The 72,089-nt window shown below is 34.9% G+C and overlaps 3 protein-coding genes across 4 annotated transcripts; all 3 read right to left on the bottom strand.

The window, feature by feature from the left end:
* Nucleotides 1–12,945: 12,945 nt before the first annotated feature.
* On the bottom strand, nucleotides 12,946–49,078 carry LOC106129606 (cell adhesion molecule 3). Of its 2 annotated transcripts, XM_013328207.2 has the most exons (8): nucleotides 48,944–49,078; nucleotides 34,383–34,487; nucleotides 29,446–29,613; nucleotides 22,517–22,686; nucleotides 16,455–16,668; nucleotides 14,994–15,423; nucleotides 14,726–14,829; nucleotides 12,946–14,260 (listed from the first exon to the last, which is right to left on the bottom strand). In XM_013328207.2, exons 2-8 carry the CDS (start codon nucleotides 34,441–34,443, stop codon nucleotides 14,148–14,150), a joined length of 1,260 nt encoding a protein of 419 aa, XP_013183661.1. In that variant the 5' UTR covers nucleotides 34,444–34,487; nucleotides 48,944–49,078; the 3' UTR covers nucleotides 12,946–14,147. The 2 variants fall into 2 exon arrangements, with proteins under 2 accessions (XP_013183661.1, XP_060804494.1); XM_060948511.1 differs by lacking the exon at nucleotides 29,446–29,613.
* On the bottom strand, nucleotides 23,705–26,558 carry LOC132902649 (uncharacterized). The gene is made up of 2 exons (XM_060948594.1): nucleotides 26,295–26,558; nucleotides 23,705–25,980 (listed from the first exon to the last, which is right to left on the bottom strand). Exons 1-2 carry the CDS (start codon nucleotides 26,311–26,313, stop codon nucleotides 23,933–23,935), a joined length of 2,067 nt encoding a protein of 688 aa, XP_060804577.1. The 5' UTR covers nucleotides 26,314–26,558; the 3' UTR covers nucleotides 23,705–23,932.
* Nucleotides 49,079–55,442: 6,364 nt separating the features above from the next.
* On the bottom strand, nucleotides 55,443–60,884 carry LOC106129568 (uncharacterized). The gene has a single exon (XM_013328164.2). The coding sequence runs from the start codon at nucleotides 60,882–60,884 to the stop codon at nucleotides 55,443–55,445; it is 5,442 nt and encodes a 1,813-aa protein (XP_013183618.2).
* Nucleotides 60,885–72,089: the final 11,205 nt, after the last annotated feature.

Below are 72,089 nucleotides of genomic sequence, written 5' to 3'. Positions count from 1 at the left end.
GGTGTAACTTGTAACATACTAAAGGTTCAATACCGTCAATTTTATAATTGAGTTTGAATATGTTATTCTTAATTCATTCATTGAGCCTGTCGTCCATTTTGACACCACCCTTATCACTGTATTATTGTTTGCCTATATTGAGATGACTTAAAGAAGTCCCTTCCCGGGATATACCGGCTTTTGTGTGTAGCGTCAATTTTATTTGGCCGTATTATTGAGTTTTTTTTTTTTTTTTTTGTTTTGGTCGGTAGTTTTATGTCAAATGTTCCTAATTTTGAAATATTCTTTTGTGAGTTATCCATTCATTAAATACCGTTTTATTTTTTAATATTCGCTAAAGATTTTTGACATTTTATGGAAAAAAGATTTTCTCGATTCTACGAACTAGAAAAGGATAGGTCACATTTCAATAAAACTAAGAAAGATTTTACCCGAATGCAGTCACGAAATTCTATTTTAAACTAACTATTATAAAAAAACCAATTTCACTAACCTGGTGATGTAAATATTTATTATGGACTGGATATGTACATTTAAAGATTTTAAACTATATAACTATACCTACCTGCATATTTCATCAACGAAAACACACAATACGTTTTTTTAGAGTGAGCGAACAAAATATTGTAACTATATTTAATGATTGTATCTTTTAGAGCAGGTCAATATTGTATAATATGACCATGTGTTATATGTATATGCTATCATTTATAGAGTGGTGTCTGCTTAGATGTAATTCGATAATACTCTGTTATTTTTTAAATTCCAAGAATTGTCTTTGTTACATTCCTTTGATGTACCGATGTATATTATTCTCAAGTATTTAGAATATTCCCAATCTTGTGAACATCGTTTTTTCTTAAACAAACAAAATAAAAATTATCAGCTTAAGATGGGTTAGTTAACAGCACCTCATTTATTTATAAAAATAAAAACCTACAGTGAAGTTCACCCCAACTATAGGAGTTAAAGTCAGAAGTACTATTACGAAGTTTTCTTCAGGCTAATTGAAGTTTTTCTTAAAGCGTGTTATGAATTTAATAAGCTAAAGAAGACTGAGTTGGCTTCACTTCGTCGTTGCAATCTGTTGTATAGATTAAACGCTTCCAAAACTTATTCCTTTGCTTAAATTATTTAAAGACACGGCAGTTCGTTCTATCAGAAACTAGGTTAACAGAATATAACATTTTTTTTTGATTATGTTTGAATGCATTTATGGACTTTGCTTATTAATAAAGTTATGTTATACTTACCTTAACTTATATAAATTTTAACGTAGCCTTCGAGTCTTTTCTAAGATGTCATATTTATACTTCTACGCTTCGTGTGACGAGACAAAATGTTTTAGTGGTACTCATAACAGCAACCCCAAAACAAAATAAATGAGATTTTGAGCTCCATTTAAAAACACTGGTTTGTTATCATGTTTAATTTTTCAGCTTTTATTTTAACAGAAACAAATTGATCATACATTGGTCTATTAGATAAACTAGTTCAAGTCAACACTTTATTTATAAGCATGTGGAAAATCTTCCTAGTTTCAATTCTTCCTAATTTTCCTATCTGCAAGGACAGTTTGTACCAAAACTGCTCTAACCACGAACACACATTAGTCTGCGTTCAACTCTTGCTGCTCGTTAAAATAACCAACATACTGCCGAATAAACAGTTCAGACCAATTTATATTGGCTCCGACTACTGCAACGGATTTGCCGTAAATACGGTTAGAGTAAGTTTTTACGTAGTTATATCTTAGTGTTTAAAATTTGAAACTTAAGTTACTGACTTTTTTGATCAGTTTGATCAGTGAATAGCCGAATATATTAGTAGTAGAAAGTTGTAATTCTGTTTCAAAATGAGAGAATTTCCCGCTTAGATTTTTTACATTATTAAGTTGATATTATTGTTAACTCAAACGCACATTATACATATATGATATTAAGTATACAAAATGCAGAAAAAAAACTGGGAAACGAGTCCTTGAAAGTATATAGCTTAAATACTAGATAGCCTTTTATTTTGTGGTAACAATACCAGTTTACACACAAATTTTATCACCATTTGAATCTCAATTCTATCATTGAGCCAAACAGCTGAAAGTGTCCCATCAGTCTTTTCAGGACTGTTGACTTTGTCTACGCCGCAAGAGATATACGAAAAGTTGTGTAACTTATGATGACGCTTTTTTTCCGGAGTGGTAGGGAGAAACTACACCTTTTTACTGGTCACGATCCCTTCATACTTCTTTTTTATACTACTCGTACCTAGTCGATAAGACTCTTTCAGAATAAATAGGTACTCGTAATTCTAGCTTCTAAAACCAAACTTAACAGCCTTTAATGAGAACTAAATGTAGAATAACTATATTTAGTTTCAGACCACTGCACTAGTCATTAACATACTCAGACTCAGTTTGCCTGAAGGCACACTTGTTTGCGCTCTAAATCACCAATGTAACTCCAATAAAATCTAATGGCTGCAATAAGTTGTAACACATCTAGTTTGACCAATTTACTAACACAATAATAATACACAATGCAACTGAACTTACGATTACGTAACCATGGTGGGGAAGCACGAATTAAATTACTCGTTAATATAGTATCTATGGATTACGCCTTATTCCCGGAGGGATAGACAGAGAATAAATTTTTCCACTTATCGAAATCCTTGCATAATTCTTCCACATCATCCACATTCATCTTACTTAGTGATTCCTTTACAAAAACCATTCTATGAATAAATCTGGTACTACCATCTGATCTTCGAAGCCCTGTTATATAACATTTTTTTCTTTACTATAAATGTATCGGTATATCTGTAGTAATAATATATAAGAAATAAAACTTATATATGTAACTAAGACAAGAACAGCGAACAAGCGAAAAGAGAGATTGCGATACGATCGGAATTGCGATGCGTTTTTGTATAATTAAATAAATAAATGTGTAGTTTATCTTAAAAAAAGAGTTATTACTGAATAGCTTATATAGCAATTAGACTAGTACCTCTCTCTTACTTAGCCACTTCACAGCCTACGCTTAAGGATATTAAATATCAAATTCTTAACCAAAAGATCTCTCGAAAGTAAAGCTTGGAACAATTGCTAGTAATAAAAATGTGTGTTACGAGTAGAACAACAAACAGTACTTGATAGTTATTAACGTTACGTCTTGGTGAATGTAATACAACGCATTGTCTTTATATTTTTTGTAACGAGTTTCCGCTGCTAAATAGAAAATGTGTCTTACTACAAATTGCTTTTTCCCCTTTATTTTTCTTGTTTACTGTGTGAATAATAGTTTGTCCCTGTATCATTTTGGCTAAAAATGATGCACTATTTCTTTATCATTTTCTCTGACACTTATCAACTTTTAGGATAGAACTCATATTAAAATATTAAATAAAAAGGAATTTATCTCTCACATTCCTTATTACATTATTAGCTGACATATTTCAATTCGATCCAAGATCATTGCCAATGGTGCACCCCGAGAGGGAACCGGAACAATCACCAGGAGCAACAAGAAATAAATAAATATTGCATGCATTTTTCATTTTGTGGGGAGTTAGTTTACCCTTATTGGTGTCCTTCTTAATACTATGAACATGAAAAATAATACATAAAAATATTATCATGTTTCTTTTGCGGACGGTCTTTCCACTTGCTACGATCCTTGCATACTTCATTTGTTTCATCTACATACGTCATTCTTTCCTTGAATCGTAATCGTCAACCAGTAATCGTTAGTAGTTAGTTTATATGTACTCAACTTTATTACCTGATCTGTTATATATATATTTTTTTACCATTAAAGTTAACATTTTATATCGAAACTTCATTTAGCAGGCTAAAATCCTTGTTTATTTTGCATTTTAGCTCCATTCATCTTTTGACTTGCCGTCAGTGCCTTCGGTTTCAATACAGAAAGTGGTAAATTTATGAATGGATCCTCTCAGCCTTTATAAATAGCGTCCATCGACTTTCTATTAAGAGAGTTTTTGAGTTCTTGACTGATCTTAAGAAAGTTAATATGGACTAGTTGCATTTTTGTGTAAACATCGAATATGATTGTAGGTACGTGAGCGTTGGTAAAAATGCGTAATGCTTAGGTTTGAATCCTGAGTTACGTACATTGTTTGATTGCCCACCAATGTTCTTACGGTGGTAGGATTCATACGAAAAGCTATAACCTACCACTATCTGAATGTATGATTGCGCTTTTTTGAGTCAGCTGGTCGAACATAACGGATAGGAAGATACTTAGGTATCTAGATAGATAAGGTGGCATAAGATGTGGCTAAGTGGTCACTAGTCACGTCTTTTGAAATGTTTTCCCTTGTTTTAAACTGGAAGCCCCAGAAGTAATAAGGGATACTATAAAATAAAAAGATATCACAATCTAGGCAATATTTCCTCATTTTTATATAGGCTCCGTAAAACGACCAGCAAGATATTTCGGAGGCAGTTTCACAAATTTGTTATCCCAATGGAATTTTATCTGAAAACCGCTCAGCCACCGAACAGGGCAGAGTTCATTAGTTATTGATTTTATATAAACCCGACCCATTTTTTATTTTAATTAAAAGATACTGGTTTATTTATAAACATGGAATTATAACCGTTGCTTAACAAAAGAGCTTCATTGTCCAGGCAATAATCGATTGGTGAATAAGTATGTTTTATATTACTATCCTGGATGTTGAAAACAATGTGTTAATGGTTGACCAGACGCATGATGCAAACTTTGATTTGTTTATTAGCGTTTTTTGGTGCAACGAGAGGAATCACACCTATCTTATTTACTAAAAATATATGAGATCTCCATAGAACATCTTAAACTGCGGAGATTATCTGTCAAAATGTATACATACAACTAATTTCCTGGGCTGAGATCCGAAGTAAGGATCTTCAGAAATTCGAGCGGTATCATCTAAATCTCGAAGCTTAATAGGAAGCCTATAAAAAAGCCATGGAACTGACAATTTATATATAAGAAAAAACAGTATCCCTAAGATTTAAGCTAATTTCTTTAAAAAATCTTTGAACAAACCAATTTCAAAATTCGTCGCGCGTGCCCAACCTCCAATTTATTTGAAAGGAATTGGTATAATTAAATTATTTAATCCTCTTTAACTCTTATTATCTTTTTGTCTTTTGATTTCTGAAACAAACCTCCCAACCTTAATGGCCGACACTGAAGTTTAATTTGAGAAAACGTTTCACGAGCGTTTTAAAAGTGGAGTTTCGAGTAATCCTAATTTTGAAGTTACTTTTAAGTAAGAAATAGTATCAATCGGGACTTTAAGTGCTAAAGTATAAATGAACTTTGTGATTTTGTCGAAAGATAAAAATATCGTTTGATAAATTTGTGATTAGAAATGATAAATTACTAATTAACATGTAAAAACATAACGTACATTTAATTTGTTGTTTAAGAAGAGGTATTAAACAAACAAATACATTTGAATGTACGCAATCTTATTTTTGCATTTATAGTTAAGTATATAGGTATGGCATATAATAGGTATAAATATATGTGACTATACTAACAATAGTTCCTCGTCTCTATTCTGTATTCATACGTAGTTGCACATTCTGTCAGCTAACGTAAATTAATGTGCTGAGGTATGCAAAGTACATATAAATGTTTTAATAATCTCATGATTATTCATGAGCAAGTGACAGAGGTTGATAAATATTCAGCTGAATCCAGGTAATAATACGAAATATACAGATAAGATGAAGTGTTGGCTTTCTTAATCATCAATTATAGGTATGTTTTCTTAGGGAAGTTATATGGAGTAAGTACCTAAGGTACTACCTTACCTACTGTAGGTTCAAGCTAGAAGAATACTCGTCACTCTTGTACCTACAAAAAAAGTGGGTTACTGACAACTCTCAAGGGGTAACTCATATTTCATAGCTGTACGTACAAAACTATGAACAGAACATGTGATATCTAAAACCAGGTACACACTGACCCGACGAAAGCCCACGAATAGGTTTCGCGAGGTTTTGTTGGCTTTATAAGGATATTTTGAAGAACCCTAACGAGTAAAAGTAGAGCAAACATGTGAAAAACTAACTCAAAAACAAAAAAATATCAAAATGCAAATATTAATAGATTTTTTTTATTTAAAATTATGCCAAACAGAAAGAAATTGAAATGCGTATTATTTTTCTGGTTATATTTCCATGGTTACCCTCTTGTTCACGAACGTTTAAAAACAATATGTCTTATCGTTACTAGCTTTGAGTTTAACTGGAGTATTAGGAAGAGGAACAAAGTAAAACATATTGCCTTCTAACGTTTGTGAAAGGGGGCTGGTGTGTACGCGGCTTTTAATGATATACGGGGCAAATTGAACCCGGCCGGAAACTATTCTCGTCTCTATTTCTCATCACGTACGGATCCGGGATGCACGATAACGACCCGGGTTAAGAAAATGATGGGAACAAATATCGTTCTCTATTATTTTAGGTAGACGGGGAAATTGTCCACAGCAATATTAATAGTGAGATATTAAAAATGCCATGTGGTAAGGGAAAACATCGTGAAGAAACCTGCACATTGAGGCAACTGGATTTGTAACCATGATCGATCCAATACGAGTAAGATTCACCTGTAAAGGTGAAACAAAAAAAATAACAAAAAAAAAACAAGCTTTTTTGCAATATTATGCTACAATTGAATTGGGTACATTTTTGCAAATGTAATTTGTTAATTTCTTCAGAAAACGCTTATTGAATCCAGTCTCCATTGAAGATGCGAAGACCATTCATAATTTAAGTGAAAAGGTTTTTTAAATATGTTATCTGTTTTGTTATTAATACACAGAAATTGTTTTTTTTTATATAATAAAAGACATATTTCACATTTTCACGTAATTAAATATCATGATTCCTCAAAAATGTGACATAAATAATTAGTACATTACGTACTATCTTAAATATTTTTTGTTACAAAAACTAAACAAAAATTACATTATACACACAATAGCTAAAGAACGGCGCCAGCTTACTCCTGTTTTGAAAATATATATTCTTTCTTCATAATTATATATTCTATGTCCTTAAATGTAAATAATGTAAGATACATGTATCTTTCTTCCGTGTGCTGTAGATAGAATAAAAAAAAACTTATGTAATAAAGGTTCAAATAGTAACAAGTTGCTCCCATCGCCTAAAAGAAAAATCCAAATTGTAAATTCGTTTCCCTTTATCGACATTTACTTTTGACATTCATGTGTTTATCTTGTTACTTACATTGCTAACATTTACTTGACCCGAGAAGTCGAACATTATAACATGAAATTGTCCGAGATTAAATTTTTATTGGTGTTTGGGTATGGATTCCCGACAAAGCCCTCGGGATCTGTTCGGTTGTCATCTGTCCTCCTTTTATAGCCTGTGGTTATGCTACCCCGGATTTTCAATTAAATGTAAGGGTATGTACAAGAGTCTTTTTAATTCTTTGCGAATTTGGTATGCAATCAATCAGTGCATGCCTAAATACATTATATACATACATAAATTTAATCACGTTTATATCCCTTACGAAGGAGTCAGACAACAGTCTTGAAAAGAATGGAAGGCCACATTTATAAGCTGTACACTGGATTTCTAGATATACTTTACTTTTAAGTGCATATCTAGTCATTAATTTAAATTTTCGGTTTTGTGACTCTTATATATTTTTCATAACTTAAGGTGTCTTCCAAAAGAAAGTGATGTTTTCTTTTTAGATAATGAGGTGATTCAAACGTGTAAAAATTGTTTTTTTTTTCACTACTGAACAAAGTATACATATTGACAACATGGCCGTACGAATACTTACCATATTCTCCTCACGTAAGTACAAAACATAATTCCATGTTAATTAAAATTCGTTACAAAGCATGCCTATGTAATTAATAAAACTTTTCGGGGACTCAGTGACAAAAGAGTAATTAAACATCTATAGAGTCCGACATCAAAAGGATTTGTTTAAAGATCCCGGGTATAAAACCACTTGATTAGTTGCTGGTTGTGCCGTGAAAAACTCGCCGCTTCAAAGAAACTGGCGACAAGAAAAAACGACTCGGAAAGTCCCCGTCTCCTCATTTTTCAAACATCTCCTTTGGGTTTATAAATTTTAAGGAGCCGGAGGCATTTGAAAATTAATTTATTATTAGATAAACTTTGCTCTTTCTACGTTGTCGTCTAATTTTTAAATTACGATTCTTGAGTGGCGTGTTATAAGTTTGACGTGGTCGGTATGTTCAGTACAATTTCTGTCGTTTTCGTTCTTCCCGTTGCACTTTTTGCTAGTATGATTTAGGACGTAAAGTCAGTTCTCCTAGGTACATTATTTATGTATATAATCTGTGAAAGGTTTTTCGTTTAAAATTGGTTCTTCTTTTGGTGCTAAATGTTGGAATCCACTTTTAAATGTTTCTATCTTCTCATTAGTGTGTGTTATTACCTTCCGATGAACTTGAGCTTATACTTAAACTTGATATATTATAAGTTGGTCAAAAAACTGCTTTGTTATCTGCTGTATAATGAAAAATAACTAGAAAGCATTATATTGAGAAGAAACGTTGTCTCTGGTTTTATTAGGAAGAACTGTTGATTATATTAGGGTCAAACATAACTTTAATACGCGCCCTTTTATTACTATTGTTTTTTTTGTCTGAAATATTATTTTTATGAGGCTGATGAATCTTCTTTTATACATTTTATATTTAACAATAAAAATCCGCCAATTTATAAGTGAGAGCATACCAAACGAACATACACTTTGATCGCTTTTTTCACAAAAAAAAACTAAACAAGGACAGCGTTTCATGTAAAAATAAAAAAGGAGGCTATTTCCGTGATTGTTTAGCCATAAAAATATATGAGGTCACCGGGAGCCGAGTCAATACTGAAGTAAGTGATCCTTTCACATTTTCAAAGGGATTTTTATAGATAATGCGGACAAGCGGTGAACGGTAGTTGATATAAGCTAAATAGTTACATATATACCGTGTGGTTTAGAATAGGACCACTCCAACTCTTTGCCATGGATGCCGAAATAAGTGACTAAGGAGCACACTTATCTAGTGCGATCACAATGGTATCCGCAATTCTATCATTAAGCCATAAAACCGAATGAGGCCTTTCAGTCTTTTCAATGCTGTTAACTCTGTCTACCCTGTTATAAATGAAGATATGATTGTATATGAACATGTATTATATTTAGTAACTAAAGTACCTGTGTATGCACGGGTAATAATGTCGGATTATTGGATTAAGTGGAAATGTGTAGTTTCTCATTATCTCGAGACGTGATTAATGATCACTTATGATTTTTAAATGAACTGGAACAATAAAATATATTTAAATATAACTTAGTGCTGTGTAGTTCCCGGCACCAATAGGAATAAGAATAGGACCACTCAATGTGTTTCCCATGAACGTCGTAAAAGGCGACTAAGGGATATGCTTATGTACTTGGGGTTCTTCTTTTAAGCAATGAGCTGGCAACATGTCACTGTTTGAATCCAATTTTATCATTAAACCATACACCTGAATGAAGCCATTTAGTCTTTTCTAGACTGTTGACTCTGTTTACCCTGCGAGAGATATAGATGTGATATGTTATTTTATAAAACTTATTTTTAAGTACATTTCAATACTCTAATCCCATCATTAAGTCGTACATAAATATTTCTTCAAGATTTTCTGTAGATAACGTAATTTCTTTTCAGAAAAAAAATTAAACTTACATATTATTTTACACAAAACCCGAAAGTTATGTCGTCTTTTAAATTATTAACAAACTGTCTGGAACTCTGCAGTCACGAAATACGAGCTTTGCTGCTATAAATTAACCAAATTTTGAAGAAAATATCTTGATGATACTGTAATCTTTGGTCTTTTGGAAAGAAAAAAGTTACAAATGGAACATAACATAATCTGGCATTAATTAAATTCTGCAGAAATTCAGTATAATGACAGCAGGATTCTACAATCTAATCGAAATGCTAAGCAAGGACGTCTTAGGAATACCCACAGGAATGAAACTTAAGCAAACGCTTTAGCACAGACGTTATCTCCTAGACAATGAACTTGAGTTTAAGATTGTGTATTTGTATTTGAGCCCTCGAACAAACCTGGTAATTGTCAGGTCAAGGGTCAAGGGTCTAAACTGAAGAGCTTGTATGAAGAGAATTATTTACTGCCTATTCCTTCCGTATGGAGGCGAGATTTTTCATTATTATGTGACTTGTTGTAAAAGGCAGACTCTGAGCTATGAACCAAAAGGCTGAGAATATAATCTAGAACATGGTACAATAAGATATTATAATGAAATACTAAAGAAGAAAATGACAACAGCATTACGACAAAAGGATTTACGAGTGTATCAACCCTCGACTTATCAGGTCAAGCAACTGTCAATGTCATTTTGTTGGAAAAACTCCAATTGTTTCAATGTCTGAGCCAGCGTCTGTATTATTTTATCGGCGGCCAATCAGCATTTAGTCGTGTTCAGAATTTAAAAACACTAGGTATCCGAAGAAAGACCTCGATTAATTGACTTTTTTAAGACTGAATCTAAAAGCTTTTTAAGACCATCGTTAGACTATTTCATTGAGGCAGTTTTTTAAATCTTCTTGTAAAGATTTTAGATAGTTAATTGAATAGACTTGATAAACGTTGCATACTCGTATACTTATAAATTAAAACATTTTATATTGTGTTGGATGCAGGTCGCCTTTAACAGAGCGAGGCGTTTAGTACACCGCCCAAGGAATAATTAATAATGCCGAGTTTTGTTCCAGTAACTAATTATTTTAGGTTGAGCTGTAATGTTGCTATTTATGGTATACCCAGCTCTCGCTTTTGTTTTGGCTTCCTTCGGATTATTCTAAGACTGGTGGTATCGCTTAAGTTTCTCCAACAAACATCGAACACTTTCTTAAATATGATTTGTTTTCTAGCTGTGATTTGGTTAATTTAATTAAAATAATCATTTAAGGCTTATCGATACGATAATATACGAATTTAATGGATATAAGGAATCCTACTACTATTATAAAGGCGAAAGTTTGTGTGGATGTTTGTTACTCTTTCACGCAAAAACTACTGACCCGATTACCATGAAATTTGGTATGTAGGTAGCTGAAGACCCAGAATAACACATAGGCTACTTTTTATCCCAGAGTTCCCGCGGGATTGATAGGGTTTCCATGCGGACGAAGTCGCGGGCGGCCTCTAGTATATATATATGTTGAGGTAGTTTAATTTTATATCCTGTAATATAATGCAAGTTAATATTTTGAACTCAAAAGTTGAACTCTGCAATAATTAGAGGTATAGATAAAAATACTCACCAATTATAAATCTACTACAGATACTTACCCATAATAAATACTTATTACGTTCCTAAAGTACTAAAAAATAACATTGTGACGATTTTTTTCCCACAGTACAAACACTCCTGAGGCCACATCGATTCATTACACCGAGATGCATCAACACCTCACTTACCACTAACAACCAGCCATCAACCTCTGAACCTTTCCATTCTTAATACAAACATCAACCGAGGCTTCTTTATTACCCTTTGAAGTCAACTGTATAATTGATTTTCTACGTCGACGAACCTGTTTCCCATTTTCTCCTTCAAAGCTGGAGATGATAATCGCGCGCTTGGTAGCACAACCTTAATACATGCGCTGTTTTGTATTGCGGCTTATGAAAAAGTGAAAATGAGATTAAGTGTAACAATTTCACACTAAGCTTGTGTTCTAATTTTGTTATGAAAAATGGTGTTCTTTTGGAAAGTACATACGCAATCATCACCCTCACCCTGAAGGGGTAGACTGTGTCAGTCAATCAATACATCTATAGTAAAATTCTTTAATTACTGCTCATGCTAAGATCCCATCTTCCTTACCATCAGAGAGCTTAATGTCAAATGCACTCAAATTCCCAATGAAAAAAAATGCATGCATTAACTTGAGGAGTAATAGAAAAATATTTATAAAGCTTACCTTCGGAACCTAGGGTTGAAAAGCTAGTTTCATAAAACTTTATATTTTATGGATAGTCGTTAGCATTCTTTGTGTATACCGATAAATTTCCTTACACTATGGCCGAGACGCCGGAATCTATAAATTCCATTTAACAATAGATTCAAAACGTCGATGGCGTAATACTCATCGATGACCTGGCTAAAATGTAATGTGCATGTTAAGAATAAACTAAACGATACCTACAAAATAATTATACTTAGCATCATCGTCTATTTGTAATACTATTGGAGTATTATTTTTCTTACTGAAAAGTCCGTGAACCCAATGATATAAGGACTCGTTTTACAAATATAGTATTCATCATCTTCTGACGTTAATCTCAGATACATTCTTACCTCAATGGAGAGGAGCTCAGGATTTTGACCATGATTCTAAATTTATTGTAACATTGGTTTTTTACACGGACCGACTCCCATCTAATTCCCTTATTCGCCTTTTACGAATATGATAGTTATAAAGACCCTATTTGAATTTCATAACGTCATTGCTATTCATTCGAGATAATTATATTGTCATAGAATTGATAAAATAAATTTGTTTATTAATTCATTGCATTTGACACACCAAGTGGTTAACTTGACTTAATCATAACCCCAGGGTGTATCTATGCACATTTTCTGCAAAATTGGTACGAAAATCTCTTACAGTACACAAACACTGGAAATCCTAACGAATGAACCAACTAACAATGCGAGTTTTGTAATAGCTTGTTAAATAAAACTAATAAATTGTTGTTTCGCAATATTATGAAGTTTATTTATACCTTTACAGTCATGATTTAACATAGTCTTTTTCTGTTTACAGACGAGAAATTGTGTTATATTAACAAAAAATGTGCAACAACATATGAAATATCTTAAAAATAAGGTACTATAATCGGCTTAGCCTTTTAACTTCCTATTTATTTTATAAACAAGAAAAGTTCTAATTATTAAGAAGTTTATAGTTATCTGTACATGTTGTATTAAAATACACTTATATATATTTAATTAAATCTATTTTGGATTAGGTATTACACGAAATCTTAATTTCATCATTACATTTAAATAAATATTATAAATTTAATGATAACAAAATTCAGTATGTACAGGTTAAATCATTAATTATTACTTATAACTACATATCATAGTAATAAAATGTTATCTATACAATGTTAGCAACTATTCACTTAGCATTTAATCGTAACATGCCAACAAAATAAAAATATACCTAATTACTTAAGGAGACTTAAAACGGTTTTTAGTATTTACGCAATTTTAAATCCTTTATTTGTATATTATTGAAAATTTAAAGTCTTAAATGAACTGGGCAATTTTCTGTACCTGGAATAAGCTATTGGCTTAAATCATGGATTCAATAACCTTAAATTATGAGCAAAATTGATCCAAAATAGACTTTTTATATAAAGAATATCCCAATATATTTTTTGTCTTTAAACATATCACGTATGCTTAGTGCTAAGTTGCTAATATTGTGTAAACTAAGTTTGTAGTATCTTGCAGTATTGGCAAGGAATGTTCCCATAAGCCTTATTATTTACTCAACAGTTTATTGTTCCGTATACACGTGCCATTTTTGTGAGACGGCCTTCATAATGTTAGAGACAATATCAGTATTTTTTTGTTTATAAGTCATTTATGAAACAAAATGTCGAATTATATCAAACCTAGCTTGAAGAAACCTACAAAAAACACTTAAGTTTTCTTTAGTCTCACATTAAATTATGAAATAAAAAGAGTAAAACATTACCGTGTATGTGTCACAGAAATAAACTTGATTTTGATTGCCTTATACTGATTTTATTTCATATTGAAATACTTCGTCTGGATTGGGTGTGTCAGGTTTTTATACAAAGCAAATCCTATCTGACCGCAAAAAATTGTCATTGGTAGGTGGCCAAGGTGGAATTCGAACCTGTGCCTTTTTGCGCCACATGCATTTTAACCGAGCACCTTACCGATTTGACCACCGACGTTCCCATTTGAGACTATATTTATGAATTAACATTCAAAATAACATTCATTACAAAATATGTCGCAGACATATTTGGGGTGATTCCCAATAGAATATTTTGAATTTCAAGTTAAACAAAGTATTAACACCGTGATGGTAAATATAAATATACTCTGTGGTTGCCAAAACAGTGTTCCCTTGTTCCAGGTATCGTGGTGAACTGCAGCTTGATTTTCACCTAAAAAAATTGAATATATCAGAAACGTCGAAAGAAAATTTGTTAAAACGCAAACTACTTGTAAGTACATCACCAGATAAATCTAAAAAAAGAGGTCGATTTACAAATATCACGGTAGTATTTTCTGAAAAAACACCTGTTTTCTCACTGTTCTAGTGTTTTAGGCCTTGGGAATTATTGTCATCTACATACATCCTTCTGGGTTTTGTCCCGATTGCATACTTGACAGGGTTTGGCCTATGACAAGGGTATAGGAAGGTAAAGTAAGGAGCATATGTTGTCTGACGTCTTTGACTATATCAAGAAAGGAGCCTCTGACTTCTAATATTTTTTTCTATTCTTAGTCAAACGTTTACTTCAATAGTAATTTTTCTATTTGATATCATACTTAATAATCAAATATTAAAAACGATCATTTTCTGCATTTTAAACATGGTCTTCATATATTAATGAAACTGCTCTCACCACTTATAACGTGAACGTTGACAATCACTTGGGAATGATTTTGTAAAAGGCAGGTATACGTCCCACTGTCATTTTGTGAAGCTGATGCTACGCTGATTGTGGCACTAAAACAAAATATTTAAATTATCTGATAAACTGTACCATAGGAAATGTAAGAGTTCATTTTATAAAAAAAAGTGATGTACTTAATTAATGATACATATTTATTTGCATTCAATTTCTCTGAATCGGTTAAAATGTTAAAGAAAAAATAGAACTAAATATTTACCTCATGTTCCTCCACGTAACATTATCATAAAACTCTTTCCCCTGCTTCTTCCAAACTAGTCCATAAATATTATTCACTAGTGCAGGCACAGTAGGCCTGGCTGTCGTCACGACAGTCGTTTCCGGCGCTTTTGTTGTAGTTGTAGTACTTATACTAACTGTTGAAGTCAGCGTCGTTGTTTCCACGCTCCAACTTTTATTCAAATTTAAATCTATTCTATTAAATACAGTGCTCATTTTCTTAGTAGTTAACTCTGTAGTAGTCGTAGCTTCGGTAGTGGTGGGAATGGGCGTTGTCAAAGGAGCTTTGGTGGGGAGCGTTGAGACGTAGTCTTCTGATATGATACACGCTAAGTTTATAGAGCTACCCGCTTTGTAGAATCTATCTTTGACGTCGTGGGTTTGGTCGTTATTTATTGTAAGTACGGGAGCTGAAACCAAAAAATAAAAATATTTTTCTACACAAAACACCAACAAAGTTCATATTTAAATTGTACCTAATATACTATTACTGAGGATTAGGTATTACTGAGGATGGAAATTGCATATCTGTTCTTTTTTGATTCCCTACATTTTTTATTATCATAAAAGACTCTTGCTCAAAGCAACGCGATCTGTTGAAGTTCGGAGAAACAGTTTTCAAATGAGGATTAATATCTTTAGATTACCTATCTTTTAAATTTTAAATTGAGTGTCCATTCAATTACTTTTCTTTTCAAGATAAATAATATATTTTTTTCTTAAAAGACTTGTGTCACAAAAATATTATTAAATAAAATATTCTTCTTTCAGTTGAATAACTTTAAAATATCCAAAGAATTTTCATTTTCAAAGCAGTACGAATCTGGGTGATAAAATTTTCATCACAGAAAACATTGAAAGCGACCTCTGAGCTTTGTTTATATTTATTTGATACGATGTGGCGACGTGCGATACAAATGATGAAAACCAACCATTATATAAAATAGAAGTCGACGTGTTTTTAGAAGCTTCAGACATCCGACATGACTTGGGAGATGAGATTCTAGAGAAAAATGTTTTCCTAAAATGTTTGCGTAGATCGTTGAATGTATAGAGTTAAAGGCAGTTTTGTATATTTGAAAGCATCTTTTTCAAAGCTTCTTTATAACAAACTTGCGAACCTTTTTTGTGACAACGTAAAATATAAAATATAAATCAACGAAACCAATTTCGAGATAATTTTTAATTTTATATCCCATGAGAAAATAGACTGGTGGCTATCTAAAGCATAAAAAGTTTAAATAAAAGTTTTTTAGTCAAATTTTTAAGATAGATTTTTTATTTTATTATAGGTACATAGGTAACCTATTTTTACTCTCGTCTTATTTTTTTGGATTATTTTACTTCAACTTCTACTTTTGCAATTGATATATTTATACTGTTCAATTAGCAAATTTGTTGATATTTAAAAAAAATAATTAAACTAATCAAAGTTACTCACGCAGTACAGTTAAGTTGACAAAAATCGTCCTAGGCGGGTGCGTCGCTATTTGGCACATGTAGTTCCCAGCATCGGACCTTTTGACCGGGTTCATGCTGAGCCTCCAATTGTTTGGGTATTGGAACTTCACACTTATCCGGTTGTCACCGGTGTAGGCCGCTGGCCCTACGGTGAGGAGCTGCGCGGAGTCCGTGGAGTTCCGCATCCATGTCACCTGGTTACAAAAAAGAAACTATATGAAATTATGTCAAGACGGAGATAGGTAGGTACATCTCACATTTAATATTTTTCCACGTACATTTATTTCTAAGTCATCGATTGAACCAGGTTTTTTTGTCATAGGTAATCCGCCTATTCCAAGGTTACTGTTTTCACTTTAACACCAGGTGATGAAAAAATAAAACGTTAAATTTTGCTAAAAAAATCCATACATATAATAAAACTGTAACTCAACTTTGTCTGTACATTGAAGATATTTAAGAAAAAAAATTATAAGGGGTCTTTTTAGGGTCAATAGAAGCCTAAACAATTTTTTTTAGAATTTTTGTCTGTCTGTCTGTCTGTCTGTCTGTCCGTCTGTCTGTCTGTATGTTTGTACGCGCATCACGCAAAATCTACCGAACGGATCTGAACGAAATTCGGCACAGATATAGTTAGTAACCTGGATTAGAATATAGGCTACTTTTTATCCTGAAATTCTATCCCAAGGGGATGAAATAGGGGGTGCAAGTTTGTATGGAACTTCGTCATTTTTGATTTGAATCGATATAAAAAGCTATAAATAATTATACATACATACATACATATGGTCACGTCTATATCCCTTGCCGGGTAGACAGAGCCAACAGTCTTAAAAAGGCTGAATGGCCACGTTCAGCTTTTTGGCTTAATGATAGAATTGAGATTCAAATAGTGACAGGTTGCTAACCCAACGCCTAAAAAAGAATCCCAAGTTTGTAAGCCTATCCCTTAGTTGCCTTTTACGACATCCATGGAAAAGAGCTGGAGTGGTCCTATTCTTTTTTGTGTTGGTGCCGGGAACCACACGGCACTATAAATAATTAATTCTTATATTTATTATGATGATAAAAAAATAGCATTTTATTGATTTAATTCATTATGCTTTGTTCATTGATTTAGTTCCCGTGGTTTATATATTTATTTTTTGACCACCCGATACGAGATGGCGCCTCATGAGAATTTAAGAAATAACACGATTGCAGCCGCCGGCAAAATTTTTAATTAATTAAGTTTTAATTAAGTAATTTTAGTTTCGCCAGTACTTACTGTTTCACCACATCTTTAAGAAGATTTTTTTTTATATATGAGAAGATTTTTTTATGTAGGTAGTTTGACGCACCCCGCATCGGCGACGGTTGCCATGTTCCTCAAGATTAGCAGGAATAACACACCTATAGTAACGTCAGTACTTACCGTTTCACCATTGATTTAGTTCCCGTGGTTTAGATATTTATTGTTTGACCACCCGATACGAGATGGCGCCACATGAGAATATAAAAAATAACGCGATTGTAGCCGCTGGCAAATTTTTTAATTAATTAAAAATTCGTTTTTCATTGATTTAGTTTCCATGGTTAAGACATTTACTTATTTGGAGAAAATAACAGGGAATCGCATTACGGGTGGTACCACTGTATTATTTTGTGGTGATTTCCGCCAGACTCTACCCGTAATAAGCCGAGGTACTAGAGCTGATGAAGTAAGCGCATATCTCAAACGATCCATACTCTGGCCTCAGGTTAGGAAATTAAGTCTAACACGTAATACGTTAGGTGGTAACCCTCGAGCGCAAGAATTCTCAAATGTGTTATTAAAAATCGGTAATGGTACGTTGCCAGAATCGAACGGATTGGTGACTCTGCCAGAGAACCTCTGTCAAGTAGTGACTTCGGTGGAGGAACTTATCCATTTCGTTTATGGAGACCTATCTCAAACATACATATAATAAAACTGTAACTCAACTTTGTCTGTACATTGAAGATATTTAAGAAAAAAAATTATAAGGGGTCTTTTTAGGGTCAATAGAAGCCTAAACAATTTTTTTTAGAATTTTTGTCTGTCTGTCTGTCTGTCCGTCTGTCTGTCTGTATGTTTGTACGCGCATCACGCAAAATCTACCGAACGGATCTGAACGAAATTCGGCACAGATATAGTTAGTAACCTGGATTAGAATATAGGCTACTTTTTATCCTGAAATTCTATCCCAAGGGGATGAAATAGGGGGTGCAAGTTTGTATGGAACTTCGTCATTTTTGATTTGAATCGATATAAAAAGCTATAAATAATTATACATACATACATACATATGGTCACGTCTATATCCCTTGCGGGGTAGACAGAGCCAACAGTCTTAAAAAGGCTGAATGGCCACGTTCAGCTATTTGGCTTAATGATAGAATTGAGATTCAAATAGTGACAGGTTGCTAACCCAACGCCTAAAAAAGAATCCCAAGTTTGTAAGCCTATCCCTTAGTTGCCTTTTACGACATCCATGGAAAAGAGCTGGAGTGGTCCTATTCTTTTTTGTGTTGGTGCCGGGAACCACACGGCACTATGAATAATTAATTCTTATATTTATTATGATGATAAAAAAATAGCATTTTATTGATTTAATTCATTATGCTTTGTTCATTGATTTAGTTCCCGTGGTTTATATATTTATTTTTTGACCACCCGATACGAGATGGCGCCTCATGAGAATTTAAGATATAACACGATTGCAGCCGCCGGCAAAATTTTTAATTAATTAAGTTTTAATTAAGTAATTTTAGTTTCGCCAGTACTTACTGTTTCACCACATCTTTAAGAAGATTTTTTTTTACATATGAGAAGATTTTTTTATGTAGGTAGTTTGACGCACCCCGCATCGGCGACGGTTGCCATGTTCCTCAAGATTAGCAGGAATAACACACCAATAGTAACGTCAGTACTTACCGTTTCACCATTGATTTAGTTCCCGTGGTTTAGATATTTATTGTTTGACCACCCGATACGAGATGGCGCCACATGAGAATATAAAAAATAACGCGATTGTAGCCGCTGGCAAATTTTTTAATTAATTAAAAATTCGTTTTTCATTGATTTAGTTTCCATGGTTAAGACATTTACTTATTTGGAGAATATAACAGGGAATCGCATTACGGGTGGTACCACTGTATTATTTTGTGGTGATTTCCGCCAGACTCTACCCGTAATAAGCCGAGGTACTAGAGCTGATGAAGTAAGCGCATGTCTCAAACGATCCATACTCTGGCCTCAGGTTAGGAAATTAAGTCTAACACGTAATACGTTAGGTGGTAACCCTCGAGCGCAAGAATTCTCAAATGTGTTATTAAAAATCGGTAATGGTACGTTGCCAGAATCGAACGGATTGGTGACTCTGCCAGAGAACCTCTGTCAAGTAGTCACTTCGGTGGAGGAACTTATCCATTTCGTTTATGGAGACCTATCTCAAATAATTCATCACGAGGATTCTTGGATATGCGAGCGAGCAATCCTAACACCCAAAAATGAACAACCAGCTGCTAATAATTTAAGTATTTTGGAAAAAAAATTATATACCAATCCATAAATACAGTTTTAGATAGTACCGATGCTACAACTTATCCGGTAGAGTTCCTTAATTCACTTTCGGCATCTGGACTGCCCGCGCATACAATTGCACTAAAAGTAGGCATTCCAATTATGTTGCTACGCAACTTAACGCCGCCGAAACGTTGTAATGGGACTCGCCTTAAAGTGGTGTCGCTTCATAACAATATTATAGAAGCTAAAATTCTTACTGGTTGTGCAGCTGGTGAAATTGTTTTTATACCGCGCATTCCCCTCATTCCCAACAACTTTCCATTTCAATTTAAGCGTGTACAGTTTCCAGTGGCTATATGTTTCGCGATGACAATTAACACATCGCAAGGTCTTGGAGCAGCCGAAGTCGACCTCAGGACGAATTGCTTCTCACACGGACAGCTACGTCGCTTGCTGGCGGGTCACCAGCTATGACAGTTTATTTGTGATGTCTCCAATGGGCAAGACAGCAAATGTTGTATACAAAGAGATACTTTAACTTTCTATTATTATAATTTCCTTTTTTTTTGTCTTTAGAATTTATTCGTTTTTAACAGCTGCGCCCCCGAGACTTTGCTTTTGTAGGAAAAATAAATTATGTTCTATTCCAGGCATTATTCTTCCTAGCATCCTCAAACACGCACCCACGTAGGCACATCTATTTTTTTGCATAATATTAGTTTATGTCAATGCAAGCCTCTTAATCTAAGCAATCTTTTTATGGAAGCGAAATTAACGCAGGCGAAGCCGCGGGCAAAAGCTAGTTAGGAATAATTGCAAACTCATGTGGTCTTTGGCTGTATAAACAAGTGTCAATTCAATCACTTTTAATGAAAAGCTTATGAGGCGAGTAAAAAACAATTACAACTACGCTGTATCAACAATTTATAAGGCGAGTTCTATATCTACTCCCAAAATCAATACTACCATCCCAAGTTTCGAAAAACCCTAACTGGCATGTTTACGATTATTTATTTATCAACATTAGCCCTTGAGACAGCAAGTTAAACATTGATTTATGTTCAATACAGAATACATTAGCCACATCAAGTTGAGGCATTGAATTATCTACAAATCCAGATATATTTTCAAAGTATTTGTAACTCATTCTTCTTTAGATTTCGTTCCAAGACGTTAGACATTTATTGATGGTTGCATTCTACAATCCCAGGGGATAGAAACATGAGCTCTGACCAAGTTTTCAGTCAGCAATATGTGAAGAGAAATCTCTTCAGAATTCAATTGTATCGGAATGAGTTTCACGAAGAAATAAATTTAAACGCTATACATTTTTCAGCAAATATCGTCATTTATTTTATAGTGAAATGGTTTGTTTAATGCAATGGTTCGCGTATAAGTACCTACCTAAGTCACAAGCATAAAAAATTGTACGTACATTCATAAAATTGTCACCAATAAAGCCAGAACTGTTTATTTATTTACCAAATCAGTCAAAGGAGTTTAAATTACAAACAAGGAGAGATTAGCAATCACAAAATAGACGGGCATCCCACCCATTAATTGTAAAAAATATTATGCCTAAAACCCCCACTAACATCACTTTTAACTATAATCTAAGAAAACATATGAATTCTAATTCAATTAAGGTCGATAAAAAGTGTTGTGTTTTTGAGATGGTTAAGGCGGTAGCTAAGTCGATGTTTGACACAGAGAGTGCAGAGTCACTCGGCTAACAAATATCGTTTTTTGTAAGAAACAAATCTGAAAAGTACATTTACAAAACATTGAAGGTACCTTCGTCTATTCCTTGCCTATATTATCCCTTGGGAAAACTATTACAGGAAATAGGAGCACCCCATTTTTTCATGCAAAAGAGATGTATTCGAGGCCAGGTTATTTACCAGTGTTACCTGTACCTACAAGTATATTGTCAAATCTAAAATTGTCATTTTAAAGATAAACTAGAACTTCTAAATCACTAATGCGAAATGCAAAAAAACGGAAAGAAATATTATTAATTAATTATTTTTAAACTATATTACATTTATAATAAACAAGATTAAGTGAAGAATTCTTCAGTAAAATAAACTTGCCAAGTTCGTAAACTTAATCCCGTCCTAATAAACTTAATAGAACAAGACTATAGTAAGGTTTATAGTGTTGTTAAAAAGGCTTACTACAAATCTGACAATATTTATAGTTAAATGAAAAAAGTCTTTAGACTCATAAGCCCAGTTAGTGATGAAATTGATATACATAGATATAGTATCTGGTATTGTGGTTATAAAAGACTTTTGTTTTCATAATTGTATACAAGTTGTCACTTATTGACGTCAACATAAGTCTAATTATATCTACTACCGCTTCAAAAGCGCATGTGTAGAAGAAGCGGCGGAATATACTACACTGCAGCATTTTCACCGAACTTAAATATACATATATATATCTCCTTTATCCAAAACATGGACCAATGTACATTGTCTACATAGTGAATAGTGCTTATGTTTGTATATTACCGTTTTGTCTTTCAACATCACAACGCGACAGTTGAGCAAGGCTTCGGCGCCCACGTGGGAGGTCACTTGCGTGTACTTCTCATCCTGGAAGGACGGGCCCCAGTGGTGCTCGTGGTGGTGGTCGTAGTAGCTCTGGAACGGGACATAGTGCCGGGACTCCTCTGCTTTGCCTGTGAAAAAAAAGGATAAAATGTCGCAATTTGAAGCTGAGTACTAGAAGCGGAAGTTGGTGGAGATAGGTTTTTTGGAGAGTTTGGTCATTAAAAGTACGAATGTTCTGTTTCATACAAACTTACATAATCACGCCTTTGCACCAATTATTAATTTTCTTGAACTTTATTGTACCAAATACAATGTACAATGGATGGATAACCAGAAGGCTTTCTCTACAAGTTGAACCTTTAAACGAATGTATGTAATTTAAGTAGACAATAGTCACACTACTCTTAAGGCCACGTTTGCTAGATGCCTTAATGATAACATTGAGATTCAAAGAGTGGCAGGTTACTAGGTCATTGTTTAATAAAATTGAGTTATTTTATTCATTGGCTTATGGCGCGGGAGAAAAGGTGTCGACGTAGCATGGCACGCGCGCCGCCTTTTATTATCGCGCGATAAACTATCGCTGTTACGCTTTTTATTATGACGGAAACGGGACAGCAATAGTTTTTCGCACGATAAAAAACGCGTCGCGCATCCCATGCTACGGGAGCAGCTGGTGCACATTATGTTTCACTACCAGATCAGCATGACAGACAAATATAAACTCAATGATAGAAATACACCCTTTTAATATAATTGTATTTATTAATAATTATTATTTGCCAATTTCTCGGATTGATAGAAGTTATCACCTAGATGGAACTTTTATTACACGATCACTTGGCATGTGCTATCAATAAATCATTCGTTTTATTTACGTTTATTTTATGGGTGTAACCGTTTGTCATATTCGAATCAAATTAATATCGGCATGTCAAGTTATCGACATGGTTTTACGGTAAAATAAATATATCAGTGTTAATGAAAATGCATATTTACTAGAGGACGCCCGTGGCTCTACTTGAGTCTGGCGAAAAATCTCGTCGAAAACGCGGGAATTTCGAAAAATCCTCTCTTAGTACTCTAGACAACATAAGGAACCTTACATAGCAAATTTCAAGTCTCTATACCCAGCGCACGGTGGGGCAATAGACCCTCATTCGTACCATCAAATCAACTAAACCAGTTAGACCTTCTAAAATGGATCGGATGTTATCAAAGACGTGTCTTCTTCTAGAAATAAACTCAAATTAACTCAATTTTGGTGATAATATTTTTTATTTATTTAAAAAGGTACATCATATTATTATTTCAATAAACTAAATAAATTTAAATCCTCCAAAATTCGTAGTTATGAACAATATTGGGTTATTATTAAAGATATGTTAAGGCACCGTCATCGTCATCGTCATCATCGTCATCATCATCATAATCATAATCAGCACCTTTATCAACTGATTTATTTGGAGATGGAGCTTTTAACATGAACAGTGCTTCTTGAGGGATATTTTTAACTTTGTTTTTGACCGGTTTTTGTTTACTTGTGATAACGGGATCAGAACTTAGTAAAAAAAAGTTAAAAATATCCCTGTTCGATTGCTGCCTACTACATTTCCTAGAATGGTGCTCCCTATAGCGCTTAAAGTCCTTATTTCTTGCCTCCTGTGACTCTTCTGTCAATTGTCCTATGGGCAATGTCGCAAATGATATTATTTCTGGCCCATGAATTAAATACTTATGTAAGGTAGGTGGCATGTTGTACCATGGGTATAAAGATACGAAATATCTGGCAGTATTAAGCGCAAACAACCTGTACTTTTCACTATCTATGTCAAATCCACTTGATATAGTGATCAAAATTATGTGCATCTTTTTAATTAAGTCAATGTCTATATGAGTAATTTCTGCGGATAGCTCTGGATTTTGAAAAAAACGCCTGGCTGTATTGCCATCGTTGCTATTTCCAAAACCAGGTTTGGGTTTGTCTACAATAAGGCCACACTTTTTTCTAAACTCTGTTTGTATGCGAGTTTTATTTTCTGAAACGATTTGCTTGTCGTCCTTCCCACGAGCTTGCCATCTTGCTATGGGCAGCTTGTATGCTAAATGTAGTAGACATTCGAAGCATCGAATCCAACCGTGCAAAATAGAAAGACCAAATCTCAAATTATCGGTATTCACATCCCTTTTAACCATTTCATCTATGTTATTGAAAAGTTTTGATGTTGCACCGCATAAAAAGCATTTCATGGTTGATGTGGTTTCTGTCAGGGCATTACACACCTTCCCGTCCACCATAGATAAAATTAATTCGTAACGAATTTTTAATGTTTTGTTCTCAATATTTACAGTACTTTCACGAAGATTTGATATTTGGTTTTCTATTTCACGGTTTTCTTGAATAGACACATCAACAGATTCCTTCTGAAATTCAATTTTTATTGGCCTACAATATCTTGTTGACGCAGGACTTGGGTTTTGCCATATGACGATATCATTAGCTACCAATCTTAGCGGTACCAGACATGTAATAAATACAGCTGAATCGGTAGCTGCAGAGTCTTGAAATGCTTGCTTATAAGAGCTATGACCGGAAGACCCGTCAAATCCCCATTTAGATACTAGACATATTTCATTGCACCGGTCGAGGTCGTCATTCAGGGTATTGATGACAGGAATCAATGTTTGACATAATCGCATAGAAGTGTGATCTAAAAGAGATTGTAGCTTGACAGAAGCACTAGTTTCAGTTACGGTAATGTCATGAGGGTAACATAGCTTTTTAGCAGCCTGAACTAATTTATATGAAGGGAATTTTTCCGGAGCTCTTCGTCGAATCACATTGTACGCCTCACGGGAAAGCTTTGCTTCTATCATATCAGATAAAGCATCTTCAGCTGACACTAACTCTTGCGGCTTCAAGGATTTCTGATAAGCTTCTTTATAAGCCTTGGCTTGTTCTGGATGTTTAGAAATATCTTTAATAACTTTTGAAGCTTGCACTTGACCTTCAGATCTTAAACTCATACAAGCAGCATAAACTAATTCTTTGGATGTCATTGATTCACGCAACTGCTTGGTTTTAGCACGTTTGCTGTTATCCGAAGAATTCTCAAAAGAGGTAACGGGTCGGCCGCGTTTAAGTGTGGACTTAGTGCGTGGAAAAGAAATTGATGTCTCAAGCCATTCTTTGTTATTAATACTAAATTTGTTTTCAGTTCTACTCGCTTTTGCCCATCTTGATTTGTATTGAGACTTGAAAGCACTCAATTTCTTTTTCATATACTCGAAGTCACAACCAATTCGTTTTTCAAGCTCTTTAATTAAATGCATGTATCGTTGTTCTAAACTATTCTCCCCAGAACTATTCATTATGCTTATAAGTTCTTTTCTTGTAATAAATAACAATTTATTAGACGTTCCTGAAAGAAAATAAATAGTTCTAAATGCGAAAGTCAAATATGATAAAAAATGTTTTCTGTGAGTCATGAACTAAAAATTGACATACTTCGTATAGTGGCAAAAAGTGGCAAAATTTGAAACTTATTTCTAAAAACCTATAAAGTAAAGAATATTTTCGTATAACAACCATAGCTTAATATTGCTTTGAACTCAAACAAAACATCGAATGTTTATAAAATTTCTCGTAATTCGATTATAAAACTTTATTTATCTCGGCTACTAGGAAGTATTTACGCAATGAAAAAAAAAGAATGACTAAATCACTGTTACATACCTGAGGATGAAGGTTCCATGTCTAAATAACACCAAAAATAATTCAATTTAGTGAGAAATCGCACTTAATTGCACGTAAATTACGAGCGCTAAATATCTTATCGACAATATACGGATGTTTACTTCTCTTTTATAACAAACTAAGTTCGTAATGAGACGTTTCAATACTGTCGATTGATACCTCGGTTAGTTATCTTAATAAGTGATATAATAAGGGTACTCTGTAATCACTTTATTTTATTGAAATATCGGTACAGTTTGAGGGTAGCGGCCCCACTGTGCAGCGGTTTGAGATGGGCGTCGTCTGTCAGTCAGTCACTCATAAACGGAAGATATATTATAAAGATTTTGAATCGTAAAACACGCTAAGCAAAAATATTTATTGTCTGCGCAAATCTGTAAAACGATTTGTTAAAAAATACTAGCGATCAAGTTCGCTCAACTCGCCTCGCAAAATTAACGAGGGTAAGACGAATGACTTAGATGTTGACGAACCTTTGTGGTTGAGAAGACAAATGTTTCCAACTCAGGCATTTATTCAAGCTCGACGGCTGTCATTGTTTCCGTCTAAGTCCTCGGGAATTTCTACTTATCAAACATCGTTGTTTTCCTTGTGGATGAATGAACTTAGCTATACCAATATAGGTATTTAAAGTTTAAGAATTTGTTTTCATAGCTTCTGCTTTCGCTTCCAGCGTTAATCTAAAAAACAATCGTTCTTATAGGAAAAATAAGTTCAGTCAGAAGTTTGCACACTTACAAACGTTTATGCGATAAGCATGTTTCTTTACTCTTTCATACGCGTATAAAGTATTAACTACTACTTGGTACTTACTTACTATGTTCAAATTTAAAGTCCGATTCATGAAGGATGATAAGTTAGATTGTGTAGAAGTTGAATTGTGCCTCATGATAGAAAGACGACAAGATAGGTATTTAACCGGTGAAAATAAAATATTGACAAAAATCAAGTTGTTTGTCGTTTAGCAAATACCGATCCTTATTCTTTCATGTTGAAAAATTTCCGTGCCAAATTTTGCGGCCCCTGAAAAACGTCGACATTACATAATATAAATCTTAAGACTACATTTATAGTGTTGAGTGAATGTTTATAAACCTATTATATACGCTTGTTATTCATTTTGTAGTCTCAAAAAGAAGAGACGCTGGTATTTTAAAAATAATTCTCGAGTTCGCAACTGGCTAATTATTTCACTAAATACGTGTTGCTAAAAATAAAGCTACGGCAATGTTTTTTCAGCATTAAAACAGGGAATGAAAAAATACCAAATTTCTGCCTGCTCACAGTCCGAACACGTATTGAGCTTTTGTTGAAAGCCAGATATGAAAATACGTTATAATATTTTTCAGTATTTTCCTCTCGATATTAACATCACGTCTTCGGTCCTTGAGCCTTTATTTTGTTAATGAATCCTTCTTTCCTTGTGTCGTTTTCCTGGTTGCATTTTGAGGTTATATCGCAATTCGCTGAAGAAATCTTTATATGATGTTTTTAAGCAATATTGAATACCTAAAATTATAGGTGTTAAAAATAATGTACGGGATTTTGTCAAAAAAACTACACTCAAAAAAGATGAACTTTTTCAATACATTCTTTTTCTTCCTCCTGGCGTTACATCCTCACCTAGACAGGTGACTCCTTTTTAGACAAAAAGGAGACCGGTGCGTGTATGTGACCACGATAACGAATTTGGTAAGTCAGGTTCTTTCACAAAGTGAATCCCGTTTAAAGTCCGTAACCTATTCAGGGGAACCTAACCCATACTATTCTTTATTGTTATGTGCGTGAGACTGCTCGTAAAACAATTATGCAAAACGTGGTCCAAAACGTGAATAGTTCGCTTATCTGTTTCAACTTTTCGTATAAATTTTGTTGAACGTTCAGAAATTATGGCCGGAATTAATTGTCCTGTATTATTTCGGTTTGATAACACCGGTATTATCGTTGTATCTTTCGGAAGTTTCCCATTGTTAAACTTTTTGCGTTGTTTTATAACGAGTTATTTTTGCGTATTTTGTTTTCAAAAATATTTATGGGGGTTTAAGTTTCGGGTGACTGTCAAAGCTAAAATGCCTAATTTTTTTACTTAAAAATATCTGCTGCAGTTGAGAGATTCTACATACTATTGTATTTAGCAGAACCCAAACTATGAAACCAATGGCTTTGATACAATTTGTGAAGAGAGTGAGAAAGAACCAGACAAATGTTAAACTTGACATACAAAAAATCACGCCTCTTTCTCGAAGGGATATACAGACACTACATTTACAAAAAGGACAGAAAAATTCTTGGCGTCACGAATCCAGAATAATATACAAGCTATTGAAGACTACTGCCGAGAATTGACCGATAAATTTTGAGAGCACAATGGTTAAGAACTCAGTTAGGTAAAACGTAGACCTACTTTTAATAATTCAATGGTAAAAATAAGCGAAAGAATCATGATGAACTTATAAAAGGGCCGTTTTAACGAAATTCTAAGTAAATGAAAACTCGGAATATATCACCAAACTTAATGCTTGCGTTCTAATCTATCAACGCAACAAAAGGCGAGGAAACTTTTGACGGAATCGGAATCAATATTACTCAAACAATTTTCACAGGTCAGTAAATTCGCCCCACTTACAAATAAAACGTGGGTCGGATTGTTTCGTGAGGTTATTTTTAATTTCGAAGGTTAATTCGTGAAGTTTCTATTGATACTTAAGTGAATTTTCATGTTCGTCAACTAGAAATAAATAGAGAAACTGTTAAGAATTTTATAAGAAAAATACGGTTTTATTATTTCCGTATGGTATCTTATACCTAAAAAGGCATATACTATGTGCATTTCGTCACACATCAAATAATTTATATATGTGGCAATGAACGTCTAACTTTACTTAGTATGGCACCTACAAAAAGACGCGTAACCATATCCACAAATAACTGACTGCAACTCTTGAAAGTTTAAACATTTTATTCGTATATTTTTCGCCCACAAAGGGCACCATCTTTTCTACAATTATTAAGTCATCTAGAGGAACGCTTTTGTCTCCTTTTGTGACCTCCCGCAACCCAGCTTAGAATATACAAGAAATTATTAGTTTTTGCGTAAATAAATTATCTAAACAACAAAATCGATACTGACCCGGCAACAAATCGTTGTTCTCCGTCGCGCCCTCCCTCTTGATGTTTTCCCGCAGTTGTTTAGTGATATTCCTAAATATTTCCCTGGACAACGCCAGACCGTCCCTCTCATCACTACGGCGTCTTCGGACCACATTCGACCGGTAGTCCTCCGGGAATCGCAGGGGTTCTGCACAGATGTGAGAAGATCATGCTTTAGGTTCACTTGGTGATGAGGAATTCTTATTTTGAGGTATTCTCTATTTACCTACAGAGTGTGCCGAATTTTTCCTGGTAAAACAATCTGACATATGTGGTTTGTTACCGACACCTTATACAAGGACTACTACAACGCTTTCCCGTAGCCGTAAAAGCCGACAAAGCGATAAGGCGCATTCTTCTAATGCTATCATGGCAATTTGAAAGATTTTTGCCTACCCCTTCGGGAAAAAGGCGTGATTTTGTGTCAATCTTTTACCATGATGCAATATGTATTGGTGTCGCTGCTAATGTTTCTGAGGTCAGACAAGATCGCTTCGTAGTAAAACCTGACTTGCCCAACCCAAAATCATTGTCAAGAAACACACTCAGGGTTCTTCTCAAAATAGGTGAGGATATAACCGGACGGAATAAATATCAGGTTAAGAAAGAGGAATGAATCTATATCTCAAGACAGCTAGAAAATCTAAGCTACATTCCTCTAATCCAAGCTAAGGTACCGGGTGACAGACTGCAGCTACCTGGTTGGAAAATCCTAAAATTCAGCTTAAATAGAAGGCGAAGAAAACAAATGCTAGGCTGATAATAATGGCATTAAGTGTAATAAAAAACGACCTTACTAAGTCTTGTGGATGATTTTAACTATTCTGACGGAAGGTCTTCACTAAGTAGTGATCGAGCCCTACCTTTGATAGATAAACTCTTTATTGAACCATAAAAGTAAAATATACAAAAAAAGATAGAAATGGTACAAACGCGGAATTATCGCAAATGCAAACTCTTTCAGTATTCACAGTTTTTTACTACCATATATATAATATTTCTTTATTTTATGAGTGATAGAATCTATGAAGGTAATAATGTAAAAGCCTAACCCTACACAATACGTACTAAAATGTTTTTAATTTAAACTGAAAATCAACAAATTTTCTACTATTCGTGCGGCACCTGTCGATACAAAATTTAATTCAATAAGTTAGATATTTCAATACAGCTGCACCGAGTAATTTGCCGTAGATATTAAAACCCAGCTCGTATAGTAATGGAGCCAACGATACGGCTGTGACTAAAATAAATTAATCAATTGTGACCTGCCGTATAAATTATTTGTTTTGTAATTGTAACTCAGGCCAAGGCTGACTGTAACAACTAACAAAAGTACTTAAAGTTTAAGTTTAATCGATGCCACTTTATAACTTTTGTATTCCACTAATTTTCTTATAGTTTACGATTGTTCGTGTGTATTAATCTACTTATAGGTTGGAATAGAAGAGATTTTATCAAATTGGATGCAAAGGTATCACTTATTGACGTCAAAAAAGTCGAATGTTTGTACTGATACAATTCAGTTCAGCTGAGTAAATTAGTGTAGAAATAAAACTTCAAAAACAGAAACAGGGCGTAAAATATAAGTGTAAGTTCACACTGGAAACAATATTTAATCGCTTTAATAAAATGTCGTGTCGCATCTAATCTCTGTGTGAACTGACCGTTAGAATGGTTCAAAACCAGATCGTCATCGATTCGCTATAATCCATCGAAGAAATTCAATAGTAGTTTGTATTCAGTGGAGCGGCGGACAAAAGTTAGTTTAGTTACATCGAGTTTGAAAAGATTTGATTATAGAGATTAATCTAAGGTGCTTGATAAACTGAGAGAAATGAAGGATTCACTCGGTGTACTTATAGATTAAACAAATGAGCAATTTTCAACCTTATACTCTAACAAACTGAAAGTAATGATATAAAGTACCTAAGGATGAGACCGGGAGTTACGCAAGATGGAAGAAGAATATGAAACAAACAATGACATCACAAATAATTATAATCTTGTCTTAAATACAACACAATCTCTTACCCTAAATTTCCTAAAATCCTTAGTCTAAAGGATCCGTCTTTAGACATCTTAATTATCAAAATTAATTACTTTAACATAATTCATTCAAAATATTGTCAAAAGGTATATATTTAATGCCGTGTCCTTTCAGTTTTTTCAAGACTATTTATTGGCTCTGTCTACCCCGCGACGGATAAAGTTGTGATTATACGTATATATGTCGCATTGTTCAAACTACGGGAATGGCGTGTCTGAGCTTGAATAATGTTCCAAGTCCGTCATCTATCAGAAAGAATCCGAAAAACGCGACCTGAATTATAAGTGTTCCAATTGTCAGTTGCCATAACGTTACAACTTCCTAATTATAACTTCGTAGGATTCCGAAGTAAGAACAGCAAAACTTTCCCGAATGTTTTATTTTTTTTAATTCTAAGTGAGATCAATCTTAATTTGGCCCATTAGATTACATATCTGAATGAACAAACATACTACGTTATACACCTTATATTTGAGTTATATACATTCAGTCAATTGCTAACCGGTGCTCTCACGGTGAGGAAAAACAACGGAAGGAAAACTATATGCAACTTGATGTGATAACTTGATCTTATATATAGAATCTTCTGTTCCCCTGCAAATATTGCAGTCTTGTCTAAAAACCTGACTTACCCAGTCAAAGTTCGCAGTCACACAACAAACAAATACCTACCTAACTTAAGACTTAACACACATTACTAATACCATTATACATCTAAATGACAAACTCATATTTGGAAATATATCAAAAAATAATGTTTTGTTTTAGGAGAAAATTATTAAGCAGCCACAACAAAAGATGTCATTAATCACACGATGTTTATTATCAGTCATTTTTCATGGCACGGTTTCGTGATCATGACCTTTATTTATCACAACTTTTTGAAACTGAAATATCCGAGTCATCGAAGGAAGGCCTTCGCTTAAATTTAACTTTGTAATCGATTGCTGAATTGAAATGATACTCGGAAATTAAGTATGACAGAATTTCATTAGGAGAGGGAAATAGAAAATTTTAATATTCTAGGGCCGACCCTCGCATTGGCATCTCAAATTTGATTTTGTGAATTTAACATTTTTGCATTAATTCCCAATTTTTGCATTTTATCGGTACCGGTCGTTCCGGATGAAAAATATTAAAAAAAAGCTTGGCCGGTTTAACTACTAAGTACATATATACATACTATAGTACGTACATATAGTATATACTAATACTACTGAAATATCACGATCTATTTATACATTGTTAAATTACGCGAAATATTAAACGATCCAGGTTTGTAACTACTTGCTTTTTTTTTTGCTATCAAGAAAAAGAAATCAAAAAAGGTGATCAAAAGAAGAAGAATCAACCTAATTAATTTTATTTCTAGTAACTCCTTACTTTATTCCAAACATTACTTTCTAATACTTTTACTAATCTCAAAATTACTTTATTTCTGCCTAATATTCACGACGTGAGGGAAGTTAATTTTAGGTAATCAGATAACACTGAGCACAAACAGAGAATAAGAGTTCCTATAACTTTCATACTTCCTGTTCAGCCTTAATTTCTACTGATTGAGTTTCTACTACTTCTGACAGTTCAATAGTTTCCTAAAGAAAGTGATTATAGTAATAGTTATATTTCGTAAGGAAGTTAATATTGTTATTCTAGACAGAAGCACTGAAGACGACGTGTGGTCAGGAAAGGAAAAACACACGTTGCACTTTAAATTTAATAAAACTATCATGGTCATTGTAATTACAGTAACAATAAACAATTAAATACGAGTATCATGGAGAACAATTACAAATGCACATAAACCACTGAGCATCAAACTCTTTGAAAACTATCCTTAACAGTCCATAAAAGTCCGCGATTGGACTAAGGCCTCGTCAAAAAAGGGGGAATTTAACCCATAGTCACCACGCTGGGCAGGCGGGTTGTTTCTGAACTATGTTGTCATATCAGCGTAGGAGGCGCTCCTACACGCTGCCCACCTCCCACTTAATCCCACAATCGCCTTTTATGATACCCACGCGAAGATATGGGATGGTGCTATATTAAAATGAAAATTTTATTCGAAAATTGGCCTTCGCAGACAGTTTTTACGTCATTTCAGATCTAATTCATAAGTATTTGTTGCTATTCTACTCTGCCGGCACCACACGACACGAAAACAATAATTTGATAACCATAGATGACATTTATTTTTAAAGTGACATTGATATATACGCATAAAAAAAAGCTTTAACTACTATTCACAAAATGTTTACAAATAAATGACCTACATGAGCGCGTGACTAAAAAGTAGTAACATGTGCTTTTTTCGAAATTTTAATATTAACAGGATCATTAATAGTTTCCTACAGCTTTATAATGTAAAAATGATATTTTTTCATTTGTTTTTAAATTTCGAAGTACTGAAGAATAGATTAGCTTTTTATAACGTATAGTTGCGGTGTAATTTGCGATTAATTGAGAGCAATTTAAGTGTTTGTGCATGCTTTGCGCGCTAAACGTACGTTGACGTGGGTACTCTTATTTATATTAATTTGTGTAAACTTTTGCTTTGTTTAACTAGTTAGCGAACCGAACCGAATTAAAAAAAAAGTAATTAAAGTAATATCTTAATATAATAGCGCCTCTTTCCCCCTTCATCCTTTTATTCCATCCTGGCGTCAGTCGTGGTTACATCCTCACCTCTCTAGAAAGATGCCAGGGGTGCGCCTTTGACCACGATTCTAGATTGAGTGAGTCAGGTTGTTGACTCCGCAAGATTTGCAGGGGAACCTAACCTTTATTGGATCATAATCAAAATGAGATAATTTAAATAATATCTTCCATTCCATTCACAAATATTAAAAATAAAACCATTTAATTACCAGATGCAGTATGTAAACAGCATATGGCTAGAAACACCAAGTAGAGCCCGCCCCGCTGCATATTAGAGACATCACAGGCGCCGATGCATCACGCACGCCTGTCACCTGTTGGACAAAAATAGTTTCTTTTAGATTTATTCATAACTAGCGACTCGCCCCGGCTTCGCACAGGTTGAATTTATAGATATGACCACTTCTCAAAAAATCCTCTTTCCTGACTGAATAGCCACTTTCAGCTATTTGGCTAAATAACTATCACTACACATAAATTAAGCCGGACAGCTGAATGTAGCCTATCAGTCTTATAGGGGCTGACTGGATCTGTCTACCCTGCAACGGATATAGGACGTATATATTAGTAACGTTATGAGCGAAAATATAATTTTTACCATATATAAAAACAATTATGTATAAGCTTTTTCTTCAGAACGACAAGGGGATTCCAAAAGCATCTGGTGAGTAATACAAGCCTTACGTTTATTAAACATCTATTTCACATGTAGGAACATTTAAAAAATTACATCACACTTTTCTAAATATCAGTATTAAAAATTTTTAGCAAGTAAAAGAAGAAAAAAATTATATTAAAATGTTTATTACATCGTTTTCGCAATGAAGTTAAAATAAAAACACAAAAACAAGTAAATAGACATCATTTTTACTATGCTATTGCCTGCAACTTCGTTCGCCGTAATAGTTCATTGAAAAAGCTGACCCCCTTTTATACGAGTTTTAAGTTGGACCAAGCCCTATACATATATCTGAAAAAAGCCGCATTCAATCCGAGTAAAAGTTTTCGCGTGATGAGAATACAAACATATAAAAAGACTTCTGCTGGTCCTACATAGGTCCCCCATATCGATTTTTCACCAATATCTTTCAAGTACATACATTGGTCAGTTACTATTTTATGATAATTACAAACATAGATAATTTACTGCGCCCACATACTATGATGACCATATACCTACTATTCGCGGCTCGGCGGGCGTCGTAAGATACGGTATTAAATATTTCAACCGTTCTTAATTGGTTTGTGCGTGAATGTGAATAAGACATGGTAGAAACGGGTAACTTTCGGCCCTGTGGTTAGCTAGTTTCAAATAGTTAACCCGTATAATGCTCAGCCCGTACCGCAATATGGGATACTAAGAAATTAATTATACTGTAGATTGTATAAGCAGTAGGTTTGTAAATTCATAACTTAATATAAATGGTATATCTTTGTTCACATATAATATAATTAACGATTGCATTTCGGTCGATGACAGCTTTAGACTATTTCAAAGTTTAATGTTTGCTAAAGATAACTTTACAAGTGATAAGTTTTTGTTGGATCTGTCTACATAGCGTATTGATACGATGTTGAATTAATTATTAATAGTAGTAGTAGTATTTTCCCGCTGTAATAAAATTTGATACATTTTTGAATAATGACTTTATACTTAGTCACCAAAATGATTTGGCATTGTATCGCTATATGTATTGAGTTAAAGCCGGATCTAGTACCAATATTATTAATACCTAGTAAGAACACCTTTAAAGGCGGACGCTTACGTTGTTGTAATCTTTATGTCCATAACAATAAACTCCTCCGTTACCGAGTGACTGGACTGACAGACAGAGCTGGATCTAGAATTTTTTTCCAAAATTCTTGGAATTAACGGCGTTTTATTATATTACAACAACGTTATTTAACATTTATTTAAGAATTTCCTTTGAAATGACGCCAGTATAAAAACTAAAACATATTGTTTATTTATTGATATTTAGTTTATTTCATTTTAATCTTCAGTCCAGAAAATTGAGAATCGAGAAATCTGCTAACAAGCCATCTCATCTCGAGGACCGTATTTATTTGAATTCAAACGATGTCGTTTTCTCAAGTAAGAGACCATTATTCTGCTAAAATATGATTTCTTAGCCGCATGCCCCTGCCAAAGGATCGCCACAAAAGGGCGACATTTTCCCCGATTTTCCTATATTTTAGTGCATTATGCAGGGAGGTACGGGGTCGAAATCATCATAAAAGGAAAAGCAAAACACTATAACTGGTCAAACAGGCCATTATCTACTAATGAATGACGAATTTAAAGATAAACGTTAGTCAATCGGAAATAAATGTATAAAATCACAATAAAAGGAGAAATCAAACACCTAATTACAGCGATAAACGGTGTTGAAAATTACATCATTTTACGTTATTATATTCAGATTTGCTAAAACACAAAATAAGTGCATTAAATAAGATCAAAGTTTGAGAACATAACCACGAAAACAACAAAACAGGCATGTCCATTTCAGTAGCTAAAAATGTCTCCACAAACCGTCCCATTTTAACACAAACCAGAGCATTTCAACAAAACACAAACATTTTATAAATTGTTTCAAAAACTAGCGGAAATTTCGTCTCACGAAGAAAAGTTTGGCCAATAACAATGCATGCAGTTTCAAAATAGCCGGGAGTTTACTCAACTTTCGAATTCCGCGCTAAAATCAATTCTAACTTTTACTAGCAAAGTGCTGCTTGCTAGTTCCCCTGAGCTATTTTTGCGCCTCTAGTAATTAAACTCAGTTTATTTACTTTGGCGAGTGGCGAAGAAGGTCAACTGAAGAATAAATAAAAAATGAAAGGCCAAGTTCTCGAAATTTGTTTTTTTTCGGGTATTCTTGTTGCAGCAGTAGAAAAATAATAATATAATAATTTTGATATGTGCTTCGGACTAATAACTAAAATGGTTCTGAACTAAGAAGTAATTACATGTATTACCACACTACGAACTATTATAGAGTGACTATTATAGTAAGCAAAAAGGATAAAGAAATATGTCATGCATATTAATTATGTCTCCAAATATCAGGTACTAAATATATCACGAAAAAAAATCGAATCATTGCATTTTATGTAAGAACTTTATCAAATCCGTTATTTCAATCGAAAAGAAATGCCCACCGAATCGTTACAAATTGAGCGGCTCAACTAAAAGACAACCCCCGAATACAAATTAATAACAGTACAGATATATACAGAAATGTTTGAATTATTAACATTTTTCTTAACAATGAATGTAAGTTTATACATTTGTTTGGAAACTCTGCACGCTTTATCTACTTTCAAACATTACTTTTTTAACATAGGGCACAAATAATAGCAATAATATGTTAAATAATGTTTCAGTATACTATTTTTCATTGCTACGTGAATGCTAAATTAATATACCTATTCCCTCTCAAACCTGAATTTATTACTTCAATCGTTTGTTTTCAAAGTTCAAGTACGGGTTGATATTTCTGTTGTGTCGTATATTTGAACGTCGAAATATCAACAAAATAGCTACCAAGGATTTATTGAGTTATCGAACTCCTTCAGGAAACGAAAGAATTTTTATAAGGCCTCATTTCGAATTCTGTTTTTTGATTTGAAGCCAAACACTCGTCAGAACTGCCTGTTCAATTTCAGATTTCTCAGTACAATGGGGTTCATATAAAAGAAGTTTGTAAAGGTATAATTTGGTTAAGTTGATCAATGCGATTGGCAATAAATTGTTCGTTTATGCATAGTTAGTAAATTCCATTCTTAGTAGCTATTTTACATAAGTTTAATTTATAAATAATTTAATTAAATGATTTTTAAATGTAGTGTAGATTAGGTTAAATATAATTAAGGAAAAAAGATTGTTAAGTACTAGTATTGTTCAAATTTCTCAGGTATACTAAATTTTAGTCCTTAATAAAACTGACCCTAAAACCATTTACACTAGCCAGGAATCCTTAAACCCAAACTTACCTGTTACTCAACTTGTTCACAAATTAATATGAAATTGACATTCCTTTAATAGGCAATATTATACTTAATATATGTACCTATATAAGTATCAAAAAGCCAAAAAGACCCTTCAACTTTTCACAACTAGAAGATACTTCTAACAAGCTTAAACAGGAATTATTTAAGCCTAGATACAGTCCTGCGTAGGTCGGTAGGAAAGTTTTTTCCAGTGATAACCGGAGTACCTTTGATCCCAACTTCTTGGAATTTGGCAAAGAAGTAGTTGACGCAAACACAATTACTAAGTTGGAATACAGACGGGATCCAGTCAAAGGGATAAAAGTTACTTGAAATATCTATATCACTCTGATATTATAGAAGACTTGCCCGGGAGCACCCGTGGGATTTTCGAGAAATCCTTTCTTCATATAAAAACCTTTCTCTCATTATTTTTATTAGGTCATATCGGCAAATTACAGTACGATAAAGTATGCTATAAGATAGGACAGTGTAAAAACTAAGAAATTTAAACAATGAAAAGAAAACTTTAAGAAAGAATACTGCTCTGTGCGATTCAACAAATACTTGGAATTACTAAGTAAAAATAAGATTATTACAATCTTGTCATAATCTTATTTTTACTTAGTAATTCCAAGCAATAAGAATAAACTAGTCCTAAGAATTATATTTAAAGCTAGTAGAAACCAAAAAAACAGCACTATATATTAAAAACTTTTATAAAAACCCTATATCTAAGTCGCCTTTTACGACACTCGATACGACAAAAAGTAAAGAGTGGTCCTATTTTTTTTTGTGCCGGGAACCACACGGCACTATAATCTAGTGTTAAATTAAAATAATACTAACATATATATAATCATCAACATAAGCTAGGTACACTTTATCACTACATGTTTATAAAGTTTAAATCCAAGAAGAGTTTTGGCGAGAGCATTACCATAATGTTGAAGCGGATACGTCGGACTTTTAAAACTTTTGTCACATGATAAGTTCGCGCTTTCATTCAACAAAAGTTATGAATACTTTATCACATATTTTATACTTATTATGTTGAATTTCCAATATATTGCAGGCAGCCTAATGGGAATTTCCAGAAAAGGTGATTATCTGTCTCTCCTCAAGTATGTGTAATTTCTCTTCCTTCTCCTCATAACTCAATAATTTGACCCGTATAGGTAAAACATACTATATAATCACGTCTCACATTAGTCTCTACGTATCCCTCCGGGAAAGAGGCGTGATTTTATGTATGTATGTATGTCTCACATTATAAAGACTGAAATGCCACTTTTAGCCTTTTTGTTTGGCTTAATAATTGAAATAATTCTATCGTCGTCCTTTATAGGTGTATTTTATTTATTTAAGACTCGACATCATCCAAATCGTGAAAAATGCGCTGACAGGTTTCAATAAAGCTAGTTGATCCACTTCCCAATGAAACCTACATCCCGATATTCAGATTCAGATCTTTAAACATGTGGTATCGATCACAAGGAGATAGGTCACGCTCTACGGGCAGAAATCTATACATACATATGCACGTTACATACCCCGTAAGGGACAAAGTTATTAGCTGAATGTTATGGATTGATTAAGACTGAACCAGAAAACGTGAACTTCCAGTGTTTGAGTCAGTAAGGGAGAAAGGCATGATATACATGTATAACCAATAACCTGAACTAAACAAAATGTTATTAACCAGATATGAAGTATTGGGTGTAGATGACATGTCAAAAAAAGTTTGTCTTGAATATTACAGACGAAATAAGTTTTTATTTTTGTTATTAGTTTCCTAACAAATATGAAGCCACTTAAAAAAAATTAAAATAATATGTAAATAAATCGTACGTAAAGCCATTAGGAGTATAATAAGAGCCATTAAGATTAATCCTGGAAAAAGGACTTTTCCCATAAGATTTGAGTTAATCGAGAATATGCGTTAAATAAGCCGCAGTATAGCTAATATACGGTATATTATACGTACCTTTCTGATCAAATCGGAGACGTTTCGGAAAAAAGTCAAGTCAAGATTAGGTACCCTAAACCAACGAGCACAAATATTTATAAATATGGATGATGCGAAAGAATTATGCAGGGATCGTGGCAAGTGGAAGGATGTGCTCTCTGCCTACCCCGTCGGGAATAAGGAGTGACTGTATATATGTTTGTATAGCTAGTAACTAATATAATAATTAACAAAGCTTCTACGTATACAAGTGTATCGCTACGATTTCATGAACACCATTAAGTATAGCATCGCCCTGTTTCCGTCATGTTTCGAAGAAAACACAGTAAGGGTATGCTCATACTAGCATAAACGAATTGCAAGGATAAGTTAAGAAAAAATACTTATGACAATCTCACATACAAAAATTCTGTATAAATAAAATTAAGTTATATCAAATTTAATTTACTGTATTAAAGTTTCTGAATCTTCTAAAGATTCTTCTCTTATGTACATAAATAAATTAAGGCAAGCCTAGAAGGCAACAGATATTTATTATTTCTAATACCATGCATTATATATAATCCGTGCACATTTTCTGGCAAAAATGTCTAATGATCTTTTGTATTTACAAAACAAAAAACCAATTATTTTTTTAAGAAAAGTTCACAGTATTTTTTCTTTACTTAACTCGTTCACAAAAAAGAAGCTCTAAACATTATAAATCAGGAAGTTGATTTACGAAATTAAAACTACATCTATTGATTGCACACTTTAAATTTATCATTGCGACACAAGCTCATAGAAATTGTTACACTCATCTTTTCATTCTCTGGTTAATGAATTGATGTATGCCACTCCGTTTTCATTCGCTCCAATGAAACACCGCCCTGTACAAGGCAGCAGTACTGAGTAAATATTTACTGCTAAACTTGCGAACGGAGGTACTCGGCTTTATAGGGCTATGTAACTTTTACGTACATGCGGTGGCGTATCTACCGTTTCGGGCGCCCGGTGCGAGCTTCTGCAACTGTGCCCTTAGGTTTTTTGATAATACTTTGGACTGACATAAGTGCCATATCAGATGATGGGTTGTTTTCTTACTCTTGCCTTGCACAGTGTATATACATATATTCCTTTATTCTAAATATTCGCTTACTGGTCAATATCGCAGATAAAGATCATTTTGTGACTTTTTAAAAAATCAACAGTCCGTATGTCATCTCTTCATCAGGAAACCATTCAGGTAAACGTGTGTTTTCAGTCTGTTTTGATATTTTAGGCTTTCTCTACTCCGCAGGGAATAATTACATGATATATGGCTATAAAAAGGCCAGAAGAGCGTAGACCTAGAAGAAGACTTCAAAGGAGATGGCAGAATGTCATCGACATCTTTTTTTAGTGAATGTGAAAATAATACATCAAATAGAGCATTTTGGGAGGAGAAATGGAAGTTCTTTGCCAAGCAGTTGGATACAAATAAAATAAAACAAAAACTTAAAAAAAAATTATACACCTATGCTATGCCTGACAATTTTTGCCCTCCCCAAAGTCCGCGCCCTGTGCCTGGGTATCGTTTGCATACTCCTACTTACGGCACTGCGTACATGCGCCTTTGTTTGCTGTGAAAACGTGCGCCCGACTCTGTAATGAGAGTAGTCGATTTACTTCGCAATCGATATCACCAAATGGACGGACTTCCAGTGAGAAATAACCGTAATTTAGGCGGAGACTTGAGTTTGTAAATTAGACCGATTTGAAAAATGTAGTCGACATTTCAAGTATTTGTGTTGTCATTATGCTGGTCCGCGTTTTATATAACATCTTATGAATTTTTATTTATAAGATGAAGAAATCTGTAATTTGCTTATGTTTGTGTATATCCGGGATTTGGAGATAAGTTGGGGAATTATATGCACCAAACTGATGATAGCCTTTGTTCTTTTGGTCGCTCGATATGAAATTTTCAGGTAGAAAACAGATTGCTCTATTATTAATGCTGTGAAGTTATGTCTTTGATTTTATTGTACTTGAAATAAATAAAAATATACTCAAAGGTTTGCCCGCGTAAAACTAAAAACCTCCGTTATTTAACTTCCCGTAGGAATGTTTATATTACTCATAATACTACACAATACTAATACACTTCACAAGGAATTTAAGTCAAATATTACCGTTTAATACACATTTAATCAAATACTCAAAATCTTGATAGTTTTATACTCGTATTATACTAGAGGCCGCCCGCGGCTTCGTCTGCGTGGAATCAATCCCGCGGGAACTCCAGAATAAAAAGTAGCTTTTATGTTATTCTGGGTCTTCAGCTACGTACATACCAAATTTCATCGCAATCGGTTTAGTAATTTTTGCTTGAAAGAGTAACAACCATCCATACTGACATCCTGACATACTCACAAACTTTCGCATTTAAAATATTAGTAGGATTGATTGCCATAATTTTTTGACATCGCCAAAACAAAATGCCTTCTCATGTTGAATTAACTTTTTATATATGTATATCTAAATATGTGTCCAGGATTTTGTAGATACGAAGTTTAAAGCAGATATTAATGACTAAGGCCATCAAAAAGCCGTTAAGACGTGTGACAAGTTTGTTAATGCCCATAGATTTTTATCTTAACAGTTTTAACCTCATGTTAGTGTTTATATATCTAATGAGGGATCATTTTGTAAAAATTTGAATTACACACATGAATATATCAATCTTTTATTCCTTACATGGTAGACAGATCCAATAATCTAGAAACGGCTTGGAGGCCACGTTTAGCTGTAAAGGTATAAATAATAATAATGTTGTTTGTAAATAATATTAAGGCTTAGTCATGGAATCTAGATTTAGGTAGTGATAAGTTGGCTCACCCCTAAAAGAAGCATTTCAAGATTATAAGACAACATTTATATTTGAAAGGCATCGTCTTTGTTACTCATACTTACGCTGTAACAATTTTATTTCCTTTTCATATACTCGTATTTAAAAAAATATAAAATTGAGTGGTTGACTACTTATGGCATTGCCATAAGTAGTCAACCACTCAACACACCAACCACAACCACATTAGAGAATGTTAGCTCATACCGAGCGGTTCCCGGCACCAATACAAAAAAAAAATAGGACCACTCCATCTATTTCCGATAGATGTCATAAGAGGCGACTAAGGGATAGGCTTATTAACTTGGGATTCTCCTTTTAAGCGATGAGGTAGCAACCCGTCACTATCTCAATTATATCATTAAGCCAAACAGCTGAACCTGGCTTATCAACCTTTTCAAGATTGTTGGATCTTTCTACCCCGCAAGGGTTATAAGTATGTATGTATATTAGCTCATTCGAAGCCTAGCATCTTCTGTTAAGTGCAATATTAGTACTTCCTGCAATCATGTCTGAATTCCTCGGGCCAAGTTTGAAAGTTGCCATTACTTAAGGTCACCGCGTAAGTTTGGGATTGGGGAAGTTCCTGCCTGTGTAACTTGAATCTGCAAGCAACATTTACCAGATGTTTAGTTTACGAGATCGAGTGGAGCTTACATAGTTATGACATATAAGCCACGATACGCAAAGCTGTTTTGGAAAGGTCCCACAAAATTGATAATAGAATAGATATAAATTCGGATACAAGATATCACTTTTTAACGTCAACATAACTTAAGTAATATAAAATCAATACTCTTAACACATCAACACAAGTCACATTTACCAGATGTCAATATAACACACATAAGTTACAACATATAGGGCGCTTTAGGCAAAGATATTTTAATAAAGTCTAGTCTTATGCACTTTTTAAGTACTCTTTAAAATTAAAAAAAAAGAAAACAAATTAATTATAAATAAGTACCTACTATGACAGAGCTAAAAAAAATACAAAATAAAATTTATATTCAATTAATTTTGAGAAAACAAACACAAACCCCAAAGCAAAATCTCGCGGGTTCATTATGTAAGTACTGATTATTTGTTCCCTTGCATCTGTGTGACAATTATAACGGCCTCAATATACCATCCACGTCTGCAATTTTAAGCAAATTGTACATCTGATTCACCATACAATCTGTGGTTTTTGTTCAAATGTGTTCGTAACTTTTTACGATAATAGCCCATTTGGGCCATGATCTATGTGTGCTGCTTTGTTTGGGTTGGTTCAGAATTACCTCAAAAATTACACGAAAAAATTATATATGAGTCGATTCGTAAATGGTAAACTTTGCAACTGAGGTATAACATTTATTTGGGTATTCACTTAAAAAACAGAAATGTGGTCCAAAACTTTATATTTGTTAATTTAAACTACTGTAAATACAAAAATAAGTCATTTGACAAAAATAAATCAAAAACAAGAATAATGCAATATTTTGTAGCAGAGCTTAGATGAGGTTTCATAGTATTTTTATAATCGTATTTTTCTATAAAATAAATTAAAAATGTATGAAGGTTACGATAAAAATGACAATTTAAAAAGATATTCATTGAAAAAGAAAAAAGAGAAACGAGTCAAAGAAAACAATACAGAACAGAAATCTCATAGCAAAAGGTCCTGACAATTACAATTTCTTTCCTAGAAATAACACAAAGGAGAAATGTCAATTCATAAAGATAATACTGTCGTAAAAACATAGCAGTTTGCATTATATTCTATTTTTCGACGTCACTGAACATTATCCTCTCTGGAAAGCTGACTGAATTGAAAATCTGAAGAACTGATCTGGTTATTTTTTAACTGTACTAGGTTTATTAAGATACATACATACATACATATGGTCACGTCTATATCCCTTGCGGGGTAGACAGAGCCAACAGTCTTGAAAAGACTGAATGGCCACGTTCAGCTATTTGGCTTAATGATAGAACCGAGATTCAAATAGTGACAGGTTGCTAGCCCATCGCCTAAAAGAGGAATCCTAAGTTTATAAGCCTATCCCTTAGTCGCCTTTTACGACATCCATGGGAAAGAGATGGAGTGGTCCTATTCTTTTTGTAATAGTGCCGGGAACCACACGGCATTATTAAGATCATTCGGATTTTGACAAAATATAGCATAATAATATAAATATTAGGCGCGATAATAATAGCTTATCTTTGTAAAAGACACCCTAAGAAACAGAAAAAGTCTCAGGTTTCCGATTATCGAACGGTAGTGCTCATGTCTGTAACGCCTCCATGTGAGATCCCGGGTTTGAATCTCGGCTAGGACACGATAAATATGTCACCTCTTTATCCTCGAAAAGACTTGAAGGTCACATTTAGTTGGATGATTTATGATGGAATTAGGATTAAGATTTCCTACTTGAATCTCATTCTTATCATTCGAGATTACTGGCTCAGTGTTGAAGACGTGATGAAGAGAAGCAGTTGGCACACACTACCTATTTTCTTCGGTTCCTGACCGACATGAAGCTCGAACTAAGTAAAATAAAATAAATAAATATATTAATTCATCAGTAAGAGATTAAAATTATTGAAACACATTTCGCTTCATAAACCTGAGCTCTTTATTTACCGAGCAATATTGAGTACGTAAGCTGCTTTCATATATTACGAATTCAATAAAAGATAATATTATTTTTCTGGTTCCATAACGACTTTGTTTATTTATTTATTTTCAAATGTGAAACAAATATGAATATTTTCATATTTTTTTACCATTTCCAAGAGTTTTTATTCGTAATTTGATATTTATAGCGTCGGTATTAATTATTTACGGCTGAACGTGGCCTTTCAGTCATTTCAAGACTGTGGCTGAAGGCTCTGTCTTACACATATGTACGCATGATTACATGTATCTTTGTATGAAATAATTATTATGTTTGAAGTTACAAAGAGCGCCGGTAGTCGAAAAAATAAGGTGCGTGATACACATGAAAGCACAGGTTGAACTCCCACCAAAATCAGCTACGTACTAAGTAGTACTCTTCTAAGTTATGTACACTTTGGGTATTAATCGATTTTCTTACTTTGAGTAAAATACAGTGAAGACAACCTGCATATGCAGGCAACTGAATGTGTAATCATGATCCAACATGGGTTAGGTTCCCCTGCAGAAATAATGTAAGGGCATGGCAAGTGGAAAGATGTATTCTCTGCCTACCCCTTTCAGAAAAACAAGCGGTTATATGAAGTTCAACGAGGCCACCTCTGTTACACTTTTTCAGCAATACATACATACATAAAACTCGCCTCTCCCGGAAGGGTAGGGAAGGTAGAGATTTGCCACGATCCCTGCATACTTCTTTCGCCTCAACCACATTGATAACTCTTCATGCAAGCTTGTCGTGACCATTTGTCAAAACGTTTTTTTCAGTAATATCAAACTATATTTTTAAGTTATGCAAATAATAATATGCCATTATAATCCAGATGATGCTGGTATCACATCGAAACAAGATTAAAAAGTAATCAGTAAAAACTGTCATCTGCATTGGTGTTTGTCAGCTAATTTCATTCGAGCAATTTTCCGGCAACAAACTAATTACACATGGCTATAATATTGCATGATAGCTGTTTTGGAAATAACATTAAATTACTAATATCAAGTAGACCCTGTCCTTTGTTTGAAGGCCAGTCAATATATGTGATTGCTTTGATGCAATTGATGTCCTAAATAGTAAAATGGAAATTCAAAATTTGGTAAACTCCTACGTAGAACGAAATTTGATCAACTTTAGTGTGCTTTGATTATTATATCAGATGATATTGAATTTCTATTCACTAATATTATCATAAGGGAAATAAATTATAATAGACAAACTGATACAAAATACTATACTATTGTATCTAAAATTTTAATATTATAATTTAATTTCTCTATTTTTTTAGTAAGTAACTCACATATTACTAATTTTACCTTTAAGTCTTGTAACTATTGGCTCTGTCTTTCCCGTACGATATAAAGACATGATTAATATGTGGTTGAATAATGTGATAGTGGCTACGAAACAGCGTCGTAGCATTGCTACGAAATAGTGCTACGACCTGTGGCTATGAATTTCGGTAATTGTTTGTAAAAAATATTAATTATCATTCACTTAACTATTCGCTTATTTCTCCTTTCAAGCTAAGCATGGTTCATACATATTACCACGCCTCTTTCCCGGTAAGATAGGCAGAGACTTAATATTCCACCTACCAAGAAGTCGTAAGTAAGTCGGTTAGAAACCGAAACATCAAAATGCCGATTTCCTGGTAATACGAGTAATATACTTTGTTAAAAATAATACAAATAAAAATAAAGTACACATCATTATTTGCACAAATAAATAATGAGAGCAAGCAAGAGTGTTTTATTTCAAAAAGCCTTTATCAATATCGTCCGTATTTACTTAGAAATGAAGTAATTTGTTTGTGAATAAACATCAAGACAAACATTCAAAGTAACACTGTGGGGATTTGCATGAATTATGGCCGGTGTTCGTCTTCTTTCCGAAACCGGACAAAATTCCCTTAATTTCCATAACGCAATAATTAAAATGACGACTTCGTCGCAATAAAATAAGAAAATAAATATAGTCACGTCTATATCCCTTACGGGGTAGACAGAGCCAAAAATCTTAAAAGACATAGGCAATGCAGCTTTTTGGCTTCATGATAGAATTGAGAATCAAATAGTGACAGGTTGCTAGCCCATCGCCTTAAAGAAGAATCCAAAATTTATAAGCCTTCAATAATAATCTCCAAAAGAAAATAAAAATAACGTAAATAATTCATTTATTTATGCCAATTTCATATAATATATAATGGTTATAGTAAAACTCTTATTTTAATGCATTGATTTTTCATGCATGCAAATTGTCAATTTTTCAATGAAATGAGATACCTAGTTTTCAATTTTAAAAAAATACAACATTGTCATAACTAGAAATGTTCCTTTAAGTACGTTGCTATTTGTGAAAAAAGTGTTTCTGTAAAAAAATTATATAAGTCAGCAAAATTTAAAATGTTTAATCTGTTAATATTTCTTTTCAATGTATCAGAACAATAAAATAAATTTATAAGAAAACCCTCTTATATTCCAATATACTTCTTATATCTACTGAATACTTAAGTATAAATTTTTTTTGAATCAATTAAATTTGAACAAAATTCGACGGCACATTGGCGCTTTCATTTCTGTATCAATTGAACGTGTATTGCAAAAAATGCAAGGAGTTGATTAAAAAGGCCGACAAAATGCTAAGTGCATTATCAACCAGTCAGTCATCGGGTTGCAGCAGGAAACTGTTTGAGGGCAAAATGATTAAAAACATAGTATATTTTTGAATGAAAAATTATTACATAAATATAAAGTAAAAAAAATACTTTAATACAAACCCAAGACATACTATCAACTGATCGTAAAATCGATTTAATTTTCTAAAAAACTATGTCATTTATATTTATTTTTTCAAGACTGTCGGCTATAGAAGTAATTATATGTATGTATTTATATATAATAAGTTGGAGTAAGCCTTGTATAAAATTCTGGAAGGAGTCATATGAAAACTATTGTTCCGCACAGAATTACCAAATGTATAATAAAATCAATGATTGTTTATTAGTTCATACGTATTTAAATAAACTTGCTCTTTAAAATGACCCAATGAGACTTAATAATCTAGTTAATAGTTTATGTAGCTTTAAAGTTTATTTTAAGAATGAGACATTTTTAGAATAATGCAATGCAATATTTTTTATACAAAGAATTTTTATTAGATGCTACTTATTTAAAAACCTAAAACACTGACGACATAAGAAAAATAAAAATTGTAAATCGTCATGCTCAAACGACATCACTGCGGCATCATCCTCACCTCATCAAATTTTAAAAACATACTTACATTTTCAACTCATACTCTGAACGGGTACCAGGCATTCATAAATTAAGAGAAGCACTTAAAAGAACATACACTGCACTCCACACGAAATCGTCTGTCGAACTAAGGGGGTGTACTCCGATAGCGACGGCAGTGTTCTCGACGCGAGAGGCTGCGGGAAACTGATCCGAAACGGACGGGAGCGAACGGGAGCGATGTGACGTGTGTAGAGTATTAGCCCCGCTTACATTCGTATAAAGTAGAATTGATGGTTGAAATCCATACTGTTAAATAATATATTTTCATTTAAATTGCATATTCTGTCATTTTGTTTACGAATGCTTTTAAGAGCTACAATTGTGGTTAAATGTTTTATAGTACATTTGTTGGGTATATGATGGCGTGTATTCACTTCTTGAATTTCTCACGAAAATAAAGCTTCTTAAGACAGCTAGCTGTGGTAATAATAGTGTAAAAAAGTAAGCCTACATAAACTATTCAGAGAGAGGGAGAACTATTATTTGAAAATGCTAAAGAAACTATAACTATATAATCACTTTTATAACAGAATTTACAATTTTTACTTAATCGAAATTTGAATTTTTATTACGTCTTTTCATAAAAACAAAAGGTTTTATTTGGCCTCACAAATTCTAATTTTTTAAGCTTTTACAAAAAGATTTGCGTCTAATTTGACACACAATGGTCATTCAACTAGATGTTTTAAGTTAAATTAAGGCAACTACAATTTGGATTTAATGTAATGCTGTCTTAATTAATAATTTGTCTGTGCTTTATACTCCGCTATATTTTCTTTTAATATCAAACGGCATTTTCTGCTCAAATAAATTCCCTAGTTTTTTAAATTTAAAAAAAGCGTTACATTTCAGAATTTTATTCTAAATCAATCAAAACTCAAAACGAATTTTCAGAGGTTGATTTTTTAGAGCAGTAAATAGATAAAGAGAAAAACTATATCTTTAAAGAAAACATATAATCGTTACCTGCAGCTTCGCGTTCTTTAGCGCCACCCACCTACGAATACAGACTTTTCGCAAATCCCACGGGAACTTAAGTTTTTACCGAGATGAAAGGTACTCTATATTCTTCGCCACTTCGTGGTTCAGTAGATAACACGTCAAATGGTAACGAACAAACAAACTTACTTTGGCATTTATTATATTAGTTGGGATTGGGATTTTGAAATCATAATGTTGTTATTAGTATTATACAAACCTGACTTACCCATTCCTTGATCATCATCAAGAAAGGAACGAGTTCCTCTTCAGAGAAGTTAGGATGTTACAAAGGCCTGGAAGTTTAAAAGAACATATTTAATAATCAAAAATGTGAATGTCATATTGTACCAAATATACAGACGTCGTTGCAAAATGCTCCCTATAACATGGTTGAAGCTTTTTTATTTTGACATCTGAAACTTTTTATAGACCCTAATGCATTTCAGTTTAAAAGCGTCGGACATTTAAGCTCCCAAAAAGCTCTCGCTTGAACAGAAAAGTCTTAATGGGTTCGTCTGAATTAGCCTGATATTGGGAACTTAAATCAGAAACGACAGTTATTTTATTATTTAAATAGACCCGTCATTATAAATCCTCAATTTGTACAGTAAATTTTTCAATAAGGGCTTTGATTTGCGATTTTTTTTTTATTATCTTACCAAGTTTCTGGTTGCACTTCACATTGTTATAGCTCTGAGTTGATGCCCAAAATTCGCTTTTTAACATCATTCAGCCGTTGAGATAAACGACTGATATGTGTGTGTATGTAATCGCAGTTTAGGCAAGAGAGTTTCGTTTTACCTTCAAGTTTACCGTTGGTTATTGGATATTTTCCATTTACTAAAATCTTTATTTTTACGATCACGTCGACAACCAATGAATGGAAAATTGCTTGTGGGTGAAGTACAAATATTTGTCCAAAGTTGGCATGTTTACTGTGGCCTGGCCAGTGAGACGACCGTTATACTGCTGATATAGCACTGCAGACTACCCTTATGCTAAGGGAAAACATCGTGATTACCTGCACACTTGCAACTTGATGTGTAACCTAACCTTACCCGGAACTTGGATAGTTTGATTCTTCTGCAAGGATTAATTTCAGAAGAGAATGACTTCGTGCGCAAATCTGACTTTGATGACAGGTCTGAAACCTAAGATCTAGCTATATACTATAAGTATTATATTATAGATAATATTTAATAAGTATTTCAGCTTACAGCAATCATCTTTATAGAATAAATATCTTTACAGCTGACGATTTAATCAAAGCATTTCCCAACAAATAAAAAAAAACGACGAAACCTTCGCTTGGCTCGTCTTGGCCAAGGTATGACCTCGCCCCCACATAATCAAAAAGCTAATTAAAGTTTTTGTGACCTGTTGAAAAACTTTAATGTATACGCTATTTGATAATGGGAACTTGATTTTATTAACATAACTATTTTATGTTAACACTAGCTGTTGCCCGCGACTTCGTCCGCGTAAAGTTCCAGTTGAATCTTAATCATACAGTCAGATACAGACAGACAGACAAAAAATGTAAAAATTTTATGTTAACATAAATTTGTGCTAACACGTAAATTCTTAATATGCTACAACTGTACATAATATTCAAACAAATACATCTATGTCATGAACTTTCACAATTAACTTCAATTTAAATAATAACTCGGTAATTGTCTTTGATTAGTAGTATGTTTTCACTTGGTTGCCTTAGCGTCCTTTATCAAAACAAAACTAAAATTTTAAACTTCATTGCCCAGTTTAGCTTAGATAAAGAAAGATTTTTAAGAAACGCTCCTATTTCATATGTACATATGTTAAAATTTTAAGAGTTCTAAAATTCTATAACGTAGCATATGTCCAGATAAAATTACAACTTTACATTTCATTGCAGTGCACTCAAATTAACAAACAGTTGGTAACGTGTATGTACCAAAGAGTTGAATAAAAGTTGAAACGGAATACGTAATAATGAAACATTTTATCCAGTAATTACAAAGCTTATTGATGTTTCATTAAAATATATTTTCAGTTTAAGTTAAGGGAATATAGATTTATGGCTTCATTTGTGCCTTTGCTTATACCAAATGCGATGTGATTGACATGAATTATAAAATACATCGAATTAATAGAATTTGTTTTACTCCAAATCAGTTCTTTAAATTGTCTAAAACTATTTCTTATTAAAATCTCAGTATATTAAAGAGAATTAAGTTTTGGAGCATATAAATGAAGCGTGATGCAATCCAATAAACAATGTTCAGCAGTAAAAAACAAAATTAAAGTAAAGGTAAAAATATAGATATTTGAATTTAGATTCGGCCGAATAAATAATGAAATCAAATTAAAATACGGCCCTTATATAAACGCTCTAGTTGTTCCCAATAGTGTACTAGCCACGTCACTGCATCCTCCAATTAGGATCGGTGTGTTTGTTTAGGCGCATAATAAAATTTTGCTGAAAATGTACCGTTTGTTCAGGTTTCTGGGAAGTAAATGTGCACAACCAAAGTTTGCAAAGCATCAAATATCTTTAAAGTAATATATTTCTTTTATTTAGTTTATATTAGTCAAATGGTCAATCCCAGGCGTCTGTCCAGATGAGTGAGAATGTAAACGGCACTAACGCCAAGATGAGGAAGAATAGAATAGAATAGAATAGATTTATTTTCAAAATTGGATACAAGGTATCCCTTATTGACGTCACATCACTTAAATCTAATTATAACTACTGCCGCTGCCAAAGCGCATGTGTAGAAGAAGCGGCGGAACAAACTACACTGCAGCATTTTCATCGGACGTCAATGTACAAACATAGATCTCTTAAATCTAAATCATGGACGAATGCACATTGTCTACATTAAAAAACATGAATGAATGTAAAACTTGTTATTTCAATACGAATATTTCGTCAAATAAATAAAGATAAAATAAAATATGTACACACTGTACAAATTATGTCAACACCATGTCAAAAATGCAATGCAATGCAACACCGTGTCAAAAATGCACAAGCATTTAAGAGGCCATTACGTCAAGCTCGGGTCACACATGTTTATCATTAATATAATCCTCCGTGCTGTAATAGGATTTCCTACAAAGCATCTTTAATGTACTTTTTGAATTTTCTATCATTCATTTCAAGAACACTTTTTGGTAATTTATTATAAAATCTTATACAATTAATCAGAAACGATTTCCCTACCTTAACCAACCGATGCGCTGGGATCGAGAATGTATTGTGAGGGCAATGTTAAAATATTAAGGGTTTTGAAAGAATCTCTCAGCTAATATCTTTGTTTTAAGCCGTAGATAGCTCGAATTGCCCTTTTTTGTATAATGAAAATAGTTTGTATGTCTGCTGCTGCTCCCCAAAGCATAGACCATAAGACATTAAACTATGAAAATAACTAAAATATACTAACTTAGCAGTTGCCACATCTGTCAAATGCCTAATACGACGAATAGCGTAGGCTGCAGAACTAAGCCTTTTAGAAAGTTTTAAAATGTGAGCATTCCATTTCAAATTTGAATCTAATGTAATGAATATGAAGTAACCCTGAACGAGTTCTTACGTCGTAAATACTATATCTTGCATGTAGAACTAGTATTATTCCAATTCCTTTAGACATTTTATAATTTGATATGATTTGATCGACATATCAAAAATTTCCTGTTCTCATATTTACTTTTCAAATCTTATTTCACTTATTCTAATTTCAACATGCTAACCTACATATATATAGTCCCGTTTATATCCCTTGCAGGGTGGATAGAACCTAGAAATCAAAGTCTTGAAACACTGAAAGGCCACGTTCAGCCGTATAGCTAAATAATAGAATTGAAAATAGTTGCTGGCCCACCTAATTTCAATGTAAAAATATTCTTAAAACATAAGATTTAAGAAATTTCTCAGAAAATATTATCCACCGCTTAAAGTGTTGCGGGTCGAGGTGACAGTATAACCCTGACTAGGTACCTGCCTCCCCTAGCCTCCCCTTCACTTATAGGGAGTCCCGAATTCCGCTCCAGTAGAAGTCCGCCCCCCCCCGCTGGTATATGACGTCAACGGCTGCGGACGCGGCAGTGAGGCCAACAAAGAATCCTCGGATGGTAGGTTGTGTAGAAATGGGGTCATCAACCTCTTCCAAAAGCCTATGTCTAATTTCACTTGATTGTTAATAAAACTACTATACGTGGGGTCATTGACCTTACTCACTGAGTGTCTATTCACTATATGGTCACTAAATATCGAGTCTCTCTCTCTAACTAAAGTCTATGTCACTTAATAAAGTCTGAATTACTCACGGTTTAAAGGTTCAGTCACTGAAATCCAATAGCACTATCACTAATTGGAATACCTACTCACTATGTTCAAGTCTTATTGGAAACCACTAAACTAATTGAAGAATTAAAAAACGAAAACAATACACACAATTTGTCCGTCCACTAACCACGCACAACACCTTATACTAATTTCCTAACACTATTAAACTATTACACTAAGAGGTATTATTCCGACTTAATTTCTTGAAGACTTTTTCTTTCTTGAAGACTTTTTCTTCCTTGAGGACTTTTTCTTTCTTGAGGTCTTCTTTTTCTTGATTTTTCACTTTAAACTGGAACAATTGCACTACGACGCCCTCTGCCGCCGATTTTACTATTGTAAGTCGGAGTAATACCTTAACGCGAACCTCAAATTTCGTGACGATTTCTGGTGTTGTGCATAGCTTCGCTTAGGTGATATTTATTTACTTTTCTCAATTTTACATGAATAAAACATAACAATTTCCATTTTCCAAATAAAGTAACAAAAATTCTCATCATATAAAATAATTTACAAATATGACAATTTCTTTTCCAAAGAGATTTTAACAAAAGTTTGTCTTCAACCTATGCTTTCATCAAAATTTCTTGTCAACTTTTAAATATTTCTCGAATATACAATATAAGATTCTAATAAATTCTAAGTTATACAAAAATACATATATCATACTTTCTTATTACAATACTTTCGTTTCTATAAACAATATACTTTTCGAGAAATTTACTTACATTTGTTGACATCAAAAAACATAATCCAATTATTGACCTCGTGTCCTTGACTTTTATAAAAATAGCGTTATCACTTATCTATGACGGTCTGCGTTATCGTTTATCAATTAGGTTTCATAAATAATAATAACAATATCTAAAATATGCCTCTAAAGTGCTCATTCGCTTTCTAGTGTACTATCTAATGCAATTGACCGTCGTGGTGGGGGTATTGTTTGATCTCGCTTCTTTTGTTCTATACAATACAATACTTAATGAGTGTGCTACAATATGACAATGTTTATTGAGTGTGCGCTATGTTAAATTTAATGTGTCGCTAACAAACTCTCCCTCGTGCTGCGCACAAACTCTTGAAGCGACATCAAACGTTTCTTATTCTACTTATGCTATTACATCTTTGCTATAATGTCCATGCACTTTTATTTCACTTTTACTTTCACTAAATTTCACTTTTGCTCTGCTTTGTTTTCACTATTCACTGGCACTATCACTACTAGCTTCGAAGCTGGCCGTCGCAGAATGCCACCACCGGTAGCCACATCAACGACTCTGGTCCGGTCGTCGGGGCCCGGCAGCGTGCGCACTACCCTCCCGCGAGGCCACGTGCCTCGCGGTAAGGCAGGATCCAGGACTGCTACGATGTCCCCACATCGGATATCTCGGGTTGGCTGGCCGACGTTCCTCCGTGGCAGCAAGCCAGGAAGATATTCTTTCAGCCAGCGAGACCAGAAGTGGTCCGCTAGCCGCTGCGAAGTCTTCCACGAAGGTTTTCCGACAAGATCGGAATCGGAGAACGCGCCCAGCCTAGGCGCGCCGCAGGATCGCCCAATGAGGAAGTGGTTGGGCGTGAGTGACTCTGGATTGGTGCAGTCTTCCAGTTCGGTGAGAGGTCGAGAGTTGATAATGTGCTCGACCTCAAGCAGAAGAGTGTGTAGCGTCTCTTCTGAAGGATTCTTCTCTTTGAGCACGGCCGTCAGCGAAGTCTTAACGGACCGTACCAGTCTCTCCCACGCTCCTCCCATGTTCGGAGCACCAGGCGGTATGAATTTCCACCTGACGCCAATGTTGTCCGCGGCTGCCTCTACCTCTTCTTTCTTCAATGCTTCTACAGCTTCCTTCAGCTCTCTGTTGGCACCCACAAAATTAGTACCATTGTCACTATAGATTACTTTTGGCATACCTCTTCTCGCGGCGAATCTTCTCAGGGCCATGATCATGGAGTCGGTTGACAGCGATGTAGCCAACTCTACGTGCACTGCTCTGGTTGTGAGACAGGTGAACAGTGCGCCCCATCGTTTTTCATGTCTTCTCCCAATGGTAATGGTCATCGGTCCGAAGTAATCTACAGCTGTGCAAGTGAACGGGTGACTGTTGTGAGACAGTCTTTCTGGAGGCAGATCTCCCATCGGTATAGTCGTCGGCATGGACTTTCTTACTTTGCACCATTGACAGAGGTGCGCGATTGATCGTACTGCTGATCTTATTCCCACGATCCAGTATCTTTGTCTCAATTCGTTGATGACAGTAGCGTGGTTTCCGTGATGGAACACATTGTGGTAATGTTGGATAAGCAGTCGTGTTATCCAATCCCGTTTATCTAATACTATCGGGTTCTTTTCTTGTTGTGTTCCTTCGACGGCGTTAATTCTTCCTTTCAATCGAAGTATTCCGTCGATTTCGACTATATCTAAATTATGCAGCTTCTGACTTTTCGTTAAATGTTGACCTTTTCTCAACGTATCTATTTCGGCTTTGAAACTTTCGTCTTGACTTCGTCGCATCAATAGTGCCTCTGCTTTCGCTAACTGATGCGTTTCCAACGGAATAAAGAGTTTTTGTTGCTCTTTTGAAATCTTTTTTAGAACAATTGGAGTCTTCTTCCTTTTTCTGTTCTTCCTCCATGGTTCATCTTTCTTAGTCGCGTTGACTTTCTCTTTTTCTTGCTTATTATTTCTTAATATTTCGACGAATTGAACCACTCTTGCCGTGGACCTTAGGAGTCTATTCCAACTTGAAAATCTTTTCGGATCTGGCGTAGAAAACTCTTTCTGTCTCGTTGTTGCTACTTTTTCAATCTTCTTGTCCTCTTCGTGCGGTTCTCTCTTGATTTCTTTCGGCTTCGGCCAATGTTCCTCAGATTGTTTTAAGAATTCAGGCCCTTCAAACCATCTGTGTCTTTCGTTGAAGTTTTCGGGCACATCCCTGGTCGCATCGTCAGCCGGGTTTTGGTTTGTCGGTACCCATCTCCAATCTTGTGGTTTCGAAAGTTCTTCGATTTCGGCCAAGCGATGTGCCACGAACGTCTTAAATGTCCTCGGGTCTGATTTGATCCATGAAAGAACCGTCGTTGAGTCTGTCCAAAAAGTCTTTTTTACTACCGTCAGATCCATTTCTTTTTCAATTGCGCGCGCTAGTCTGCAACCTAACAATGCTGCTTGAAGTTCCAGTCTTGGAACGGATATCGGTTTTAGAGGAGTTACCCTGTTCTTTGCTGCGATCAACGAGGTTTTCGCATCTTCTTCTATCGTTTTCCAATATGCTGAGGCTGCATAGGACGTTTCGCTTGCATCCGTGAAGACGTGTAGCTCTCCCTCGGTGTGGTGAGGAGAGATGCATCGTGGTATTGTGAGCTCTTCTATTGTCTTCATATGTTGTAAGTATTTACGCCATTCGTCTTCCTCTGATGCCAAAATTTCGGTGTCCCATCCAACTCCGCTTCTCCAGATATTCTGCATTAGTTTCTTACCTTGAATAAGAACTGGAGCTATTAATCCCAAGGGATCAAATGTTGACATGATTGCGCTGACCACTTGTCTTTTCGTAGGGGTCTTTTCTCCTCGTAAAATTTCCCTTGGTACGTTTCTCATTGCTACTCGAAATGAAAAGCAGTCTTCTTGCACTTTCCATTTCATTCCGAGCGTTTTCTCTTCTTGCTGACCAAGTTCTAATTCCTTTTCCAAGCTATTGTCTCCGTTGATCCTTTTCAATACATTAGGACGGTTGTATGCCCATCCTCTTAAATGGAAACTTGCTTTCTTATGTATTTCGTCGACTGTCGTGGCGACTTCTACCGCATGTTCTTCTTCCCAAAAACTTTGTAGATAATCGTCCATGTAATGATTCTTTTCTATCGCTTTGATGGCCTCATGGTGCCCTTGTCCGTTGTCTTTCGCGTTTTTGTTTTTCACAAATATTGCTGTACTGGGTGATGAGGCCGCTCCGAATATTACAGTTTTAAGACGATACTCTTTCATTGGTCCTGTCCTGTCGCCTCCTCTCCATAAGAATCGCAAACTATCTCTGTCGTCTTCTCTCATAAGGATTTGCAGGAACATCTCTTTAATGTCAGCTACGACTGCTATAGGACCTTGACGAAAGCGTATTAACACACCCCATAATGATTGTAGCAGATCCGGTCCAGATAAGAGCGCGTCGTTCAGACACTTCCCATTGGATCTTGCTGCTGCATCAAATACTATCCTTCTTTTCTTTTTCGTTGGGTGAGTGACGGCGAAGTGCGGTAAGTACCACAATCTCGTGGATGTACTATGTTTCGGAGCTTCTTCTGCGTAGTCTGAATCCAACAAATGTTGTATCTGTTTCTCGTAGTCAGCTTTCAGTTCAGGATCTTTATCCAACTTTTTCTCTAAGTTTCTCATTCTGCTTTCCGCAGTTGATCGATTGTCTGGAAGAGTTTCGTCTTCCGCTTTCCAGATTAATCCCGCTTCGTATTTATCGACAGCAACTTTTCGCACGACTTCTTCCAATTTCTTTGTTGCTCTCTCTTCAATGTCAGACGATGGCTTCCTTTCAGTGACACCTAGTGCTTCTATTGCGAAGTGTTCTTTAATTATGGCATCCAAATTGTCGTCTTGACTTTTCAGATGCGCACATCTCATAAACTGTACTTGTTTCGTTATCCCACCATCGCAACCGTGTAATACCCATCCCAGCTTCGTGAATGAAGCAACGGGTTCGTCCTTCTTGCGTTTCCTAGTGTGTCTCGATACGATCAGTTCCCAATTGTCCTGACCTATTAACATTTTCGGAGGCGTGTCTTCGTAACATATTTTGTCGATAAGAGGCTTCAGGTGTGGACAGGCTTCCAATCTCGCCCTATCCACTGTTTGCGGTGACAACTGGATTTCTTTAATTGTTCTCACGTTATTTATGTTCATTTTCTTCCGTTGGTGGACGCCTTTAATCTTCAAATTGATTCTTTCAGAATCCGTGTTTCTTATCGTATTTCCACCAACTGTTTCTAGAGCAAGGATTTCTTTCGGTCCTGTGGCTCCTATTTCTTTTGCTGTAGCTTCGTCCAGCAATGTGACTGTCGAACCTTCATCCAGAAGTGCTAATACTTTCACAGATTTCGTTGGCCCGTATAGCTGTACGGGCATTATTTTCAATAGCGCTTGTGGTGTTTTCAAAGTGTTGACAGTTCCAGTAACACTAGCTTCTTCTTTCCTCTTTTCATCTGTACTGTTTTCTTTCTTATATTCCTTATGAAGAAGCGCATGGTGTAATCTCTTACATTGTCGGCAGGGTCTAGACCTGCAATCATCTTTTCGATGTCGTCCTCTTAGGCAATTGAAGCAAACTTTTAACTTTTTTACCATTTCCCACCTTTCGTCGATACTTGCGTTTTTCAATTCTTTGCATTCCGAAAAATAGTGATCTCCTTTGCATTGAATACATTGAATTCCCCTTCTCATGGGTTGTTCAACTGCTACGTGTGCTGACTGCCTCTTTGGTTGTATCACTTTCTTCTTTTCGTTTGATAGCAGCACAACACTTCTATCGGCTTCTTTGTTCAGGAAGTTGGCTAGTATTTCGAGATCAGGTTCATCTTCGTCGTATTGTGCGATATAATCACACCATCTAAATTGAATAAACGCTGGTAATTTTTCCGTGATTTGTTTCACTATTTCCGGTGAGTGTAGGTACTTGTTTTTCTTTAACCCTTTGATACTTGTCACACTGTTGTTGACTTTACATGAGAATGCACTAAGTTCTTGTACATTTTCACTTACACGAGGAAGCGCCCTTAATTTATCTAATTCGGCTGTGACTAATAAGTCCGCTCTACCGAATCTTCTCCTTAATGCTTCCATGACGTCGTTGGGTTGAGAATCCGAATACAATATATTTTTCACTGCTTCTCTTGCTTGTCCCACGATGCTTTTTCTTAGTCGAGCCATATTCTGAACTGCCGAAAACATAGTAGATGTTTCGGTGTATACTGTTAGGAAAGCTAGCCATTCTGCACTATCTCCATTAAATGTTGGTAACTCAAACATGTACTTCGGTGGCAACGGTTTGTGTTTCGAAGTAGCTTTTTCGAATGCCGCCGCTATAGCTGAAGCGAGGTTGTTCATTGGTAGATCTTCATTTCTGTTGAATGGAACTTCCATACATGACGCGTTGTCTTGTGTGCCAGCCATCCAACTTCGTACACGATCCGCCCTGTCCTCTGGTTCCTCTAGGTCGGAATCAGATTCTTCCTCAAGAAGTTTCGCCTCTGCTTCCCTTTTCGCGGTTTCTGCTTTTATTTGTTCCAATTTGAGTTCCGCAATTTCTTTTTCCAATTGAAGTTTCCTTCTTGTTTTCACTGACTTGCTTGTTCCTGCTCTCTTGCTCCTAGATGGGGAGCGCGTTGTCTGCGTAGGCTCGCTATCTCTCGGTTCCATTGGAACTAATGTCATCGTGCTTCCCGGTAGTGCTTGTTCTCGCGTTCCAGTTTGCATGCTTGTGTTTGTGGAGTCCTCAGTTCCACTTGTAGTTCCTCGACTTGTAGGAGTTCTATGTGTTGTGCCTGTTTCTTCACTTGTTGTAGTAGGTGGACGTAATGGTTCCATTTTGCCTTTCTGGCTTCTCGTTACTGGCATTTTGAAAGGTATTGAAGATCCGGCTCGAAGGACCACGCCTTTGTTGCGGGTCGAGGTGACAGTATAACCCTGACTAGGTACCTGCCTCCCCTAGCCTCCCCTTCACTTATAGGGAGTCCCGAATTCCGCTCCAGTAGAAGTCCGCCCCCCCCCGCTGGTATATGACGTCAACGGCTGCGGACGCGGCAGTGAGGCCAACAAAGAATCCTCGGATGGTAGGTTGTGTAGAAATGGGGTCATCAACCTCTTCCAAAAGCCTATGTCTAATTTCACTTGATTGTTAATAAAACTACTATACGTGGGGTCATTGACCTTACTCACTGAGTGTCTATTCACTATATGGTCACTAAATATCGAGTCTCTCTCTCTAACTAAAGTCTATGTCACTTAATAAAGTCTGAATTACTCACGGTTTAAAGGTTCAGTCACTGAAATCCAATAGCACTATCACTAATTGGAATACCTACTCACTATGTTCAAGTCTTATTGGAAACCACTAAACTAATTGAAGAATTAAAAAACGAAAACAATACACACAATTTGTCCGTCCACTAACCACGCACAACACCTTATACTAATTTCCTAACACTATTAAACTATTACACTAAGAGGTATTATTCCGACTTAATTTCTTGAAGACTTTTTCTTTCTTGAAGACTTTTTCTTCCTTGAGGACTTTTTCTTTCTTGAGGTCTTCTTTTTCTTGATTTTTCACTTTAAACTGGAACAATTGCACTACGACGCCCTCTGCCGCCGATTTTACTATTGTAAGTCGGAGTAATACCTTAACGCGAACCTCAAATTTCGTGACGATTTCTGGTGTTGTGCATAGCTTCGCTTAGGTGATATTTATTTACTTTTCTCAATTTTACATGAATAAAACATAACAATTTCCATTTTCCAAATAAAGTAACAAAAATTCTCATCATATAAAATAATTTACAAATATGACAATTTCTTTTCCAAAGAGATTTTAACAAAAGTTTGTCTTCAACCTATGCTTTCATCAAAATTTCTTGTCAACTTTTAAATATTTCTCGAATATACAATATAAGATTCTAATAAATTCTAAGTTATACAAAAATACATATATCATACTTTCTTATTACAATACTTTCGTTTCTATAAACAATATACTTTTCGAGAAATTTACTTACATTTGTTGACATCAAAAAACATAATCCAATTATTGACCTCGTGTCCTTGACTTTTATAAAAATAGCGTTATCACTTATCTATGACGGTCTGCGTTATCGTTTATCAATTAGGTTTCATAAATAATAATAACAATATCTAAAATATGCCTCTAAAGTGCTCATTCGCTTTCTAGTGTACTATCTAATGCAATTGACCGTCGTGGTGGGGGTATTGTTTGATCTCGCTTCTTTTGTTCTATACAATACAATACTTAATGAGTGTGCTACAATATGACAATGTTTATTGAGTGTGCGCTATGTTAAATTTAATGTGTCGCTAACATAAAGTGTAATGAGTTCTTTCATTTGTTGAAGCATTTTCTTGCTTCGTGAGAAATAAAGAGAATAATTAAGTGTGTGGAAAAACAAAATGACATGCTGATTTATTACGAGTATTTTCCTTCAGTGCAAATTATAATTTGGTTTATTCAAAAGCAGATATTGTGCTATAAGTTAAATCTAATTCTATAGTCTTACTCATACTAATATAAAAAAATTGAAAGTATATAAGGATGTGTGAATGTGAGAAGTATAGTACAAACAATATTCCCTCTCCTTCTCTTTATCTCTTTGGCCACAGAATGAAGAAAAACAAACAATAATATACTTTATCCATCTGGACATTTGTCCAAATACAAGTGAAAATAATGAAAGATATATTTCTCTGTATATTTTTGAATTTAATAAAAACGAGTCCGCTTTGGAGCGAGCAGGACCATCCATTTAAAATTATGCTAATGTCATAACAACTTGTTACCGTCTCATTACTGTGATATCTTTTCGCTGAGAATAAAAAAGAAACTTTATTTTTACTTGCAGAATTAACAGACACTTAAGAGATTAGATAATTGAGAGTCTTAAATTGTGAGGGATTTTTAATGTAGCATTATACGAAAAGCATAATTTCTGCTTAATATGTTAAATAAGAAGTTTTTTCTGCATAAAGAAGAATCTAATTCTTGATGAGTAACTGCTTTTAAAAAGCTGCCAATTAAATTCGTTTTCTTAAATTTGCCACTCTGAAGAGAGTATTTTACTATTGGCTCACATGTACCGCAAGCCTGAATTTCAACTACAGTCCACTCTCCAATATTGCCTTACCTTTTTGGAGAAGAACCCGGGGTACGCCTATGGCCATGATCCTGAATTGGGTGAGTCAGGTTTAGGTTCAATATGTCCTTAGTATTTTAAACATTTGTGTAAAATAGAAAATAAATTGATCTTTTTCTGGTTTGAAGAACAATCTTCATTTTTTCCTATGTCACACTTAACATTCGATAGGCATTTGTGGTTCTGTTACGTGACGCCAGCGAAGTTCTTAATAAAGTGTTGCATAAATTTCGTTTGAGTACGAAGAGATCGTGATGAGCCACACGACAGCGTATGTATACGTATTTATTGACCATATACATAAATCACGCCTCTTTCCCGGAGGGGTAGGCAAAGACTATTTAATAAATACTTATTTTGCTCTATCCACATTCAGAACTCTCTTCATGCAAGCTTCACTAGATCTTTTACCAGAACGTCTTTGTTTTGATCAAGGTATGTACGTCTGGATCTTCTTACTCCAACGTTTCCATTCATCTTTCCCTTATATACTTGCTTACATACATACATAAACTCACGCCTCTTTCCCGGAGGGGTAGGCAGAGACTACCTCTTTCCACTTGCCACGATCCCTGCATACTTCCTTTGCTTCATCCACATTCATAACTCTCTTCATGCAAGCTCGGCGGTTTCGGGCACTTTTGACCTGACCCTTCACCAGGACGTCCTTAATTTGATCAAGATATGTTCGTCTAGGTCTTCCCACCCCGACCTTTCCCTCCACACTCTCCTTGTATATCTGCCTAGTCAACCTGTTTTCATTCATCCTCTCCACATGACCGAACCATCTCAACATACCCTTTTCTATTCCTGTAACTACATCTTCTTTCACATCACAACATTCCCTTATCACGCTGTTCCTTATCCGGTCACTCAATTTCACACCCAACATACTCCTTAACGCTCTGATTTCCACTGCATTTATTCTGCTTTCGTGCTTCTTTTGCCATACCCAACTTTCACTCCCATACATTAATGTCGGGACCAACACGCCCCTGTGCACAGCCAGTCGAGCCTTTTTGGATAGTTTCTGACTGCTCATAAAGGCATGCAAAGCTCCATTCACCATGTTCCCCGCGTTCACTCTCCTTTCAATATCACTATCACACTTGCCATCTGATGTAAACTTTGATCCTAGATATACAAACTCTTTCACTTGCTCAACTTTTTCTCCTCCAATCAAAATATTACATGCTGTCATTTCTTTCTCCATTTCAAAAACCAGTGTTTTAGTTTTACTTACGTTCACTTTCATTCATTTCTCTTTTAAAGCTTCATGCATACAGTTTACCATCTCCTGTAACTCCTCCGCTGATGACGCCAGTATAACCTGATCGTCGGCATAGAGCAGACATCTGACGAGTAATTCATTCATCCTTAATCCACTTTCAGACTCTTTCAAATCTGTCAAACAACTATCCATAAATAGGTTGAACAGCCACGGTTACGCAACACATCCCTGCCTAACACCTTTCTCAATCTTAAACCACTCAGTGTGCACTCCGTTTATCCTGACACAAGCACTCGAATCCTCATATAAGGATTTCAGTGCTCGTATCAAGAGACTGCTCACCCCATGCATAGAAAGTGCTGACCACAATTCATTCCTCTCAACTCTGTCATAGGCCTTTTCCAAATCCACGAAAGTGCAATAGACTTTTTGACTCTTGGCCAAAAACTTTTCGGCTATGCACCGCAAAGAAAAGACCTGATCAGTACATCCCATTCCCTTTCGAAATCCCGCTTGAGCATCCCATATTTTGTCATCAGTTTCATTCCTGACTCTATTAATCAATACCTTAGCATACAATTTGCCGACGACGCTAAGCAGGCTTATACCACGATAATTTTTGCAGTCCAGTTGTGACCCTTTTCCTTTGTAAAGTGGCACAATAACAGCCTTACACCAATCTTTTGGTACTCGGCCGCTTCTCCAACACAAATTGAAAAGGCAGTACAACTGTCTAGCTACGACGCCTTTTCCTGCTTTAAGCATCTCGACCGACACTCTATCATACCCGGCAGCCTTACCCGCTTTCATACTCTTAAGTGCTTCCACAATTTCAAACATTTCAATTTCGCCTTCCATCTCATTCTCTTTTTCTTCGCTATAGCAGAACTCTTTCTTATTTTCTTCCTTTTTTTCAAATAAACTCTCAAAATAGTCCTTCCATATCTTTAGCACACATTCTTCTCCTTTCACAACGCTACCATCCTAGCATCTGATCCTAGTCAGCTCTCTGGTTATAGTTTTTCCTCGGGCTGACCTTACGGATTTCCAGAATACTTTCAGATTTGACTGAAAGTCTTCTGATAGCCTTTTATCAAAATCCTCTTTATACTCTTCTTTCTTTCTAATCACAGCTTTCTTAACCAAATCTTTCATTTTTTTATATTCCTTACGTGCTTCATTCACATCCTCATCTATAACCTCTTGCATTCTTAAGTTAGCTTTTGCTGCTAACAAATCCAGCCATGCTTTCTTCTTTAATCGCACAAGTTCTTGCACATCTTTACTCATCCACGCATTTTTGTGATTTTCCCTTTCCTTCTTCTACTTACACCACACACTTCAACAGCTACTTTCACAATTCTTTCTTTAAATTCCTTCCATCCATCTTCAATATTGCTCCTCTCATCTAAATCTTCAATTTCATCCTTCAGTCTATTAATATACTTCTTACCTACATCCATATCTTGCAAATTTTCTACTTTCACTCTTTCCAAAGCGCTGGTTTGCTCCCTTACCCTGTGCCGCCAGCGATTGAAGATACCCCTTATCCGGGATATCACCAGTAAATGGTCCGAGTCAATGCCAGCACCGCGATATGCACGGGTATCCAGCACTTTGTTCTTCAATCCTTCATCTACAATCACAAAGTCTATCATACTTTTTAAAATACCTTCCACTCTTGTATAGGTGTGGATCTCTTTATGTTGAAACATTGAGTTCGACACAAAAAGATCCCACTCTAGACAAATTTCTAATACACTTCTTCCATTATCATTCACCTTTTCGTCACCAAACGCACCAAGCACCTTTTCATATCCATCACGCTTTACACCCACCCATCCATTAAAATCACCTAACATAATAATCTTCTCATTTGGCTTGGTAACTTTCAATACTTCTCTTACACTATTCCAGAACTCCTCGTTTTCGCTTTTTGCTGATGTTGTACCCCTCGAACCCACATCCCACGGTGCATAAACACCTAAAACGAAGATCCGAGTGATTCCAACTTTCAGCCTAATCCATAGAAGACGAGGGCTGACACACTCATACTCATTCACACACTCAGCCATTCGTGCAGAAAGGATTAGACCGACCCCTTGACAGTCTCGGCTGGTACTGGAAATTCCAGACCAATACGCCGTGTAAGGGCCGTGCTGCGTCGCGTCGCATCCTTTCCGCTTCGTTTCATTCACGCACAACACATCCAACCGTCTTTCACACATCATCTGACATACTTCCTCAATTTTATCCTTCATTCCTCCTCTTACATTCATCGTCGCAAAGCGGCTTTCAGCAGACCGCATACCGCTCCCGCCGGGAACGAGACGTGATGGGGTGCGGACACCATCGCCGCCATTTAGGTGCTCTTTCAAAAAATTTGCATCCATGCGATTCCCACGAGACGCAAGGGAACAATTTTGTCCGCCCCAGCAGAGCCCCGCATGCCAGGGTAAGGCTAGCCATTACCTGGGGGTCGCCCAACCCCATGGCGGAAGTGGCACGCTCGAGACTAGGCTCGCCCCTAGCCATGCATCCATCGGCGCGGCAGACCTTAGATTGGCATATATGGCCTAAAAGTTAATCCCAAGTATATAAGCCTATCCCTTAGTCGCCTTTTACGACATCCATGGGAAAGAGATGGAGTGGTCCTATTCTTTTTTCTATTGGTGCCGGGAACCACACGGCAATATATATATATACAATATACTTGCTTCCTTAATATAATTTTCTTAGCTTGACAAATTTATTACATTTGGACACTTTATCAGCTGTATTGTGGGTCTAGTTGTACATAGTACGTCTATGGCTATATTACGTGACGCCCAGCGAAGTTCTGATTGAAGTGTTGCGTAAGTTTCGTTTGAGTACGACAGAGTTCGTGATGAGCCACGCAACAGCGTACGTGTACGTATTTATTGAGCAACTTTCGTAATATTGTTCTCTCAGTTGTACTCCCGCGAAAAGCCCTATTATTACGTCAGGGGCATTAAAGTAAAAAGCGATGTTATAAATTATGACATAGCGTTAATGTATACTATCTCGAAAAATATAATTATATCTTACCACTACATGGTTTGATTGTCGGCAAAAATTTGCAACATCGGAACTGAATGGTTGTTAGGGAAGAAAAAATATGTAGGTCTTCAGGCAAATGAATCTTTGTGACAGCGTGCCGCCGTTGTCTCCCCTGTACCGCTCGGGGACCCTACATAAGCGGGCGCGCCGTATCTTCGCCTTTGGTCTACTGTAGCGCTCACTTGGTTGCTCGCTATCCTCTGGCGGCTACTTGCTGGATCTCATGTCTACAATTAAACCCACGCGCACTTAAAAGTTGTATAACTAGTTCTATAGGTTGCAGTTATTCTAAAGATTTTTAAATTATCTCTTATCACTCTTACTTGCGGCGTTTTATCTAAACGTCACATCTTTAACCAAGCTTGGTTAAATTTCCTTATTAACAAGATCACGCAGATTATTTTTTGGATTTTTGTGAATGAAAAATGTGTGGATATTTGTTCAAAAACAAATAGCCACAAAATTTAGTCTTCAACGCACATAAGAGCAGCATGCAGCAAAGGCTCGAGACATAGTTAAATAGTTAAACATGTCTCCCTAAATAATTCTACACGCAGACCAAACCCCGAGAAACCCCCATAATGACAACAAGGCCATTGTCATAAATATTATTTTCACTGAATTTTATACCATTGAGTATCCACAAACATAATAAAGCGAGTTCAGTTGAACGTAATGTTGCAACTTGAAATATGGGCTGGCAACAGAATAAAACTTGGAAAATGTTCACTTACAGTCTTCGTTCCCATTTCTGGAACTGTTCCACAACTGCTAGTCCATTATCATGAAGATGGTGGTAAAAAAATCGATTATGCATACAATAGCTGCCCGCGGCTTCCTCCACATAAAAGTCATAAAACACTATTTGAGTGATTTTTACAATAATCGCGTGAAAATTATTTATTTGCTAACAAACTAGCATAGAAAACAACATAAAATGTGATGTTTAAACGAAACACATCTTTGTAACACCCAAAAACATGTTGTTCAAACATAAGTAAAAATAAAAAGCTCCAAAATACTATATTTAATGAAAGGAGTAAGAAAAATGGTAAAAGGCTTTTGTGTAAAATGACCAGTTATACATGAGCTGAGCAACATTAGGAAAAACAATAGACCATTGTCCTTACTTGGTATGTGGTGTATATCAAAACTTCTGAATGAAATGATCGAATACTCAACCTTTTGTCGGATTTCCATTTCGCATTTGGATTGACTGTTCATCTGATAAATTGCTTTTAAATATAAAGAGAATCCGTCCTTCAGGACGGCAATTAAATAAAAAGTTAGGCTGGCAAGCGCAATCAAGATTTTTTCCGACAGAAAGAGGGTTAGGTTTTTTTCATGTTACCTGCTACAGCTTGAATCAGTACCATTATTTTTTTTAAGATTTTAAATTCATTCTCTCTCAATTCTGCGTGTGTCAAACTGAAGACAGCAGGGTGGCATGACAGCGGCTCCTCAATGTACGCACCAAGACACAATGCAAAGGCTTCAGCGACTTAACGACTTCAAGATCGTAAATCTACCTCCTGTTTTGTTCCTAGGCTGCTCCTCTGTATAAACCAAACTTTGGCCAAACCAAACAAGAAATATAAAATCAAAACTTGCACGAAGGTCATTCATTAACATCAATGTCAGTATTTGCACTCAGAATTCAAACGTTTATCACTAATAGGGCCGACGGCGAAACTCAAAGCATTTAACGAAGTTTTGAAAGCACTTGCTTGCCAAACGCCGATAGCACTAAATCAACGGTACTCAAACTGTTACGCGAGATGAAGCGTTAAATACGACAGTTATTTTTAATAGCTTTACGAACTATTGAAAGGCACTAAGTTTGTTAGCTTCGGTTCATTATCTTTGGCTTATTTCAGTTCAGCACTTAATAGTTCATTATTATGGTCCCTTTAACTACCATCTTGGTATATTCTCGGTTATTTAGTCCATATTTTAAGATCATATAAAGTGAAATTTAATTCAATTCACATTAAGTTATAAGTGTGTGATAACAATAATTTCTTTTAAAAAATATTATTTCGTATCTTCTCTCAACCTTAAAAGACTTATTTCTTTTTTTTAACAAGTGATTCTCCAGGATCTTATATTTTACATTCTATAAATACTGCGGATCTATTTAGAATCCAAAATATTTTCGTCCGTATTTTCAAGCAGTAGACTTGTTATTGCGAAGAATTATGGCTGCAACATTATATTCCCATTTAATCAGACATTTGTTCGGAGTTCCCACTCTACGGGCCATCAATCTTGTCGGCCTGGTTTGACGCATCAACACGGTAACCATAGGTATAATATAATTTAAGACAATTATAGAAAAATCACGCTAAAACGGGGACAGACCCCGTGAAAATTTTGGAAAATCTTTGAAATCCTTAATTTTGGCGATTACTTTTCCATGTCAGTCACCAAGTCAATGTCTTGTTTTATGAATTAAGATACAAAATACTTCACTGTATTGCAAACTATAGGCACCATAGAGTTGAAAAGCTATCAAATGAAATTCAGAATTAAGATGCAATATGCAAACGTTAGGATGACTAATGATGGTAATTACCATTAGTAGTATTTGTCTCACTTCTATTTGTAATTATATGAGTTTGACGCAACAATACGGGGACCGTGCCTTTAAAATAGGACTATTCCGTATCTTTCCCATTAATATCGTAAAAGGCAACTAAGGAAAAGGCTAATAAGCTTAAGATTCTTCTTGTAGGCGATAGGCTAGCAACCAGTCATTATTTGAATCTCGATCCCATAATTTAGACATACAGCTGAACGTGGTTGGCTCTGTCTAACCCGCAAGGGATACAGACGTATATGTATATATGTTTACGGCAACCAACTTCTGCAATAAACACCCATATTTTTAAATTGTATCTAATTATTCATTATGTTTATTTCCTTACCAACTGGCAACATGATACGGAAACAAATGAAAAGAGAATAATTTTTATTCAATTCAATATTTTGAATGTTTTTAACGATTTTGATTTTGTATATTCCTATTATAACTATATTGTTATTATAACAAAATTCCAAGAAAAAAATATAGTTCGTGACAAAATCCTTTAAATGTCAGTAACTTTTTTGACAGTGATAAGACAGCGGTCCACGTTGAGAATAGTGTTATTTGTTTAAGTATGGTTGTGTAACAATTTTTGCAAAAATACTTTAAGCGACATCTCCAGTCCAGACTTGATAAGTGAATGGTCGAAGCGAACATATCGCCCGCATCAATTCCGACCCACAATACCCTGCAGATCGGGTGATAAACCCAATACGTGAGGTGGTAAAGCTACTCGTTGACCACGGAAAATTTTATTTCAAGCTATTGAACCTTATCTTTTTGGGTTTACACTCGTACCACAGAGCGGAATTCAAAATAGAATCATGTGTATCGGGCAACACAAAATCATAATTATTTATAAAATCAAAGAGTATAATTGCGTGTAACTAACTGTTTCCAAATTAACCAATTTTAATCAATTTGATTTAAGAAACATGGATGAATAGTTAATGCCTAGTTTTACTTAAAACAAATCAGGTTTACTAAATAAATATAACAAAGGAAGTCTGAATGAAAACTTTGGAAATGGGATGTCTAGGCGAACCTTAACGACCTTAACCTTAACCGAGGACGTCCTGGCCATAGGTCAGGTCAAGAGTACCCCAATCCGACAAGCTAGCATGAAGCGAGTCATAAATGCGAATTAACTGAGAGAAGTATGCAGAGATCGTGGCAAGTGGAAATTTGTATTATCTGCCTACCTGTACATGTATGTATGATATAGTTTATGTGTAATAAATATTTTTTCACATTTTCCACAAAGTTATTACGGCACTTATAGTGTCTTGTTACATTATGTAAATGCATCCCGAACAGCCTACCAATTTTCTGTCCGTGGCTGTGAAAATGGTCGTCGATATTTTTAATGGAAATATTGACATAACGTTATTAAAGGGGATCAATGAGACGTTTCCAAATCTTAACAATTGAAATAAGACATATATTTTTTTCAACATGTTTTAATATGATGTGTTTATAATCTCAACTTAATCTCAATTTTTCTGTCGATATACCGAATGGTATATGTAACAAACGCAAGTATAAGAAAATAAGATGCAAATAACATTTTAAAGGTGAAATCCCGCAAGTCCCAAGCTTGCATTCGACTCGCATCTGAAATAGGTCAGGAAAATAAATAAAATACAACAGCTGTCCTCTAGAAATATGCCGCATGTATATCTTTTATATTTGAGACATTTTTGATAAGACTAGAGTCGGTTTTTCGTAGAAAAATTATCTCTTTCTATTTATTTATAAATAAGAAGAATTGGATTGACTAATCGATCTTAACAACATAAATTACTAATCGTAGAAGGCTATAGTGAAATACTAAACGGCTTTAGCAAATTTCCAAAATACACGAAATTAAATTAGATTTATATAGTTTTTAATAGTCAAAGCGCCCCGGGCAAAATTATGTTAAAAACAATTTACTTAACCTTATAAACTCTATCCCACTGTTTTCTGACTTTAATTACTATGTACATAGCTTTATCTAT

This window comes from Amyelois transitella, chromosome 16 (assembly GCF_032362555.1).
Source record: "Amyelois transitella isolate CPQ chromosome 16, ilAmyTran1.1, whole genome shotgun sequence".
Taxonomy (NCBI): domain Eukaryota; kingdom Metazoa; phylum Arthropoda; class Insecta; order Lepidoptera; family Pyralidae; genus Amyelois; species Amyelois transitella.
The sequence above is the reverse complement of the archived record's forward strand: the minus strand, read 5'-3'. Positions and strand labels throughout refer to the sequence as shown.

Bases quoted from the DNA above. Each gene is read 5' to 3' on its own strand.
- LOC106129568 (XM_013328164.2), bottom strand. From the start codon at position 60,884: ATGCCAGTAACGAGAAGCCAGAAAGGCAAAATGGAACCATTACGTCCA.
- LOC106129606 (XM_013328207.2), bottom strand. From the start codon at position 34,443: ATGCAGCGGGGCGGGCTCTACTTGGTGTTTCTAGCCATATGCTGTTTA. The intron at 29,614-34,382 runs GTAATTAAATGG...ACATCTGTGCAG, and splicing joins CTGTTTACATACTGCATCTG to AACCCCTGCGATTCCCGGAG. The intron at 14,830-14,993 runs GTAAATATTTAG...ATTTTGTTTTAG, and splicing joins GTTACGTGGAGGAACATGAG to TGCCACAATCAGCGTAGCAT.